At 38.3% G+C, this 59,513-nt stretch overlaps 1 protein-coding gene across 3 annotated transcripts; it reads left to right on the top strand.

The window, feature by feature from the left end:
- Positions 1-2,276: 2,276 nt before the first annotated feature.
- Positions 2,277-35,341, top strand: LOC149772819 (uncharacterized). Of its 3 annotated transcripts, XM_089947238.1 has the most exons (9): positions 2,277-2,384; positions 8,483-8,534; positions 21,369-21,680; positions 27,635-27,955; positions 30,270-30,641; positions 31,204-31,329; positions 32,051-32,066; positions 33,626-33,781; positions 34,851-35,341. In XM_089947238.1, the coding sequence occupies exons 1-9, from the start codon at positions 2,361-2,363 to the stop codon at positions 34,891-34,893; spliced, it is 1,422 nt and encodes a 473-aa protein (XP_089803364.1). In that variant the 5' UTR covers positions 2,277-2,360; the 3' UTR covers positions 34,894-35,341. The 3 variants fall into 3 exon arrangements, 2 of the variants coding, with proteins under 2 accessions (XP_089803364.1, XP_089803365.1); XR_016417585.1 differs by lacking the exon at positions 32,051-32,066; XM_089947239.1 differs by lacking the exons at positions 32,051-32,066; positions 34,851-35,341 and having other exon boundaries at positions 33,626-33,810.
- The last annotated feature ends 24,172 nt before the right edge of the window (positions 35,342-59,513 follow it).

Below are 59,513 nucleotides of genomic sequence, written 5' to 3'. Positions count from 1 at the left end.
TGGGTTTATGTTTGTTTAAAAATCAAATTCAGGAACTGGAAGCAATCAGCTTTAACTGCCTTAAGCCTTTTCCACAGCCAAGGCCTACTTCTGGACTGCCTCCTATCGATGATGATTTGGTAGAAATCACATGGGGTGGTATGGTAGACGTAGTAACAGGGTTGGGTTGTTTAGCTCGGGAAGGTCTTTTTCTCTTCGGTTGTAATAAAGAAGTCTGAAAATATCTAAGAGTACCGTGAACGTTTGGCTTTCACTATTCTCCTTCTCTCTTAGACCTTGTTTATTTTCTGCTTCTTCTTCCTGTGGTTTCTTTCTTGCCTCTTCTTCTTCTAGCTGTCGTTGAAGAAGAAAAACTTGTTCTGCTTCCTTTTGCTGCTGTAAAAATTTATCCAGTTCTTCTTTCTGTCTCTGTTTAAAATTCTCCACGTGTGGTAAAGAAGGAGAAGGTGGCGGAGGTACTGGTACCGGAACAAATTCTTGCGAAGAGGAAAGGAAATCGATAAAATCCCATTTAAAATCAACCTATTCTGGAAGTATGTCTGCGTTGACTTGGGTAGTCGCTGCTATACCATCACTTGTCTTCTCCACAGCCGGTGTACCCCAATACGTCTTCTAAGGTTCAGTCATAATTGAAAAACTGTGTCGTATGGATTGACTGCGCACAGGCGCTAGCACATCTATATAGGGAATGTGACGTCCCAGACTGCTGTCTTCGGATTGAAAGACTGACTCCATGTTGTGACTGAATTTCGTAACGCGTGTTTGGATTGGTGAATTAACTCAATCCGTTTCGATCCTCCCTTCTCCTGTAAAAAAGGGTAGTAGTTCACCGCATTCCCTTCACCTGTTCTCGTCACAAGATGTGAACCATTGTAGAATCCTCTACCCTCGTTTCGTCAATGCTGCTCCGTACGGACTTACCCATGTATGTCAGATCATCATGGACACTTGGAAAAGAAGAATTTATGTGGAGAGACAAGGTTCTTTGAAGAGGGTCCTGATCTATGGACCAGAAGTCAGACAAAGTTGGAGGAAAAGAAGAAGACCTATGCCCTCTATGTTAACGGAATAATGTTAACATAAACCGAAAGTCCCTTTACAGGGCCACTCATATGCCTCGAAAAGATTTGCTTTCTTGTCTGAAACAATTTTTTTTAGTGTGTTGTATAAGTGTTTGTCTATTGTATGTTGTCTGACTCTGTACCGCCTGTCCCGTTCCCGCCAAGCTTTCTAGGTTTTTTCCGCTGTTTGCTCCGATTAAGGTGAGCCTCTTTCTACAATGTTGCTCATCGTCAGTACGGTGACGTCATCTTCCCTGTTCCATTCCTCTTGTCCCTATACAGTCCCAATACTTTTTTGTCCCTTAATAGTCCCACCCCTGTTAAAATTTCCCATGTTAAATTGCCTTTGTCCTTATATCAGCTGCCTTATATCGTCACAGGGGGTATGTAAGGTCTTTTTCCATTGTCCCTATATCGTCCCCCTTCACTACTTACATATATATATATATATATATATATATATATATATATATATATATATATATATATATATATATATATATATATATATATATATATATCTGTGTGTGTGTGTGTGTGTGTGTGTAAGTGATTTTTCTTGATTGGATCGAATATCATAGACTTATGTCATTCGTGTTTCCATCTGTGTATATGTTTGCTTGTTTATTGTGTTTAACGCTACATCTCAGCACACGATAGGCTATACGTAGCGGCAAGTATATACGGCGGAGGAAGAACCCGGGAACACCCCGGTAAGACCTACCGACCTTAGGGAAGCTAGGCAAGCTTTCTGATATACACACATTGACCGAGCCCAAGACTCCAACAGAGGTGAGTTAACAGTGATCGGTAAAGGCGAGCGCATTAGACTACTCGCCCTCCCCCCCCCCCCAGTATATGTACATATAGCTTAAAGTTGAGCGTTTACTTCAAGGTTCATAGTTCAGCATCAATAGTCACACCATTATGCTATGTCGACCAACATTCGAAAAGAAGAGGTATTAGTCTTTCTACTAATGTTATATACTAACCAGGTCTGTTTCAATCTTTTCAGTTTTGTCATTCTTCAGGCTCGGTAATATAATCTCATGTTGGAGAAAGACATATTCGTTTCATCTTTGTACAGTTTTAACAAGGAAAGATTCGTCATTTCGTTCAAAACTTCCTTGTTATTGACTGCGTCATATAAAACTTAAAATAAACTTAAACCTGTTCTTAGATGATATAAAAGCGGAGTGCACAATTTTCTTATAACGAGCACTTCTATTCAAGTTCCTCAATGGAGCGTGAATCAAACGATCAGGAAATATTTTAACCAAGTTTTGTCACAAATTATTTATGTACCACGTACCAGTCACCTCGGTAAGAATTGATTATACACATGTTTTTGCTATTTGTGTCTGTGTATGTGTGTGCACGAGCTCGTGTTTTAAGAAAAGCTGAATAGAGGCCTTTGTCTTTTCATGCTGTGTGTTTTAGCTTTATGGTGGGAATCTTAAATATTTTAAAGTTTCAAGTTTTGATCCAGGACGACTATACTTCAGCCCATTTCAGTCTTGCTTAAGGGGACAATCGCGGATTTGTCTTTTCATGTAAATGTATATTTTGCAAGCTGAACTTAATATTGTTGACGTTTTGATAGAAGAGAAGCATTTAATTCTCATTTCACGCGTCATAGGACCGATTAAAGGGATATTTCCTCAGTGATTACAAGTTTTATATTTCAATATACACCACCACCAAACATTTTTGTAATGTTTATTCATCGTTAGAAATTGGTGTGCCTGTTACACATGGACATTTTAGTTCGGTGAATATAGATACAACAGTGTTATATATATATATATATATATATATATATATATATATATATATATATATATATATATATATATATATATATATATATATATATATATATATAATCGGGCTAATTGAACTTTCTGAATGGTGCTAAGTGAAATATATATTATGTCAATATGTATTTGTTTCAAATACTATGATCCAAATCAGAGGGATCTTATCGTAATAATATATGACAATACAGTGTTTGTACAATTCATTTTCAAGCACCCTCACCTTTATCGCACGCCATCAGTCTGTCAGTCTGTGCCCATGAATTCGTTGGAGAGGGAGGTTTGAGGTGTGGGAATGAATGAATATATATATATATATATATATATATATATATATATATATATATATATATATATATATATATATATATATATATATATTCATCCCTACGTTTAGATTGCAGCGAGTGTCAGCGGGCTATGGCAACCAAACGCCTTCAGCACGCAGCAATAAGTCTTTTGAAATTGTTATACATTTTATATATAATTATATAGATTCTCCAACGACTATAGTCCATCTCCAGTGGATGGATCAACATTTTAAAACCGTTATCCATATCTACAGATCGTCCTCGATTTTTCAGATTTCAGACCACGGACGCACATCTGTAGGGGATGTATAACCTAATACCTGTCTTTTCTTTGAAAATTCCCAAGATAAGAGTATCATAACCTGGAATGACTTCTTATCCAGACTAAACGTCATTTCTTTCCTACTTGATGCTTCTCGTTCGAGACGAAATTTTGTTGTTTTTTAAAACAAAAAAGGAAACAAAACTTCAGTTATTACCTCATTCTACCCAAATAGATTTTGATAAGGAGCCATTTTGTTTGCAGTTAATATTTTAGGTAGCGAACCTGTAGAATGCAAATTAAATTGTTCACAATTGATTGAATGTAGCAACGTGGTGGCTACTGCAGTAACTAGATCATAAAACCCGACCCTTGGAAAGAGACCATTCCTATTCCAAAACATATCAGATATTGTATTAATAAACAAGTCGCTGCAAATTTTGTAGCATTGCTTGAAAATGCACCTGTTAATGTGGTTTTAATACAAAATTCAGAGTTTCTATTGATATTGCCACTAATACAACATGTAATAATCTGCCAGATTTGTCAAACCGCCAAAACTGCTACATTTTATTACAGTATTTACAGTGCAATTGAAACCAACATGTGGTTCACGCGGGCTTTGATTTTCAACACATCCGGGAGAGGAGTGTTATTTTGAATATATGTACATCATGATAATGATAATTAAAGTGGGTGTGAACAATTTTCCTATTCTTTAGTACTAAGTTGACACGATATCTAAGTTGACATGATATCTAACGGTATAAAAGGTTTGCAAGACAGCAGATTCTTAATCAAACTGACCAATAGATGTCAGCGGTGCAAGAGAGCAGATTGGTAATCAAACTGAACAATATGTGTCAGCAGTGCAAGACAGCAGATTGATAATCAAGATAAAGACAGCAGATTGTTAATTAACCTGAACAGTAGATCTCAACAGTGCAAGACAGTAGATTGTTCATCAAGCTGAACACTATATGTCAACACTGCAAGACAGCAGATTATTAATCAAGTTGAACAATAGATGTCAGCAGTGCAAGACAGCAGATTCTTAATCACACTGAACAGTAGATCTCAATAGTGCAAGGCAGCATATTGTTAATCAAGCTGAACAATAGATGTCAGCAGTGCAAGACAGCAGATTGTTCATCAAGCTGAACAATAAGTCTCAGTAGTGTAATACAGCAGATTGTTAATCAAGCTGAACAATAGATCTCAGCAGCGCAAGACAGCAGATTGTTAATCAAACTGAAGAGTAGATCTCAACAGTACAAGACAGTAGATTGTTCATCAAGCTGAACAATATATGTCAGCAGTGCAAGACAGTAGATTGCTAATTATACTAAACAGTAGTAGATCTCAACAGTGCAAGACAGTAGATCGTTCATCAAGCTGGACAATATATGTCAGCTGTGCAAGACAGCAGATTGTTCATCAAGCTGAGCAATAAATCTCAGTAGTGCAAGACAGCAGATTGTTAATCAAACTGAACAGTAGATCTCAACAGTGCAAGACAGTAGATCGTTCATCAAGCTGAACAATATATGTCAGCTGTGCAAGACAGCAGATTGTTAAACAAGCTGAACAAGAGATGTCAGCAGTGCAAGACAGCAGATTGTTAATCAAACTGAACAATCGATCACAGCAGATTCTTAATCAAACTTAACAATATATCTCAATAGTGCAAGGCAGCAGATTGTTAATCAAGCTGAACAATAGATGTCGGCAGTGCAAGACCGCAGATTGTTCATCAAGCTGAACAATATATCTCAGTGGTGCAAGACAGCAAATTGTTAATCAAGCTGAACAATAGATCTCAGCAGTGCAAGACAGCAGATTGTTACTCAAACTGAACAGTAGATCTCAACAGTACAAGACAGTAGATTGTTCATCAAGCTGAACAATATATGTCAGCAGTGCAAGACAGCAGATTGTTAATCAAGTTGAACAACAGATGTCAGCAGTGCAAAATAGCAGATTGTTAATCAAACTGAACAATCGATCTCAGCAGATTCTTAATCACACTGGAAATTAGATCTCAATACTACAAGGCTGCAAATTGTTAATCAAGTTGAACAATAGATCTCAACAGTGCAAGACAGCAGATTGTTAATCAAACTGAACAGTAGATCGCAACAGTGCAAGACAGTAGGTTGTTAATCAAACTGACCAATATATGTGAGCTGTACAAGACAGCAGATTTTTCATCAAGCTGAACAATAAATCTCAGTAGTGCAAGACAGCAGATTGTTAATCAAGCTGAACAGTAGATCTCAGCTGTGCGAGATAGCAGATTGTTAATCAGTGCGAGACAGCAGACACCAGAGTGTTAATCAAGCTGAACAGTATGACGGCAGTTCAAGACAGCAGATTGTTAATCAAACTCAACAATAGATCTCAACAGTGCAAGAAAGTATATTGTTCATAAAACTGAACAATAGATCTCAACAGTGCGAGACAGCAGACAGCAGATTGTTAATCAAGATGAACAATATATGTCAGCAGTGCAAGACAGCAGATTGTTACTCAAGCTGAACAATAGATCTCAGCAGTGCAAGACAGCAGATTGTTAGCAGAACTCAGCAAGAGTTAGACAGCAACATGTTGCCGGAACAGAGCAACAGAGCCAATGGGTGGAAGACAGCTGATCGTTAACCGATTGGTGCAAGTCAGCAGGAAGAAAGTTTACACCCAGACGTTTTGTCACTTATATTAGACTTGATGTTACTTATCAGTTATACGAACAACACACCATATGAGTCACATTGTAATTTTTGAGCAGCTTCATATATTGAGGATGCATATCTGGTCTACGAATGAGGGACTTAGATGTAAGGCAATAGACTTCAAGAATTTAACGAGCACTTAATAAAGAACGTCGGTATTGGTGTTACGGGATGTTCTAGGGCAATAAAAAGCAAAATGAAAAATGCATGTCCATAGACAATGAAACGCGATAACAAAGGAAGATAAAGTTAAAGCAGTACAAGTTGTTGGTGTTTAATTTTGTGAGTAATGTTATAAACCTTAGTGACAAACTGAAACCTGAATATAGAAATGATATTTTAATAAAGCCATTCTTCCTTTGAGAAAACTCTTCCAAAACAAAGAAGTGATGACTGTCTCTACAAACAGAATTGAAAAACAGAGCATACATAGCTCGTCCATATATGTACCCCAAGTGTCATATCTGATTTGTACATGGGGACAGGGTGGACGAGTGGTCTAATGCGCTTGTTATTACATAGCATTGTTATCTCATCTCCGTCCGCGTGGTTCTGGGCAATTCAAAGTGGGAATGAGAAAAAGCTTGCCAGTAGCTTCCTGTGGATCGCTGGTTCCTCCAGTGGTCTTTCTACTCCAAATATACTGGCCGCCATGCATAACCTATAATATGTGCTGACATATGGCGTTAAACTTACAGTTCAAACAAACAAACTCATTCTTACTTACTTAAATGTATTCCAGATACTTTGTCTGATGTTCCCCCAAGTGTCATGTCTAATTGTTACTTGCTTGCATGTACCCTATATGTTATATTTTTACTTGCCTATACGTACCCCATGTACTATGTCTGATTAGTGTACTTACGTCTAAACTATGGTTTTGGGCTCAACGGATTTCGGGAATACTTGACATGGTCAGAATAACGGTTTAAAGGCTCAGATCATTCATCGGCCAAAGAGAGGTTTCCTTGCCACGTAGTCCATGAAATATACAAATAAGCTTACTATATTTGCTAATATCAAATATTTCAGCAAAAGAAATCAAAGAAACATATATTGGAGAAAGCCGACTTATGATTTCATATTCACTATTTATTTCTTCCTTTTTTTGTCAGTGAAAGTTTATTTAATACTAGACACAATTCGTATGGTGTGATTTTTAGTTTGCATATACAGTCAATATTTATTCGTATTCATCAACCCTATCCAGTGCAAACGCACGCTCATAAAAGATAAGGTATAAGTTGAATTGTTTGATTTGGTAGATATTTATTTAGTCTTTGTGGCAGATTTATGATGGAATCAGTGATTTTGCTATCACTGCCTAAGTCAATTTATTGTCAATATATATTATTTAATTAGGCATACAACTAGCATACATTAATTTTGCACATTGAAAACTAACTTGCAAGGGCCAATTTACGAATGAATACTTCTCATATTTGGACCTCCAAAAATGATGAAAAGTAGAGGGAACATATCTTAAAAATCACGCAAAATTGTTGCTTTATGTAATTTACACATATTTTATGGTGGTTGTCATAATAAATATAGCCTGGGGATAATTCGAATAGGCTAAATACTATTCCTCATAGGAGTGGTAGCTACATGCCACATTTAGGTCATCGATTAGAGCAAGGACATTAAATAAATCTGAACTGTTTTATTTCTGATCCAGAGTTGATTAAATCCAGAGTTGATTGATTAGTCTAATGAATATGTAGTCATTTGTTTGAAATCCTTGACAATCAGCGCAAAATCGACCTCAAGTCAGTTTCACACATGTGTTCGAGATTGCTGCGCTCGTTCGAGACTGTGAGTGACCACGTAGTTTTTGGGTGCTGGAGGCTGAGGATTTCTTTCACAACCAGTATATTTTTATATTTGCTTTTATTTACCTCCTGAAATTGTTTTTCTAACTAATATAATGGATATAACAAATCAGAACCAGGATGTTATTTTCAGGCTATATCTATTCAGAAGTTTTTCTTTATTTTTTCAAGAAAAAAATCAGAAACCTGTCACAGAAAATTAAATGGTCGGTCCTTTAAACTCCGTTCGAGTTACAATATTGCTCACACATACTTGCACCAGAGAGCAAATGGTGAGGAGAATTCTAACTTTATGTGATCAACTAATTTTGTGTTTTTAACGTATGGTGAAACTGATCAATGATAGTCGACATTTCTGCTTCAAACCTTTTACTACCTGACCTACACTGCCTGCAAGCTTTCTATGCAAAGCTTACGACTTTGAAAAAGTACTATGTTATTCTTAATTCAATGCATCTTCTCTTTTTCAGATCAAGATGAACCGGAATGTCCCATTCTTGATTCCTTTTGTATTTTCGCTAGGTATGAATATTTACAAATGGAAGAACAACTCGTTGAGTCGACCTACTTATCTGATTTTGTGTGTGTGTGTGTGTGTGTGTGTGTCTGTGTGTGTCTGTGTGTGTGAATTGGATTTTTAACTTAGTTTTTAAAATATGTTCAGTCATTTCGCTACGATGTCTGCAGTGGATCATCATGCAACAGACGTGTAAGCATCCTGTTCCACCCAGTCACATTATCCTAACACTAAGCCAACCAGTCCTAAAACTAATCACTTACTGATGAGCGCCTAGCGAGGCAGCTGTCAGTACCCGCGACTTCCTGCATCCGAGGCGAACGCTCTAACCCATTGGCGTCACTACGGTTGGTGTTACCCTGTGCGGTAACTCATGGTGTCACTCCCATGGAACTCCTTCCGTAACAGACCATACAGAATCCTTAGTAATGCCCTTTTGGTGTCACCCAATCTGATGGTGTCACCCGGTGCGGTCCGCACCCCTTGCACCCCCCAGTGACGCCACTGCTCTAACCTCTGTCCGTCTGGTCTCTCATCATTTGATCTTTCTGGAGTGAAAATGTTTGACATAGTGTAAATACATAATCAGTTGTAGATTAATGTTCACGTTGAAACTTGCTATCCTGACCGATTGGAAATTATCATCGCCATCATAAAGGCAAGAGACTTCACTATAAACTGCCACATTGCAGACATCCTAGCGATATGACTGAAGAATTGTTAAAGCTACGTTAAAAATCCAAATCACACACACACACACACACACACACACACACACACACACACACATAAAGGCAAGATGAATAGTTCAATGATTTCACTCTACTACATTGCTTGCGAGCAGAGACCGGGGCCGCTGTATTGAGGACATAATACATCTAAGATATAACGAGTTTGTTCGTTTTATATTTGAATAATCTCTTTTAGAACGTCTGTAGAGTAAAATCGACCGTAATCTGTCTAATACATTGTCACAATGGCCAACCAAATCGTTATATAATCGTACTGTTTTTTTTAAAAGAAATCAAAAAAGTGGCAATTGTGAAAACGCGTACTAAAAAGCAAGAAATTAACGCACAGTAAACAAAACCTGTAGAAGGTATTATCAACATACGGCCTGCCGTCAAACACATTTCTCAGATTTCGCTATTTATAGCCCACGAGATGAATCGAGTATCGTTGTATAAAGTTTCACAAATCAATTGTGTTTTTCTTCTTATCAACTTAAATAAAAATGCACTTTATCTGCAATAACAATAAATTTGGTGGACTTGAAATACTTGTTTCCGCATTCGGGTTATATTTGGAATTGGTCACACTCCCTGGACTGTTCTATGTAATAGGCTTTATCTCGGTAAGATATCTTACGCAAGCGGAACATCACATGAAGTGACGCATTTCTTTTTAAAAAGTGGATATGAACTTTAACGTTGTTTCACCCACTCTATATGAGCTAGAACTGGCTGGTACATGCTTGTACTCACCGCAGTGTACTTGCTTTGTGCACGGCATTCGATTACCTTCCATGAGCTATCTCTATGGAGGCAATCATAAAATGTATAAGCTGATTACTGGGAATATATTTATTTAGGCGAACATCTATCTGGCCATTTTGGAATATCTTTTTAACAGGGCATTTTCGTCTGTACTGAAATTGGTGTAATGGGGAAAGGGAATCATACTGTATCCGTCAGATGGCTCTTTGATCGTTGATAATTGTAAAAAAAAAACATGTGTCTGATGTAGGCCCTATATGTGTGTTTTCACTGGGAATTCTGGACATGCTGGGGATTATTTGTTGCATTGTGGAGTTTCCGTATTGTGAACAATGTTGTAAATGGAATAGTAAACTACTAAACAGATATTAGTGGTCATAATATAGTATCCATCCTCCCCGACATCAGTTTGTAATTTCCGCTGATTTTAGTTACTGAAAACATCAAGAATTTGCACCGAATATAGTAATTTCATTCAACAAATAATAATTTCTAATCCGATAGCTACGAGGGGTCTGTCACACGGTTATCTTGTTCGCCATATTTTCAAGGGCAAGTCTTTTTTCAGATCACAGATCTTAAGGTGAGATCTGAATAATTTATTATATTTTCGCAACTTTGGAATTGACATCTCATTGAGCACATGCATGTAGGAGTTTCACATAAAAATGTGACATTGGAAATATTGTATGCAGACAACAGATTTTTACTGAAAATGGACTGTTCTGTGAATCGGAAAAGGACAGTGAGAAATCTAATTGTTTATATCGGTTTGAAATTGGAACGAAAGGACCGTGTTATGTGTCCCTTGGTATCGATCAGGTTAGAAACTGTAAATTTGTAAATGAAATGACTTCGGTGTTTTGTATCTTTATGTTCTCATTTTTGTTGGTTTTTGTTTTTCTTCTTCTCTTTTTTCTTTGTTGTTGTTGTTCTGAATCGCATGGGGTTGAGATTACACAATAATGGGAGTGTAGGCGAATATATGATTCATTTAATTCTCAAGGGTCTCGCTATAGATTTGGAAAGGAAAAGGCACGGAAGTAAGTGCGAAATTAGTATTGTAAGCATGCTGCAATTAATTTGTTATGCATATGTCATTTGCATTGTTTTTCTAGTTAGTGTTTGTTTAATAAAAAAAAATATTTAGTTATATGCTATTGATAATGTAACATTGTTTGTTGGACTTGAACTTGTCCAAAATCGAGTTCATTTTCTACTTGACCTGATTCGTTGATCTTTTTTTATATTCTGTAAACAACTAATACATTTCTCTATGAACATGTATTAACTATTAGGATTATTATTTTGTCCGAGGCAAGGACGTTGTGTTTACTATGTTCTTTATATTATAATTTTACAAACAGACCTTCTAATTATAAATAAGTTTGCATTTTGTAAATTTAAGAAGTTTCTTGAAGGTTATTTTCCATTAGGGAAGTCAAGCAGAAGACAATATAAACTTGTTTTTCTAGAAATTTATTATTTGTGCTTTGAGACTGTAGCAGAATCGATTTCAAAATTGCTTTGTCCATAAATTCATTGGGGCTGGAATTTTATTTATTCAAATTATTTAATTCAAGCAATTACTTTTTGGAAATACAAGGTGCTCTCCAAAAATAACATTTTTGAAACTATGGACTTGAATTTATGCTGAAATTTCAAATAAAAATTTCTTCTTGAGTTCTTTTATTGTCAACCAATAAAAGACTATTTTCACATCAGCATTATATGGGCAACCACAGGCACATCAACACATTCAGCGTTGCATTTAATTTGGATGTCCACTAAAGTTCACTCAGAGCTTTAATTATAATGACTTGTGTCTGTAATTCTATGACATTTTTAGATTTAATTCGTAATGCAATAAATTCATCCTGTCACATTTTCACTTTGTATATCTTGGAAAGTAAATCATCTGCTGCATTTTACAAAGTTTGTTGCTTCTCACTCTTTCCGTTTACTTGTTAGTGGGGCCCCGAGTGGACAAGTGGTGTAAAGCGCTCACCGTTACGGATCACTGCCATCTCACCTCTGTCTGCGTTAGTTCGAGTCTCGGGTTTGGCCATTGTGGGTACGTGAGAAAGCTTGCCAGTAGCTTCTTGTGGGTTTCCCCGAGTTCTTCCTCCACCAGTTATACTGGCCACAGTGTATAGCCTATCTTGTGCTGAAAATGGCGTTAAACCCTACAACAACAACAACAACAACATCTTTTTAATAGTAGAGATAAATAAATATAGGTTCTGTCTCACCTACTCCACTGCATGGTCTAGGTGGGTGAGAACTTTCATAGAACTCTACTAGTGTGTTATAAGGGTTCTGTCTCACCTGTGCTCGAAGGAGGTTCTGGTTCACTTTTCATCACCTCTGCTAGAAGGGGTGTTCTGGCTCAATGTATTAGAGATGTGCTTTGTAGTATAGCGAAGATAATCAGGACTGAATTTCAAAAACATGATGCTATGCTATATTGTTAATATAAAAAGTTACCATAATAGTTTTTAGCCATATCCGGCCCCTTTCTGTCCAGATCCTGTAAAATATTTTCGGATCGCTCGCTGCGGCGTCTAACCGTTTTTTGAAGAGCCTGTTTTGCTTCTCTGGGGACTAGCGTCTCTGCCACGGGTGCTTCGGCTAGCATGGTTTCCGTCGCTGGCATGATTTTGTTGAATATTTTTTGTCATCTCAGCGATCCTGCTGCAGAGGCTGCTCCAGTGCAGCCTTCAGACAAATGGATGCAGCTTTGGCGGCTATGCATGGAAGAGCTGCTCGTACGGAATTAAATAACTTGGATAAAACTCCACCCACGATTTTGCGTCGATGCACGCCTGAAGGTCTCATCTTCGTTTAATCTGCGAACACTTTTTTGTCGGTTCTGCGTCGTCTGACGTACAGGTAATATGTGATTCTTTTAGTTTTGTTTCCGACGACATTGCCAGACTGATCAGTCAAACACATGGTGATTTATGAGATCTCGTACGTGTTGGTGATGCGATAGAAAATGAAGGGATTGGGACGAAATTGCAGGAGCGAGCCTGGAGGAACGTTACTCGAGGTGGAATAAATGACGTTGGCGGCGGAGCATACGAAAGACAAGGACCTCTGAGTGATGAAGCAGTTGATGAGGAGTCTGTTGACATAAGAAATATTGACTGGCAGATCTCCTTCAATAACTCCATTTTGAGTCAGAGATGTTCCAGACTAAATCCTAGGAGAAATTCGATGGAGTTGGCGATGTCGAATCGCACGAGGTAGTTTCCAGCGAGGGTGATGCGAGTCCGCAGCGTAGAGTAATTTGGTTCGATTTTAATGTTGGCTGACACGTCTCCGTTGGCACTGATCAGTCGTGAAATTTCAGAGGCGATGTCAGTGATGTTGTAGCCTCCGAGAGAGATCGTGATCGTTTTTTATGAAGCGTAACTACGTACGAAAACCGATTGTTGTTGACAGTGACGTTAAAGAAGCTGTTCCACTTTTCGACGGAGATGACTGCTGGTTCAGCTCCAAGTGAGGATTATACCTTACCTTGGAGTCAAACAGGAGCGTGGTATCGTTCATTTGACTATATCAAGTCTTCGTATACAATACGAGAATGATCGGAGGTGAGGAGCAGCAGGTGGAACTCTCACATCGTCATTTCAGTGCCGTCTGAATACTCAGCGCCCTTCAGGGCCTGTATGGTCTTTTCAACCCATTTGGCAGCAGGCACTGGCACTGGAAAGGGTGGGCAACCAACACCATCAGTTCTAATTTTTGGCTGCAGATACAACTGACTGAAGCCATGGCGATATAGAAATTCGGGTCAGAAGACGAAATATTGGCAGCGAAGGAATTCTCACGTGGCGACTCGATGAGGTCATACCCGATAATACCTTAGATGCCTTATTTACCAGTACAGTCACGATATGATCTACAAAGCTCTAATTTTTCATTGCGGTCTTCAATACGTACATGCATTATTCTTTATTTAAATTCACGGCACTCACAGCAGAACCCACAATCTTATTTTTAGATTTTTGCTCTGGATGATCTTGTATAGATCATGGAAGAAAGCGAGCGCATCGCTACGGAGCTGTACTAGTTGCTGTTCGACGATACTTATATATACGATGCGTCGTACGCTGACAATGACCAGCAGGTGTTTAAGCAGGCAACGGGAGTGCATGCGAAGTTGAACGAGGTGAGAAACGCGGATTATTCATCCTTGTGAGAGGCTCACGAGAGATGGAAACAGCACGACGTGAAACGGTCCCATCTGTCTGGGGGAAACATGCGACAATAGCGGCTCAGAGAGGCCTTCGATCTATACTGGACGGTCTTTAACTTTTGTAACTATAACAAGTCAGCACGGTTAGTCAAAACCATCGAAGGCATCGAAATCATACACATCCAGGTCTCGTAGATGCCATCGAGAGAATGGGCTATGTCAAACGACGACAATTTGGTCGAAAGGAAGATTACGGGGCCGATACAAAAATCATTACCATGGATAAAGTGGTCTCCTGAAAACACTTTTGAGGAGATGGAGTCCCGCATGGATCTGTCAACAAACGTAAGATTTTTTAGCAGGTTGGAATGGAGTACGAGGACGTGGCATTCAACGACCGCTCTGGAGGAGGTGAAGCTAGCAATGAGGCATCCATGCTTGAAAGCAACAAGACCATGGAGGTGCTTTTTAACGTGATCATGTTTAGCGTGTATGGGAAGATTGAACCCGATGTGGCTGCAGCCGCCTACGCGTATTTAGAACATTTCAGCCAGAGGAAATCGAACTGATGTTGACCAGAGCACAAAAACAGGCCTTACTGACGCGAGAAACATGGTCCGACCTATCCAGATAGGGTATCGTGAAGATCTACTACGACGAATATCTGATTCGACAGCACTGCAAACGATATCTGAGTGAGAAAAAAACTCTACAGAATTTTTTTAAAGCGCCTTAGTATAGAACATCAAGGACGTAGAGATGGCAGAACATCACGTGGATGATACGCGGTATCTCACTTACGTCGTCGTGGAAAATCGGATAAGATATTGAGGAGGCCATCATCAATGCGTTTCATCTTAACATCGACATTAACGTGAATCTTACCAACGACATAGGCATATTGCACGACCTCGTCCTGCTCATGGCGGCACAGCTGAAAACACTCTACCAATCTGGTAAGATCAACATCTACGATAAGGGACTCTCATTCAAGCATTGTATCTCCTGCATGTACCGAGAAGAGCTCCTCAAGTTGCTGTACAGATCATCTGCCTAATAAAAATGGAGTAAAAACATGATTTTTGAAATATTGTTTTGCTATCCGTCGGGTCTTATCTCCAAATTGTACAGCCGATTATCCGAGGTATCTCCGTTGAGATGAAAGACGGATTATCTGGGTAGTTCTAGCTTTTACGTAGTTATATTAAATCGCTCAGATATTTCGTCATCCACAGCGCTGACACATTTGGAATTGGCCTCGAACTCCTTCCTGACATCCCAACCACGGTTTAATCCTGACTTCCATGCCTTATCAGAACAGAATCCTGAGCACAGTACTCTCTCGTACAGGACTAGTTACACTTTTTCGCACTCCCCTGAGGAAACCATGCACACTTCTGTGTTCCACGCAGAGGCATGGTGCTATGCAATCTATATTAAATGTTTTGTTATACAATTAAAGAAAGGACAAAATGAATAAGCATTTCAAGAAATGAAATACAGGGCTATATTATACAGCATTTCTATCATTGCAAGGATAGACTAAAATCTTGCATATGGAATCTGATACAGGAAGAGAGTTCATCCTTGTTGATGATATAACCCGTCGATTCAAGTGCATAGCTCAGTCGATGACAGGTACTCCAGTACCGTATCCCAGATCCAATGCAGCTCCGAATGAGTTCATCGAACGAGTCCGAAAAAATTAAAGACTATGCCTAGAGGACATGTCTGCCGCAAGCTCGTCACCAAATACAAGGTGATCGCTGAAAGAGAGATCCTCACCAAGCAGCAGTATCTGAAGCAACTGCAAGACAAATAGAAATCACTCACAGGAAAAACTGCTCTAAAGGACACACTTCTTCGTCTTCAGCATGACATCCTCATCCGATCCCGTCGAGATGATATCGAGAAAAAATTTACCCAAAATCGTAGACGTACTGAAAAAGCACACGGAGGAGCTGACAAAGGATTGACCTAAGACCATTCCCTTATTCTTCAGCGTAGATTCAACCCATCACTCCTGCAGTTCATTCTATACCCTACTGTCCCAGCAGAACTGTGTACCCATACAGCCATCCAACTGGGTGTCGCTGTCAACGTTCATCTGGTCAATGAACACAAAAGCATCGACGTGTGGATCAGAGCTAAATCTCTTATCGTGTATCGCACTGATGATTTTTGAGTCACATTATTGACATCGCGTGGTCGTTTAAACCATGTCGCATCAAAGATTTTCAAAAGTCAGGATCAGCTTGGATCCTTCTATCTAGTTTCAAACTTCAAAATTCACACCGTTACGAGGAAACAAGTACGGTCTATTCCCCAAACAAATCTAACAAATCTTAGCTACCAAAGCATGCATCTATGTAAAAAACAACGATGAGTATAGCCTCGTGTGAGCTGTCCTCTCTTAGATACATCCCACTGAGGTCAATGCCGATCGAGTGTCCAAGTACAATCCATATTTTGATACCCTTAAAACTAACGGCATCTCTAAACTAGAAACACTCATGGTGGGACTCTCCATCAATGAATTCGGAGTCGATGATAAGATAGCGGGTGATAAGCAGTTCGTTGTCTATCCACTGCTGATCTCCAAAACAGCCTCACAACGCAGCATCAATTTACTGAATTAACAAAATCATTTTTATACATCAAAGACTTCAGCCGGTTACGTCGATCTCGGTACACGCAGCATAAGAATCAAGGGTATTTCTTCTAACGATGCTTACAATGTTTTCCTCAATCCCAACAACTACAGTTTCACGTCTCGTCAGGATACTGCCAAATATTACAAATCATACAGATGCCACGCGAGAAACACTACAGTTCGAACACCACAACAAAAAATACGCGCAAACATTTTACATCGTCTTTGACTCAGAAGCGATCCTGGAAAAGGCACAATGACCTTCTCCAAAACCCATCCATTATTTTACTCAAGTAGAACATAAACACATCCCATGTGCGATCGAATGTAAAACCTGCTACTCTCCCGATGAACGTTGGCGTTCGTCGTATCAACAACAGCGAGGAAAGGACTGCGTCGTCTGGTTCTTTGAACAACTCGTCACGAAATGGAAACGCATCTGCAAACTCATAAACAATCCAACACCCTTACTTCTCTCACCTTCTCACAACTCAATCAGCATAAAGCAGCACAGCAATGGCGCATCTGCGAAGAGTACTTTCAACCATATGATCAAAAGACAGAGATCACTGTCATTTGGATGGCCACTATCGAGGAACTTCTCACGTGGATTCTAATCTATGCTTCAAAGATTTATAAATCTTTCCAGTCATCACTCATAATCTACGAGGATACGATGAACACGTCATCATCGCGGCAGTCAGCCATCCACGATTCATGGCCCTTCTACTGAAGTAGGAACAAACATCAAATGCATTCCCAACAATTTCGAAAAAAAAACCAACATGTTTTCGATTGGTCCCTTCCGATTCATCGATTCCTTCCAGTTTATGAAGTCGTCGCTAGAAGAAATCGCTCAAACCTGAGCTAAATTCATGCATTTCAAAAATTAATTGGAGATCGTGTTCCTCTTCTGCAACGAGAAGGAGTTTATCCCTACTAATACATCGATGCGTGGTCCAGATTCGATGAAACCTCATTACCAGCTCTGAAGATTTTCTATTTTTACTTACATCATTTCAATATTACGGAGGTAGAGTATCAGTACGCGAATAAGATACTGAACGAGCTTGGATGTCACACTCTCGGAGATTATAACGACCTGTACCTGAAGACAAACATACTCACAGATGTCTTCGAACATTTCAGACACATGCGTCTAGATCAGTATTATACTTGATCCACTATGGCATTTCACCTCACCAGGCCCCTCCTGGGATGCCCTTCTCAAGACAAGTCAATTGCAACTTGAAATCTTGCAAGATCCATACATGTTAATGTTCACTGAGAGTATCATACGAGGAGGCATCGGCACCATCAGGAAAATGTCTCGCCGTCGCCAATAACAAATACATGTCCAACTACGATCCCACTAAACCATCCACATACAACCTCTACCTCGATGCCAATAATGTCTATATATGGGCCATGTCGCTAACTCTTCCTGTAGGTGATTTTCACTAGATCACCGGAGAACAATTCCTACATGAAAGACAAGCAGGATATCAGGATGACTCATGGGGCTATTCCTCCAAAGTCGATCTGGAGTATCCACCCCATCTCCACGGCGCTCATGACGATCATCTCGTCTGCGCTGAATCACTTCTCATCACACCCTCGGTGCTTTCTCCCCAGCAACTCTAACAAAAAACACAATTCGGAATCGGAGATGCCAATATCAAATGCTCATATCCAATCTCCGTCACAAAGCACACTATAAGATACATTATTGACTACTCGAATAAGTTCTTCAACACTGACTCGTTCTTAAACAAGTTCATCGAGATCTCAAGTTTAAACAATCTCCATGGTTGAAATCGACTTCAATGACCAACAACGAGCTAAAGCCATGGCGGACTTCAGTTAAAATTTCTTTAAACTCATGAAAAACAGTGTCTTCGGAAACAAAAAACAGAAAACAGAAGCAGAAAGAAAATCGAAGTCGTCAGTAACCCACGACGATGAGATAAGCTCGTAGCCAACGATGTTTTCGTTAGCATGAAATCTTGGACGAAGAACTTGTCTCCATCGAATCCAGAAAAACACATATTATAAACCGATCTACGTCGGTCCAGTTGTTCTCGATCTCCTCAAAATGCTAATGCCTAAGTTTCACTATGACTTCATCAAAAGACACTAGAGATAAAGCCAGACTACTCATGATAGATACCATTTGCTCGTCTATGAATTTCACAATGATGATGTCTACGCAGATCTCTATCAACATCGAGATCTCTTTGATCTTAGCGATTATCCAGAAACAATTACATTTCGCTGTAAAGACAATAAATGAAATTTGGAAAGTTCAAATATGAAACTTGTGGCAGACCCATCACAGAATTCATATGACTTCGATCCAAAATGTATTGCACCACACTCGATGTTGATACTATTATCGATTATTACAGACAGTCGTTACAGGGAGATCTTCAATACTATTCCACGAGAACTTTCCGATCAGAACGACATCAACTGTCCACCCTACTCACCAACAAAAAAGGACTACGGTCCTTCGACTATAAACGATACTCCACATATGGTATTTACACACTCGCCCACGGACATTATCGCACGCAGTAAAAAAAAATGAGCCAGAACCTCCTCGAGCACAGCTGAGACTGAACTCTCATAACACAGTATTAGAATTCTAGGAGGGTAGTTACTCAACTAGACCACGCAATCATTTTATATGACGTCTTGTGAAACCCTGTGCAGAAACGTTCATTTCACAATCTTTTCTTGATCTGCCATCCCCACTATGTTCAAAGAAAAGCCGCCATTTATTTCAATCCATAGCCTTGTGGAGAGTCAAGGTGGCGAGCATATTTAGGTCGGCAGCTTATGGACAAGTGCCATCTACATCAAGGATTTTTCGATAATTCTCATTTGTTCAATGAATGACAAGTTTCAATTTTGTTTCAGCATGTTGTTAATTGGTTAGATAATATTTCAAATTACTTTAATTTCCTATTTTCGGGAACGCTACGCGAAAACATTGTCTCTGAAAGTAAAGCATCAAAGTTTTCTATCAGTCATCGGTTCACATCATTTATCCATTATCCTACACATTTTTCAATAAAAAATGTCCTGGCAATTTAGGATAAGACGCATTAACAAGATGAGTCACTGACGGAGAGTCTGATGTTCAAAGTAAACCACAATGTTTCCGTTATTTGCTAAAGTTGGTAAATATTTATAGGTTACTGCGTTTGTATGGGACAAAATGATTGAATTTTTCGGCTGTAATACTGCACGACCTTGGGAGTGAAGTATATCCATTCGACAAGACGAGTTAATATTTTCTCATACAAATGCAGAAACCTTTTTATTATATGCTCATTTTCTTACTCTAACTAAAGCTTAATTATTTAAACAAAATACACTACAAGAAACAAAGTAAATGAATGTATGCCGTATTCCAAACTAAATATACAAGCGCAGATTCATCATTACACAACAACGCCATTATTAATGCGCACATAACTCCGCTCAGATAAATTTGAACTTCGTCGCGCGCTAGACATAAGTTTCGAAAGAAAGTGGCGTTTTTGTCCACTTAGAATTGAAATTTAGAGTCATATTGTGAATGAATGCGCATTGTAACAAGTTTTCCATTAGATCTGGAATGAATAGATTTTGGTATTTTTGTCGATTCTACAAAATTCGTGATTATGGACTGGATTTATATGTGACAATTCCACATGAAATACATTGGATTGAAGAAGCAAGGGAGAAGCGTGTTGATATCTGCAAATGTGTTTCTGTTTCTATCATTGAATGCTTGAAATCCTAATGTGGGAAAAATATGAAGTCCTTCAATTACGATTATCAAAAAGACGCTATAGAATTTAATGCTTATTTCATTTTGAGTGCAGCAAGGAGGATGTAATTGCACTTATATTTGAAATTACAGTACGATTTCGAAATGTGTAGTCAAGATTGAGAACCTATGACATCGCTCATGTAATTCGGATTTGCAGAACTAAGTACATTCTGAGGAAATTTAGGATGTAAAACTGTAAGTATATTTTTGAGATTCTTATTACCAGCTAAAGAACACAGTTTATGCCTTGTCACTTGCAGGTTATTTGTAAGGACCCTTTCTAGCGTCTATTGTATAGCTAGTCCCAAACGTTGTATCAAAAACGTTAACGCGGAATGTGCCAAAGCAGCTTGTATGTCGCAGTCCACGAAACATTTGCTTTACTTCATTCAGAAACAAATTTAATCAACCAAACGGTAAAGCGCCTACTACTCGAGTGCACATGATTTGATTACAAATCAAAAGTACTGGCGTCTGCGTCCATTGTTTATTTACAGTAGAAAGTAGTTCCTGTATGCACGTGAATGCAATATGAGGGTGTGCAATATCGTAAAATACTGAACGATTCTGACACTGAAAAAGTTAACGGAGAAAGAAATGAGCATATAATAAAGTATTTTACATTGAACTACTATGAATTCAATAAAACGCTTTTTTTTCCAGCCACTTCATCATCTGTATTCTTTGATTACAATAAAATTGCAACCTATAGGGAACTTGGTATGGACTGTAGAGTGAGCGACCCCGAAGAAAGAAGTTTAATCAAAATTCACCAAGGTAACACAGAGAAGGTTACCATGACCACTGGGTGTATCATAAAGTCCAACGATAGCAGACTCAGTATTTCCTGTACAGAATCAAAAACGTCCATCCTGCTTAGTGTAAACATAACGGGATATGCGTCATCTGATCTGGGAACGTGGAACTGCAGTGATGGAAAATCCTATGATACAGTTACTTTCGAGTATTTTATCAGTAAGTTATGTGTGCATACATATTTCCACATTATAAGTTAAATATCGCAACAATGCTGGTGTATGTGTAACACGAAAATAGAATCTACAAAATACAATTCAGTGGTTTAAGATATAATAGTGTAATTCTCAGTACACAGAATATAAAAAATCGGAGTAGAATCTCTTTGCATAGAACAATCAAAGTAAAGTCTTAGATTTGCTGTGTAAGTAAGGATCTATTTTATTTCTAATTATTCATTCTAAGTTTATTCTTTTAACAATATAATCTTTATATTGGGGTTAGTAGATAAGAAATATCATTATAAAAACATTCATTTGTAAGACAATATATATATATATATATATATATATATATATATATATATATATATATATATATATATATATATATATATATATATATATTCAAGAGAAGGTTTTGTGCATTAATTTTGCTGCTTTTAGCAATTTTAATAAACGTAAGAGCTGTAGTATCCCGATGGAAGTTGATGCCATTGTCCTTCATACAGTAGGTTTATATACAAATAAAACTGAACGTTGTTAGTGCCTTATAGAGATAATTCTACATGTAAGGTTTGAAACAAACTAATTCAAAAGCGCCACAGACTTGTCAGATGTGTTCCTAATATATTAAAAAAATGCAAATAAAATGAATGAATAAGGTTCTAGGCGGTTTCGATTTCCCACAATTGAATCAGCCGAGATAGGTTGAAACGGCTTGTTAATTCACACCGCAATTTATTTTTCTTACTTAGGCAAGACAAAACCGTCCGATTGCTGCTGTGCAGGAAATCCACCACTTATAGATTAGCTATGCACCATCAACATTTCCTGGATTTAAGTTACAAACAATAGATATTTCTCTGCATGATGCCATTCAAATACAAAGTTATGGTTATCCAAAATTTATCAAAACTTCTATTGAGAATAGAAAATATAGGATTAGACGTAAACAACCAACATATTGCTTACTCTTCTCTTAGTCGTTTAAAATAATCCTTTTCTTCTAATTATAACGAAGAAAATATACATAACACAGAAATATGTTATAACATTCATCTTTTAAATCGGACAAATATCCGCTCTGTCAGGATGTTATTGTCACAAAATAAGGCAAGAAATAACAGGTTTCGCCTTATAACGATTTGATCATTTTCGTCATACCTGCGTACAATGTTATCTAGGGTGGATGCTTGTTTTCTAAGCAACTGAACTAGCATGTATCTCGTCGTAGATCATTTGCGGTATAAGACACTAAAAGCACGATATGCACGGGTATTCTACCCTTATCAATACTCACTCTCCTGTAGATTTAAGACAAGGTTGTTTTTTTTAACTGACACACTGGTCTTTAGATCTTGTCAACGACTGAACGTTCACCATTTTTATTCTCCAGCCATAGGGGTAAGTGTTATTTGTATTTCATTTTAGATGTAAAGTATATTCAGTTTTTAATGTTGTATCGTGAAATGATGCCTCTACTACTACACAGATTTAAAACGTTGTGAACTTTTGAATTGTTGCAAATTGCTATTAGGGGTTTAATTTAGTAGCATGTATCTATATATTTTAATTCCGTACCTGTTATGACCACTGTCTAAGTCTATACGTATGTTTGTGAGCATGGTGGTTCCATGAAGGGTGGGCGTGGCCAATGCAAGTGGGCCAACCCAATTAAGGAGGACTGTGTGCTGTCGGTGCGTATATGTGTGAGGGTATATTAGGCTGTTTGTCTGGCCGCTTGTGTCTATATGGCCATGGAAGATGATGTAACCATCAAGGCCATACAAAGACGAAACTGCTAATTTGTAAACTTGTGCCCATGGTGAATCCATGAAGGGTGTGTGCGACCGATACAAGTGTGGGCCAACCCAAGAATTCGGGAGAACTATGTGGTTTGTCAGTGGACACATTTGCAAGTTTTTTAATACAAATATTTATGAATCATACTGCTATACAAATGACCGAGTCATGTTTGTTTCAATTAATTGTTGTTTCAATTTAGTACAATTGGGTCATTTTGATTACATGAGATTATTTGATTTTAATCTTATTTTCATTCATGCGATTATTTGAATCTCACTTTCATTAGATGAAATTACATGAGATTATGCGAATCTCACTTTCATCACAGGAGATTATTTGAATCGTATTTACATTCCATGAGATTATTTGAATCTCATTACATGAGATCACATAAGATTATTTGAATCTTATAATCATTACGTGAGATTATACGAATGTTATCGTCATAGATTTGAATATATTAATAATCTTTATTGTTTTCCTATTTGAGAATGTTTGGATAAAGTATTTGAATGAGACGTATGTTTAGAGCGTATATATATATATATATAATTAACTTCCACCTTTCATCATATTGTGTTGTATTGTCATTGATACAAGCATCCATTCAGGCCTATCCTGCTACAGTTATATAAAATCTGAGGGCAGTATAAAATATTATTTTTCAATACAGAAACATATTTGAAATGCATGCATTTATTATTTACTGCCAAATAATTATTAAAATTACTATAGCAACAAGGCATATCGAAAATGTAATAGCTAACAGTCTTGCATTTGAGGAGGTTATATATAGTTTGAATAAATGATTTAGATAGAGATGAAAAAGCAATAAAAGACAACGAAAATAATGGACGGATAATATAGAACAACTGTAGAGTTCAACAACAACAGAGTTTAGAACTCAATTATATGAATGAATGATGGTTCATTAAACAATGTGCGGTAACTAAATACTTGAACAACTAACGTTAAACGTCCAGTTTTTATGTCCCTACTCGCTGAGTTGATGGAACATACGGTTCGTTTAAAACATTATATCTGAACACAACGAAATGTCCACAAAGACGGATATAAAATTAGGACTGAATGACTTGGATGACAAAGACCTTATGTAATACCCTAAGACACAAGTAGATGAAAAGGATGCATGTCATTGTCCCATCAAATTCGTAATCAATCTCACTTCTATAACTTTCTAAGGTCAAAAGGTCATGTACGCATATTTATTAATATTTTCTTTATGTACAACCCACAATCATGGACAAATGTTAGCTATGTAATGATTTGTTTACCATCAACAATCATGAACGAAGCAAAATGCACAAGATAGATAAACATAACACTTACAAAAGAGTTGACATTTCAACGAAACTTATATGGATGATTATACAAAAGACTACAAAGAGACATTTCACTTTTATTTAGTGCCAATTTAAACTATATTAATTAAAGCAATTTCATCACAATAATGCACTAAATAGATTCTAGGTAAGGTGAAAAAGACAAAGGAAAGCAAACTTTTTTCAATGCAAGGTATTTTCATTTCGAATCTGATGATGTACGTAATTTTCCATCTATAAAACTCTTGTCGTTATTTATAAACATTACTACAATATTGGATTTTACGCGTCTCTTTATTTCAGGTCATGGGTAAATTTATTTCCAAACAGTTTATTTGTGATTAGGTAAAACAATCTATATAAATGTTGAATTTTGCACTATATTGTTTACACCTATCATTCTTTTACATGGGATCTTTCATACGTTATCAGTCCTGTTAACGTTTTCAGACAAGACAAACATTTCTTTTTTCAATGTTAAACATAACTGCATGTAAAGACCTTTAATTCCTGTTGCGAATAGCATATTTCTCTGTCCGTTTCAATGTCAAAACAGTTTTGGTATTATTGGTTTTTTTGCCTCTGCAGTAATGTATTTATCTCTTCTGTAACTCCAATAAATGATTTTCATCTGGAATAAACTTCTCTGTAGCTAATATGCAGTATTCAAGATGTTTATCTACAAGTAACGGAACCTTCACGTATGCCTCTCAAGTGCTGTCAGTATCATAATAGGCTAATATTTACATTGTCTGATCATACCCATCTAATACTGTCGGCAACTAGGTGTATAAAGAGTGACTTTGACCGTTCCAACACACTGTAAGACTTTCTGCTACTTTGCTGAAAACCATATAGTCGTAATAATACATACATGTATAATATGGTATGAATTGCATCAGTCTTTTCTGTTCGGATAATTATTCTGAGGTATTGTAAAATCAGGGAATATTTTACAAGGGTCATAAAATGACTTCACTGTTTATTTATGAGGAAATACTTTATTCCATCTTAATGATATCTATCTTATATATTAAGACCGCAAATCGAAATACAGTTAACACGTGAAGATGTTCTTTCCCTATTTCAGTTATTCAAATCTGAATATGTTAGATGGTTAAATTATTGTCATAACACTTGTGATTATACCAAATTAATTGTCTTTATTATTATTGACCTATATGTGTATGAGGCAGCTATCAAATCCATGACAGTATGTATGAAACGTATATTTTGATGGCTTGGGAAGACCTATGTTTGGAGTATTGACGCTATCTATTTTACCTATGTTCCTTTTGTTAATTGGTTTAGTCCTGTGGTAAATCAATTCTGAATCCAACTTGTTCATTCACCATCTCGAATGGCCTATTCATAAACATGACTATAAATCTAATTGTGCTTTCACAAAACAGGCTTGATGATTTTCTATTGATTATCGTTTAATATGGTTAAATGTTATTGGGAAAGTCATATAATAATATAATCCTAATTGTTTGCACCGTACTCTGATATTTCTTGTAAATGAATCTCTAAGTCATTTTATATGATTATCTTTGGTTCTAAATTCCACTGCTTTACGCCTACATAAACAAATTACGAAGACATGTACGTTATGCAATATTTTTTTACTAGTAATAATTTGACTACGCTAGTGAATATTTGTGATCTTATGATTTTAGTGTTGTCGTCGTAACAGTGTAATTCAGGCTATGGTGTTTTCGTAGTGCTCTGGAATTTATGAGTTTAATTTTTGTTGTACGCGTGGGTTGACATACTGGCTAGCGCGGTTGAAATTTTGGATTTTGTTTTGTTCTTTTGTTGTCCTATCTATGTACCAGTTTGTGTTGTCATGTCCAAGTACGAGTTTGTTCCTACGAGACTAGTATACTGCGCAAGCATCATGATATAAAGTTTGAATAGAGAATTCTAATTGTCTGAAAAAATGACTGATTCACAACCGAAGTAACGAACATGAGAATAAATGAACAAAATAAACTTTGTATATCCTCTCTAAAATTCAAAGTCCGTGTTTTATAGGATATACAGGGGAATTCTAAGTGTCGTTAACATGCACACTTGAACTAATGCACAAACACTTGACAAACGAACATGGCACAACTAGAACATGCGTATATACGAAGGTGTAATATGGTTTATACTTCAGTGGGAGTGGATAAAGCGCTCTCTGTTATGGATCATTGCCATCTCACCTCTGTCTGCGCTGGATCGAGGCTCGGATTCAGCCATTGTGGGTATGTGAGAAAGCTTGCCAGTAGCTTCTCGTGGGTCGGTGGTTGTTCCCGGGGTTTTCCCGTGTTCTTCCTCCACCATTAATACTGGCCGCCATGTATAGCCTATCGTGTGCTGAAAAATGGCGTTAAACCCCACAACAACAACAAAAACAACAACATCAATGGGCGTGGATAAAACGAAAAATTTGTTACGTAATCAATTTATAGAACATACGCATTGTTAAAGCATTGTTAATACATCCGATGATCAAAGAAAGTGACGTCTTCTATTGGTATATATTCAGTTTTCGTCCATTCTTTGTTTATAGCCAAATTTTCACATTGCAATGCTCGCATGATATTTAAAATGTTATACACACTTCTGGAAGGATCTAAAACTCATATTGAAACACTACTCTCATTAAATCATATTTAGGCACGAGTGAAGTATGTGCATTCAAAATATTTCTCCAACTCCGTTTTTACTGTAAAAATACTAGACAAAGCTCTCAAGCTTCCTATAAATGTCAACTTAGTATACTGACCTACTGTAATACCATTTCATTTTACAGGGTACCCATTCCTTAGAACAACGCCCGATGTAACATTTAATTGTATTGCAAATAGAGACTGTTACCTGTCTCTATACTTGGACCCTTTCCCTGACGACTTTTCCATTCTACGGAGGATAGATGGAACAGATGTTTTGATTCTAGAGTTTGATAATATCCAAGTAAATGACGCATACAGAGGAAGGATCGCGTTTACTGAAAATAATACTTATCCCTTTCTTAATTTTACTTTCTTGGAGATGAAACTTTCCGATGCTGGAGTCTACTATCTTTTGTATCACAGGTTTATTAGTCAGGCTGCGTTTATTATTCAGGTCCGAGGTATGTATTTGTCTTCAATCATTTTTTAGTGATATAGTTTTAGTTTATAGCAGTTCTTTTTTGTCTGTTTTTTTTTTTACAAAAGGCGTATCGTAGTTGTACCTGAGGGTTTGTTGTAATGTTTTGCATCAGAATATTAAGATGTACAGTAGAAAGGCAATTCACTAAACAAAATAGTGGAATTTACGTGATACGACAAATGCTGATTTGGTAACCAGAATAACAAACAAGGAAAATGAAGATAACATATTAGAAAATATTAGTTATGTCATAAAATGTATTACAATCAAATCGAAAATAATAATATTTGCATGTCAGGGATTTTTTGTACATTACTTTGAATGAAATTTATATAAATTAAATGAACTGTTTCAGTTACATATTCGATTTTCTTTCTTCTGTCAAGACATATTAGAATCAGAAAATAATAAAGACCTATCTAGATAACTGCTGCTTGCAAATACACAAAACAGCAGAAAGAAACCCAAATGAGGTCACTTCAGAACTATCGCGTGAAAATAAAGAGATAATTTCTCAACTGCTCCATAAATTCACCAAAGCGAAAAAGAGGCCACTTCTCAGCTACAGCACATTAACAAAAAGTCACATGCATACTATTAGGCTACTGCGTGAAGAAAAAAAAAGAATCTTAAGGTCACCTATACTGCATCTGTCGAAAATGAAACAAAAGGAAGCACGTAGATTTTTATATCACCAGCAGTCTTGTCTGTCTATCCATGGCGGCAGACATTTTTATTTCCTATTAATTTCGTGCTAGTCACCCTTAGGGACAGGATTCACCGTCCCCTTCTTAGAGTTAATGACCATGGATATTACCTTGACTTAGAACTAAGCAACCCAATCCGCTATCTTGTTTAAACTAAGCACCCCAATCCGCTAACTTGTTTGAACTAAGCAACAAATCCGGTATCTTATTTGAATTAAGCTACCGAATCCGCTATCTTGTTTAAACTAAGCAACCCAGTCCGCTATCTTATTTGAACTAAGCAACCCAGTCCGCTATCTTATTTGAATTGAGCAACCCAATCCGCTATCTTGTTTAAACTAAGCAACCCAATCCGGTATCTTGCTTGAATTAAGCAACCCAGTCTGCTATATTGTTTGAACTAATGAACCAACTGAAGAGTACAGATGATCTTGAATGTTTCATGGTGCCAATTTTGTCATTCACCGTTTTTGACCAAGTTAATTCTAAAATGGAATGTGGTTAATTCACAAGCACATGCTTTTCTTTTTAAATATCTTTTTAAGTCTTCAAAATCTTCCTGGGATAATTTCAAACATGGAAGAGGCAAAGAAATACTGTGTTAAATTCTCTATATATTGTGTGTAATAATAGTGAATATGTTTCCGTATTAAGGTCTTGGATATTGTGGCTTTTTAAAATTTTCACACAGTAGTAATGATAGCGGGCTAGGATTAAGGTAGGCGGTGTGGTATTTTCTTTCTTTCCTATGGACTAGTAAGGTAAGCTATCCGGTAGTAAGATCTAGAAACATGGTCTTTTTTGTCTCAGTAGCTGAACAGTGGTTTTGTTATTTGCATTTATTTCTGTTTGACTGTATTAAGGAAAGTGTCCTCTTGTGTTTTATTTTTAGTTTCGTACATTAGTAAAGTAGGTTGATGTGGTTATTTTATTTTCACGCAGTAGTTGAGAAACTGCCTAATGAGGTTTTTAGGGGTCTTTTTAGGGAGAAGGGTTACCTTATGTAGTAGTTTGGGGGTGGAGGCATGGTATATGCATTCTTTTTTATTTTAATTTTGACGTATTAGTAATGCAAACGACCAAGTGTATTTTATCTTTATTTGTTGGGGCTCTGAGTGGCCGAGTGGTCTAAAGCGATCACCGTTCCTGATCACTGCCATCTCTCCACTGTCTGTGTGGGTTCAGGTCTCAGGCTCGGTTAACGTTGGTTTGTGAGAAAGCTTCTCGTGGGTCGGTGGTTCTTCCCGGGCTTTTCCAGGGTTCTTCCTTAACCAGTCATACTGACCGCCATGTATAGCCTATTTTGTGCTGAAAAATGGCGTTAAACACTATAGCAACAACAACAATCTTTATTTTCTCACAGTAGTTGAGAAGTATTTCGTGTTTTTGTAATATTATACAGTAACTGAGGAGCGTCCTTGCGTTGTTTTCTTTTTTATGCAGGGGTAAGGGAAGTGGCCTTAAGTCCACACCAGACCTATATTTGCTTCTGGGTTCTCTTCCAGTTAGCTAGTTATGTATATTTCAGCATATGCTCCTGTTCCATTAAGAGATAGAAAAGATTTCAGTGGCTTTCTTTTATTTTAGCCTATCCGGAACAGCCAGTATTATCTGCTCAAAGCTTGAGTTTGAATACCGAGCAAGGTCTGTTTGAACTGATTTGCTCCTCAGAATCGAGAACGCAGCCTGTCTTTTCTAGAAACCCTCTTTCTTACAGCTGGAAGGTTAATGGACTCAATCGGACCAACCTACATACATGCTTTACGATTAGGGGGCCGGTTCTTTCTTTGTGTCGTGAGTCTTGTCACTTCGTGGTGAATGCCAGTATATCTGTAACGTGCACGGTTGAAGAAGAGGGGCTGATGTCTAAAGAAAGCGAACCACTCATTATTAGACTCGCAGTCCCGGTGGAACACCTAGTTAACACGACACCAGGTACGGTGTCAATGGAACACAAGGGTACGACATTAACATTTCATATCAAAAGTACAAGAAGAATGTTGTTAAAGAAACGAATTTGTGACTAAAAAGATAACTTATTTACCACAGTAACGTTTCAGAATTGTACAATTTCAATGCATATGATAATTTTTCAAGAGGATAATACGTGACTGAGAGAAAACAGAAACGATTGGTTCAAAAAAGAAAAATATGAAACATTTCCTTATAGAAAGCTTGCTGTATTTCATTTAAATGGAGGACAGGGTTATACCTTCCATCGGTAACCTTTTCGTCACTCGCGGATACAAAAGCTGCTCACAAAGTGTCATAATATATAAAAAAATTAGCAAATTATTTTATTAACATTCGACTGTGACTCATTTCTAAAAAATCGTATCATTTTACTCCCTGCATAAACTAGACCATAACAAAATATCCCAAGGACCTTTTGCTTGATCTTTAGAGACGTTGCACGAGATATTTTACACTCAAGCATTTTCCATTATGAAGAATTTTTTCTGATTTTGGTATAAATTTGTGTTGAATTTCTATCAACATTGTTTTCCTAATTTGATTTCAGATCAAACAGGTGGCCATAGTACTGGGGCATTGATAGGTGCATGTGTGGGATGTCTGGTAGCTGGATCAGTAGTATCTATATTCGGTACATTACTTATTATCAGAAGAAGTGGACTTTGCAAGAAAGGTAAATCGATTCCTTTTCAATATTAGCAATTTAAAATGCTGTAAATCACTATTGCATTCCACTGGGAGAATAACATTCCATTTAATTTTGAAAATATGCTGAATAGTTTTGAAAAATACGTTTATATTAATAAATTCTCACGTAATTGTGCAAACACATCGAACTCTCTACGATGTATTATGAAATGAGGCGTAAGTGTTGTAATAATATAAATGTTCTGTTTAATAGTTTTGATGTTTACGATTCGACATATTTTACAAAAATGAAACCAATTCGCTCACATTTTTAACTGCATTGAGAAAATGTCTTTTATCAATTGTATAAAATATGACTTTTGTTGTCTGTTATCAAGATACAAGAATTTCTGACTTTTGTTGCCTTTTATCAAGATACAAGAATTTCTGACTTTTGTTGTTCTTTATCAAGATACAAGAATTTCTGACTTTTTTTGTCTGTTATCAAGATACAAGAATTTCTGACGTTTGTTGTCTTTTAACAAGATACAAGAATTTCTGACTTTTGTTGTCTTTTATCAAGATACAAGAACTTCTGATTTGTCGTCTTTTATAAAGATACAAAAATGTCTGACTTTTGTTGTCTTTTATCAAGATACAAGAATTTCTGACTTTTGTTATCTTTTATCAAGATACAAGAATTTCTGCAAAGAAGATCTTCATTCATGTAATGCTTTCGTATAAATGATCCGAATATTAAATTTCAGGTCAAAACGGAAGTGGGTAAGCAGATTGGTTAGTTAAAATCTGTTATAGAAGCGGCAATAATATACATTACTATTTATATCTATTTTAGTTGGTTGAAAGAAAACAAACCATCTATTACACACAGAAAAGTGCCTTTCATTCACAAGATATGGTGTTAAAGAAATGCTCATTGTTGTGTTCGAAACGGTTTTATTTCAATATATGCAATACGAATTTTTATATATCATCGATTTATATTTGCTATTGAGAGGTACATAGAAGATCTATCAGAACACCCAGATACTATAACTGCACTTCATGAACGTTCAAATATTTTTCCAAATTACATGCTTGTGTCAGTTATTATAAACTCCTTACCTTGAAATGTTTTTGAGAAGATTATGGACTGGAAATTTAGTTTAGATTTATATGATTGAGGTCGGAATAAGAGAAGGGATACATGTAGTTGTATTCAAGGATGTGAAATTGTAAAAAAGGGATAAGACCTTCAATTGGCGTTATCGCTCTCGATGCTTTTCAATTATTTCACGTATTAATAAAAAGAGAGATTGCTTGTATTAAAGTGATTTTCTTGGGCTAGAAACGGAAAGCCTCGTCATGTGTGTCACGGTTGAGTTATACCAATATCACGGGGAATGTCGCTGCACAAGTAATAATCATTTTCATAAGTGATAACAAATATAACAAACACCATATCTCTTTTCAAGTTTTTTTGCACAAAGCAGTACTCAGACTCCGTGTTTCCTGGACTTGTCGCCGAATGTATAAATGATAAACTTCTTCAGCATCCATTTCTTTGTTTTCTAAAAGGTATAGGCTAGACTATTGCTAGTACATTTTATTACATAGCTGCTAACGTTGGTAATATGGCAAAAAGATAAAAGTTCCAAAGACAAGGTTAAAGCATATATACTTCGTTATAATCTTGAAAAATGGCACTGGAGAAGATGTCCAGTTATAATTGAACATATTGGTGAAGAATGCATCAGTCAGAATTCACTTGTATAGTAAATAAGAGCAAATATAAAGTGCAAAAAAATGATAACAAAATTATTTTAACTATGATTATTTTAATTTCATCAACATTTTCAAGCTATTTCATTCAAACACACTGAATAAAATCAGAAGAAATGGTTTCAGCTAAAATAATTCTTAGCCAGCTGTATTGCCGACGAAAAAATACGTTCCACGAGCTTTCCTAGTCCGTATACTCAGTGTCTAAATATTCCGTCACAAAATACTCAGTCTTAACTGCTCTTGACAGAAAAAGGACTTTATCTCCGGTAAATCATTAGGGTGCCCCATCCTATTGGTAACGAAACCGTATATTGGTATTGTTAAAGGTGAAAGAAACATACGAAGAATCTCTAATTGTTGTTGGTCGAATGAAATATTGCTGGGTAAGCAAAAGTCACTATTTGCATTACATATAAATTTTAGTTGATACTGCAATTGATTGCTTTGCATATATGTTGTTTATATAAATTCTTTTCACTGTATGTCAAAAAACCCTAATATGTATTTTCGCGTTTCTATAAGAACCCCATTACTTGCGAACATTTATATTTCCGCAGAAATTCCGGTGATCGCAACGAGCCTTTTTATATAAACACATTGGTTGACAGCATAAACAGAACGGTAGAGACAGATACCACCAGACAATATGAAGTGTTGGATCAGACTGGAATGGAATATCCCAAAAGTCAGTACACTGCCATACTGTCAAAAGGGTAAGTAACAGGAAAATGTAGACACTAATATCAGTAATTCTCCTCATAGCGTTTGTGTCTTGGCTTTTTCATTGAAATATTTCGTCTATACAGTCTCCTGAATAGTTTCGTAATCATTGCTGAACTGCAAAAAAGAAAAGCTTTTGGAGATGTATGCACCATCATAATTCTGCAAAAATCGTCTTGGCCGGATACTTTTTTTTACCTTACCCTGTTTACTTACTAATTACGTCTTGCGTGTAGCGTTGGTCTGTTATCTGCTGTAATTAGACTACGATGAGGCACTGTAACAAGGAGATGCATATTCCTTTTAAATAAGTTTTTTGACCTGTGCCTTATCTCCAATAACGTCACATGTCCGTATTGTGAACATTATTGAATCGATACATGAATGATACTCCTTTCCTAGTAATCCGGTTACAGTTACCTGTCATTTTTAACAAAGCCGACTTTAGATATTGAATTCATTATGCAATAGCAGCTTTCGGTAATTAATGGCCTGAGAGGATAGTCGTTTCGTTATCATTAGGTTAATCTTATGTTTTATTCTATATATGCATTTATCTACTGCATCGTTTGACTTTATTTTTTGAAATTGCTTAATCGTTTATATATGTTTTGCCATAATTTCTATTTTTCATGACATCTCATTAAAACACTTATGACTAGGATCGCACTATTACTTCAAAAGTCGGCCTTGTTTTCTCTTTTCCCACTTAAAAACAAATACATTTGTTTAATTATTTAAATAATGCTGACGGTTGACATTCTGATAGTTTATTGATATATGCAGTGTATGTTTCTACTATATCAAAACTAATATGTACATCACTATGACGCATATTTCACAAATATTTCACAAATCTCTGACTTCAGGCGAATTTCATGGGATATTGCCGTTTGGTCAGCTTTCCTTCCTAACATTTAAAGAAAAATGCAAAAAGGTTTTTAATTCAAAGAAATCTTCACAATACCTTAATTTTTATTCAACTTTCATCATTCGCATTCTTGATTGAAACATTTCGAAAACATTCTTATAAAAATGTTTAAAATATTATTCACATTTCAGATCTGGACACATGAATAAACCAGAGATGTATGAAATCGTTTGAGTCATTAATATGCACTGATGCTAAGTTTCGTTCTTGTTAAACAATCTGGCAGAGGTATGTTAGGATTCTAGGTTTTTGTTTAAGTAACAAAAAAGTGAAACAAACAGTTTAAGTAACATCAACGAACAATTTATTTCCCTACAAAACCACGTGAAAATTCAAATGATACTTACAATTTTGAGAACTAAATCCCAGATAATCCTAAATGTCTTATCGCAAGTCCAAAAGTAAAACATGTTCCGAATGTAATAAAAAATGTCTTTGAATGAGTTCACCATCATTCCAAACTGTGTTCATCTAAAGCCAACGAACACTTAGTAATTCAGATGAATGTTTTGAATCAATATTTTTTTTCGAATCATAAACGAACATATATGTAAGCTCTGATTACAAATGGATTCCACAGACTAATCATACCAACAAAATTAATTATATATTTACCATGTCCTTGCGTATACATGCTTCACCTGACCTACGACGTAAAGATTATGACTCGTTGCCAAAGGAAAATCCTGGTCTAACTGTAAACAAGACTAACCTTGAACTCTTGCTATGAACACATCCTATTTACAATTACTAATTATCTTAACGTAAAATATGCAATCATGGACAAACGTTAAGACCCAATATAGATATACATACGATACTGATAACAAGTCTGGTTAAATGGGCAGCCTGGCAGTAAAACTGCTTATAAGACCGAAGAAGAAATACAATGATGTTTTAGGTAACTTTATATTAATACTCGTGTGTTTTTTTTTGTTTGTATCGCAAATTCAAGCCAATGCTATTATTAAAACGAGTACTACTAAAACTGGAACATGAGTAAATTCAATGAAATAAGAAAGTCAAATTATGATAGTGGACATTTTTATGCATCAGTTAAAATGCATTGTTGGAGTGTTAATAAATGTCATGCCTTAGCCTTAATGTGATTAAAGAATAATTATATTTTTTTATTAAAATCTAGTCAAGTACTTTTTTCTATGCATATATATATATATATATATATATATATATATATATATATATATATATATATATATATATATATATATATATATATATATATAAGAGAGAGAGAGAGAGAGAGAGAGAGAGAGAGGCCTTAAACCGTATTGGGAAACAGTATCTTTCCACATTTAAAACAATTCTTGTAATTCATAACTGCATTAGAAAAGGCATGTTTCATGTATGTACTGAGGTCCGCATTGATACCGTGGCAAGTAATGACATGGAGTAAATGCATATATGTACCTATTTAACTCAATAAAATGTTTGACGTACAAAAATTGAATTTCTGCTCGATAACTGCATGTTTAGAGAGTTCTTTCATTTAAATACATTAATGATAACGCAACATTAAGTTATTTAAATATATGCAAAATTGTATGTGCAGGTAAGCGATCGCGTTGACTAATTAAGGAGGAGAGTTTTGATATCATGAAACTAAACAGCTTTTATTCACCAAGAGCATGCCTGCATAAAACACTGACGGAAAGGACTAAACATACAACATCTAAATTACATACAAGAATCAAATATATTAAAAAGAATCAGAAACCTGATTAGTTATATAAAATATGAATAGGCAACAATATGTATTGGACCTAAATTTCATGTAGGTATCTGTGATTCTCTAATGAAGTGGGGAATCCTTACTATAATAATGGGACTAGTGATGAAACACAAAATCAAATTTAAGTTTCATCGGGATTTGTCAACAGGGATCGTAAAGCAGTAAACAATAAGTTCAAGACTCAAATATAAGGACATCACTTCTAAATAGAAGCTCATTGATGTGATGTCACAGAGGTAGTTTTCATTTGGACAAATATACTTAATTTAAATACGATTTTATTACGATAGAACTTAAAATAAACGCTTACAAATATCAAAGTTTTATTGTTCAGTTCTATATTAAACTCTCAGTCGGTGATAGACTTAGAAACTCTTGTTAACATTTAATTGTATGCATAAAACTTGTCTTCAAGCAGATCCTTGAGAAACACTTATTAACTTCACACTCCGACTTGCACTTAAAATATTATAGTATTATTATTAGTAGTAGTATTAGTATTAGTATTAGTAGTATTAGTAGCAATGGTAGTAATTTGTAATCTGTAATTTTCTGTTTCAATTGAATTGTAATTAGTAGTATAAGGTCTACAGGTAACATTTGATTTGACCTCACAAAATCACGAACAATAATCTGTTTATAATGTAACTGATTCAGCAGATGTATAAGCTAACGCTGCTGATCTAAACATGACTTTGAAAGAATAAATTTCCTGAAATGTTCAGATTTTATAGATCCAGATTTCAGAACGTAATTTTAGACCTGTCGCAAATGTAGTACAGAAATGTTATTTTGCCTGGCAATCATTATAAAGACCTCTTGGAATAACTGTTGATTACTGATTCGCGAAAAAATAAAAAGCCTTTTCTTTGCGCTCTTCCGTATATGGACTTTGTAGTGAAATAGTAAAACGATCTTCTCACACACTATCTGAACACACCTAAATTTTAACCAGAATTCGAAAATCCAACCAAGTCGTAGCACAGACGCTGGTAAACCCTTCTATATATATATATATATATATATATATATATATATATATATATATATATATATATATATATATATATATATATATATATATATAAAATCTCTTTTGTAATTAAAATATAGCTTTAAGTCATTTGAGACTGTGATAGTTATATTTTAAATTCTTCAGTGGCTAGTTAGAACTGGTAAAGTACATGAACGCTTGGTCGTAGGAATTTCATCTATAGCAAAGGCTATCGCTAAAGTGAAATCAACAGCTAAATCGGTAAAGTTAGCTAAGTGAAAATGGAATGGAGGCTACGTAAACCACACTTGGAATTCATGGTCCAGTTGCCCTGTACAGAACTATCGTGCACACCCTAGCATTTGATTGGTTCAGTAAAATTTGAATGTCAGAACAGAATTCTTTATTGATGGCTGGGTTATTTTGAAATTGTTAGATTTAAGAGTTCCAGACATTTTAGTGAATCAGATTATGTTAAATTTCTTCGCATGTGGTTATTATATCATGACCATACGCACCACGTATTCCATTCTTCAAATGTTTTTTCTGCTTTGTAAGAGTCAGAGAAAAAATTTTGATTTATTTATAATATGTCGTTGTATATATCAGAGTAGATAATATTTTATTTAAACAGTCAGTAATTTGAGCATTATGGGAATTTATTCATAGATTTGAATAATTAACCAATTTCATAGGATTATGTGAAACGTTCAATTACTTCATTACTATTCTACGATCACATGATTTCATTGAAGCCAAAAACCAAGATTGGATTAAGAACTTTCTTAAATTCAGTGATGTTATCACAGTAGCACATAATCACTTTAGAAACGTCATGCGGGAAACCTTGGAACAATTTCCTGATCAACGAGAAATTGATAGTACAATTTAGGATTATTCAAATTAAATTCTAGGAATTCATACATTATCACTTTGCTTGATATTATATTTTGTTTAATTAAATTTATATTTTGGAAATTGTGAATGCTTGTTTCATTTTACCTGGTCTTGTTACTTACGTTTAAGTCTCTGCAGAATTCTGAGCCTGACAGAGAAAATTCTACCTTTCGCTGGAACATAGACAATTATGAAAATCCCTTGTTTCCAGTGGTAAACGAATTTTGCTAAGATAACACCAAGACCAAACCTTAATTCATTACTGTGATAAAAAACCTAGATTGATTATATTATTGGCTAAGCATGCATAAGATGAATATTTGTCTAAATGGTCAAACATTGGCAATATAAAAGATGTGTAGCTTTTAACATGGGTGTTACGGTACGCAACCAGAATTATAGATACACCGATTCACCGATTGTGTAAATAGTTAGAAATATCTGAAATATACAGAAACAACAGAATTATGAAAATTTTATATTTTCCCGCCCGATTCTAGGAAAATATAAGAAATATATTCATTAAATTCAGAAAGACAGACCGAATGTGGGAAGAATTGGTACGCTCGAACTTATATTCTATAATAAACAAAACGACAATAAAAACAAACTCTAATGCGATACAAAGCTTATAAATATATTCGCAACTTACCATCCCCCATCGTTCAAAAAGGGAATATATAACAAAATAAAATATTGAAAGTGCCGTTGGGATTAACAATGGTCTCTGTTGTTAACACATTAAGACTATTTTGATGCATCCTTTAGAGTGATGAGGACTAACACTCAATGATCATCAATAACTCACATTGACTATTCGAGACGCACACATACAATCAAAACGGACCAGATAAATGGGATTTATGGGATTGTCGTTGATGCACATAACTGCATCTGAGACACATCAGCTTGCTTGTACTATCCAGGTTGCAAAAATGTGTTTTATGACACGGATGTGTTCACTAAGTCATCTTGGGAAGTTCGTTTCACAGGCAAACCAGGTTCGGAGATAGTTCAAGCTTTGCAAATCGTCATGTAACAAAACGGTCGACACGTCTGCTATGGCAAACATATAAAGGCACTGAATTTCTCGATCAACAACTGAAACAAATGCGGTTTCGAGGTCCGTTTTCAAGAAATTTTGAAATAATGTATGTGGAAATATTTAACACAACAACATACTCCTAAATACGTCAACGTGTTATTAAACATATTGAAAGTTTTCAGTCAATCGTACCATTGCAATATCAGATATGCCCCTGAAGAAGTTATTTCCCCAAATGATGTCTCGTCGACTGTTGGAAACTTTTAAAGAATTTTCAAAGAAAGAACTATTAAACAGAAGACATTGGGTTTACACTGGAAAAATAATTTTTTTTGACAAACTGTACGTAAGATGGAAGTTATGATCGGAGAAGTAGTTACAGAAATATTTCACTTCTCGATTTAGATGAAACACGTAAAGTGGAAAAACGATAAGCACAAAAATACAAAGTACGTTGGGATGGATAGTCAACAAGTTTCGATCATTTACTATGCAAAAAGAGGAATTCAATAACTTGTCTTTAAATACTCTGTCACCTTTCTCCACATCGTCTTAACATCAACCTCTTAAACATTAACAACAATCTTGTGTGTAATGATGCGATATTGTCCCTAGAAGTCAAATTATCTATTATTCTGTCACATCGTCGCCATTTATTGTGTCATTGGAGCAGATATTACAAATTTGATTTTGCAACTATGTGATAAATAATTGTGGTACATTTTACTCAGCAAATGTACTGCTTATCTTGCTCCGAAAAACTCGTGGAAATGTATAGACAGTAACAACAACGACGAAGGCAGTAATGGTAGCAAGAACCAGAAGAAAAGTCACAGCAAACCTTTGGAACCATTAGAAATTCATCTTCTTATCTAAGACAAAATCAACCAGATTAATCGAACTATGAATAATAAATTGTTCTTTATTTTACCTAGAGATAGTTTATATGTGTTTCCCACCATGATGTTGTGTTTGTTTCATAGCACATTTACATGAAACCATACCATTGGACCGCGAACTTCGTTGCCGAGTAACTTTGGTAGATGTCACTCATTCGACTGAGGTATTATATATCGCAGAAAATCCGGACAGTTCAGTCGTATTAGTATGATTTAGGAAAGTACAAGAACACTTGGACGAAACTGATCCTGTCTATTGCAAAACTAAACACCAGTTGCAACTTATTATCAACTAAATGTGTATGACACGAGAATTTGTGCAGACTTTTGCTACGATGCTTGACAACTCAATAAAATCTGGAACATTTTTCCTGTGTGAAAAATAATGTTATTAGAGTTTTAGAATTATATTTCAACCTCTTCAAACTCATAATTTGTTACTTTTTTATTTACGTTATAAATTATATAGTTTTAAAATATAGTTATAAATTGTTTGACATTTTCTTAGCCTTCACTTATCTGGTCAATTTTTAAATTCTAAATTTGTAACTTTGAAAAGTTATTTTTTAACCCTTTTCTTAAAATTCGTTCATTTTTGGAATGTATTTCTTGTCTCTACTAGTTCAGTAAGTTTATTATATTTATTGTCTCGATTATATCTTCAGTTTCTCAGGGTTTTATCCTCAGTCAAGGCTAAAGTTTGTACTAGTTTCAGTCTCCAAGCCATAATATACACTTATGACAGCTTTGTAATATTAGCATTGTTTTTAAAACCTCGATTTAAGTGGCTGTATGTGTTTATTCCCTTGATTATAGCCATTTATTAATTCAGTACAGTAAAGGCAATTGTTAACGTACACCGCCAAGATGAATCTGAGGCACACACACACACACACACACACACACACACACATATATATATATATATATATATATATATATATATATATATATATATATATATATATATATATATATATATATATATATATATATATATATATATATATATATATATATATATATATATATATATATATAGATAGATAGATAGATGGATGGATGGATGGATGGATAGATAGATAGATAGACTTGAACCGACGCAGACAGAGGTGAGATGGCAGTGATCCGTAACGGAGAGTGCTTTAGACCACTCGGGGACCCTCAAACTCACAATCATGAGTAGTGAAGGGGGGCACTCTACGTACAATGGGAATTAGCATTAAAAACACCCTTAGGTCAATCTACGTACAATGGAAATTTAACATGGAGAAAAATCGTGGGTCAATCTACGTACAAGGGGAATTAACATGGGAATAAATCGTGGGTCACTCTACGTACAAGGGAATTGAACATGGCAATAAATCGTGGGTCACTCTACGGACAAGGGGAATTTAACATGGGATTTTTTTTTTTAAAAAAATTTTAAAAAAAATTTTTAAAATTTAAATTTAAATTTAGGCAATTCAAAGACTATCTCTTTTCGAGATATATGGCTGGCCCTGAAAAGGGCCTTTGGGTTTTCTTCTTCTAATTTCTTCTTTTCCTCCACCAAGTTCTTATTTTATCTCCAACACTCTTTCTCTTCTTTTTTTTCTCCTTCTCTTCTTTCTTCTCTTCCTCCTCTTCTTCTTTCTTCCTCTTCTCATTTTCCTCTTCTTTTTCAATTTTTTCGTTCCATGTTCTTATTCTTATCTTTTCCTCTTCATCCTCCTTCTCCTCCTTTATTTCTTTCAACAGATCACTGATGATTACCTTCATTTTTCGTAAATTGTTTATCTCCATCTTCACTCGATGGGGACTATATGAATAGTGATCCTCGTTTAGGTTAACCAACATTTGCTCTATCATTCCTAAATTGTCGAGGACGTTTTGCAATTTTTCCATTTTGTCCATTTGGTTAGAAGCCATCTTCTTTGTATTCTTTGCAGAATGGTTTGAACAACGAGCACTGTGGGTTCTTATACGAAAAGCGCGAACGTGAAGGAAAACATCCCTCTAAAACATAAAATGGATCTTACCTAGATCATGACCCAACATCGCGCGTACGTGAAGGAAAACATCCCCCTACTTTCTCATTTCATATAATGAAACCCTAACTATACTCTTCACATACGCTAAGAAACCCATAATCTACTATTCACACTAACATACCTGAGCTCTTACAAACACAAACACACAAACACACAAACTCATACCCTCACACTATCTAAAATAAGAGTTAGTCTTTATATACACACTACTCTACCTACACATTGGCAAATTAATAGTTATTTCTTTTCTAGAATATTGGGTAGCCCTGAAAAGGGCTGTTTTTGTTTGGAACTTCATGGACACCTGGTTAATGGTGGCACCTTCCAGGCCTGGCGCCACATACACATCTTATCCCCCAGTTACTTTTTACCTTTTGGGGGCAGAGAGCAGAGGCAGGATATGTCGCTTCAGAATCCCAATTTTCGCTCTCTGGGATATTGAAATTTCTTCTTTCCTTTTCCTCCTCCTCTTCTTTGTTTCTTCTTTCCTCTTTATATCTTCTTTCTTCTTCTTCTTTATATCTTATCTCCTCCTCTTCTTTCTTTCTTCTTTCCTCCTCTCTTACCCTTCCCTCCTCTACAATGGCTTCCGCGGCCAGTTCATTTAATATGCGCCTGGCATATTCCAGATGCACATGAAGCTCCAACAGTTTCTCAAGTCTCGTGTTCATTCTTCTGGCTGTGTTGATCAATCAACAAGGGTAGCTGGACTGCCGAACGAGTTTCAATTTATACTGAAAGCGCGTACGTGAAGGAAAACATACCCTAAAAAACATAAAATTCATCTTACCTAGATCATGACCAAAAAACATCAACAACGCGCGGACCTAAAAGAAACACTCGCTCACTTTTTTATGCTACCCATCACTTCAATAGACTATCCACATACGCAAAGCAATTCAATCTAACTCCAAATATACACCTCAAACACTAAGAAAAGATATCATTTTAATCTACTATCCACACCAACTTACTTGAGCTCTTACAAACACACCAACACATACCCTCACATTTTTAAAAAGAGTTAGTGTTTATTTTCACACTACTCTACCTACACATTGGCAAATCGATCGTTATTTCTTTTCTAGAGTATTGGGTAGCCCTGAAAAGGGCTGTTTTTTTGTTTGCTATGGCATTCTTTTTAGTTTCTAAGAATGCGATGTCCTCTGAGGATAGACTTTCTGGCAATAGGTCTGCTTCTTCGGAAAGAGAAGAAGAATTCTTTGGTGTCGATACGACAATCGACAAAGCCTCTGTCAGCTTCAGGTTGTTGCTGCTGCTGCTGTTGTTGTTGCTGCTGTTGCTGCTGTCTCTGAAGTCTGTACTTCTCTGTCCATTCTTCTTTCTCCTTGTTCATTTCTTCTCTGAAGAGCTCTTCTATCAGGTCTTCAGTGATTTTTAACATTCTCACATTCTCTATTTCTTCTGGCTTCGGTATCAGACTGTGTCTGACCCTATGCAAATTCACGTAGGCTTCGTTGAGCTTAGCTAGTTTGGAGCACATCTTCGTAGGAGGATGAGTCGACAATGGATGGTTAGACTGGAAACAACCCCGGTTCTTAAAGTGAAAGCGCGGACGTGAAGGAAAACATCCCCACACGGTTTTCGATTCGCAACGTTCAGTGATTGTCATGAGAGGGATAGTAAGAAATGAAAGAGCATCAATTCAACATTCTTATAGCTAAACAAAAGACAAAAACATTTTTTCAAAACACAACATTTTTTATTCAAAAATCACTTAACACTAAACAACAACTCTAACATTTTTAATAATAATCCAACACTATAACATCAAACAATTTTTTTTCAAATCACAAACATTTTTTTCTCAATTCACAATCTACTTTAAACAGGGCTGACAACGTTGTGAATGAAATTGTGATTTCCACTGTTGGAAATCATTAGGCCATTGATGGACACTACGTTTCCTAGCTTGAGACAAAAGATAAACATAATGGTCACAAAACCATCGATCTACTTTCACATCATTTCTAGCAGAAGAACGAGGATCGAAATGAGTCACTAAATGTTCTAAGGAATAGCCCAGGCTCCGATGATGCAGAAAATACACACAGTACTGTCCACACACCAAGGAATCTGTGCCTTGTAATTTCGCATTATTGAATCGGGTGGTTTGAGCATTTCTTCTCATAAAGTCGATGATATCGTCTTCCAAAGGGGGCAATCCATACGAATCGAAATATTCCACACATCCTTCTTGAGGAAAGTAGACGGCTACCCAGTGGGTTCCTGGGAGATGACTGTCGTCCGTGTTGATCACGTAAGCTTGATGGTCTTTAGGTTTGCGATGAGGGAGTTCATCTTTAGCACAGACGACGGGATTCCAAGAAGACGTATACGAACTGTGGTTCAAAAGGTAATAAAGTTCCCAGGTATCCATTGTTTTTTGTGTTTGTTTTCTTCTTCACAGGTAATAATAAGTTGTCAATTCGATCCTGACTTTTTGCTTGAAAATGTCTGACGAATAAACGGTTATTCGTTCTGTTTCCTCACTCTGATTCAGGAGAGCTTCGATACGATGGATCTCTTGAGTGGTTAATGCTGGACAAGAATGTTCACGCAAGTCTTTATACCACTGGTGCAACACGTCTTTGTTCGAGATGAGACTCCAAGCTTCGTCCAGATACTCGTCCAATTTTTCTTCTTGACTCAACATCAGGCATTTATCGTGTTGAATTTGACTGGGATGATCGTTTTGACATCCATAGCAATTTTTCTTGATCAATTCCGTCATTTTGTCGACCAAGTGTTTGGCAAAACAGGAGACTAAATGGGCTTCTTGTTCTGGCCATCTCGACTTCATCAAAACTTCTTCGTCTTTGTCTTGAGATTCTTCTCCTTCCACGGTCTCCTCACATTCCATCTCCAAAGTTTCTCCACTAGGTAAAGAGGGATAACAGTCTTCCATGGCTTTCTAATAATCTAGAATGACTTCTCTCAAACTGTTGATTTCTATGGTATTATCGAATTCTGCATACAGGATGACGTTCACTGTCTTGTCCAGTGGCTTTGCAAACTGAAGTTCCACACGAATCTGGCCAGATTTTATAGGGTGGAAATGTCCCTCGTCGCTGCCTTGGTCTGGAGTGAAATCGAAAGCCCACAAAGTATAGCCTCCGTCATATTCGTCGTACGAAATACCGTGACTGGTGTTGGTTCCTAACTGGCCGGTGGCTTCGTACAGGGACAAGTACGATCTCAAGTAATTCTTTGCATCACCAAATTTAGGTTCGAAAGGTCGGGTACACAAGGTCTTGCCATCCCGACTGACTTCGATCTTGGACACGTTGAAGTGTTGAAAGTTGAAAGGATTTTTAGCGATGGCTCCGTTGAAGGCTTCATTATCGACCATACCAAGGATTAAACGCTTGGGTAGCTGTCCTTGAAACAGATGATCTTGGGTTATGGATTGAAGGTTAGCGGGAATGGTGAACGTTTTCACTTCCACGCGTCGGATGGGATACTTGGCGGTCGTTCTGCTCAACGTTTGACTGATTTCGTTTGCCACTTTAGGTAACACTTCTACGCGTCGTACGTAGAGTTTGGCCTCTTGGATTATGCTTTTAGGAGCCTTAGCAAGATCAGCAGCCTGCAAATGGAAAGTGGTACTGCTGCGGTTCAGTCTCAAGCGGACATTCACCCCGTTCAGCAAATATTTCTCTTGCAACCACATGTCCAAATGCAAACGATCCATCAGTTCTAAACTGTTCTTGTTTAAGATTTTGCTTTCTCTTGTCTCAAAGCCTTCATTGCTTGGATCTATTGCGTCGAACTTGTCTGGTGTGTCATCTACCCACAGCACACAGGCATTGAGATGACTTGTCTTGGCATCTGTTCCGTACGTCAAGAGATTTTCCAGGTAGGCACGGTAAGGGTATGTATCCATGCTGCTGCTGACCAGTTTGTTATTCAAGTACAAATCCACTGAGCTGAACAAGGAATGCATGAAATTGTTGACGGGAGCTATATTATCATCGTCTTCTACTCCTTTATCATCTTTTTTTAGAACTTGGACTTTCAAGTACAAGTAACTGCTATTCAGATCGATGTAATCTTCGGGCTGTCCTTTGATTTCAAACTCGATGGGAGCGGAATCGGTCAATGAGGAGACGGGATGAAATTCCACCCATTGGGATTCTTGCATGGTCATCATGGTGGGGGGCATGGCAAACAGATCCAGTTCCGTCTTGGAACAGGCGCAAGACTCTCGGTGCATCATTTTTTGTTGTTGCTGTGTCTCAATAATCGAAAACGTCTAAGTCTCGAACGGTTCTTCTTTTCTTGGCCTTTCTCGCTTGAAGTCTGGTGAAAGGGTGTTTTCTTCGTCGTCTCTTTCTGCCTTGTCCTTGCTGAATGCTTGACTCGGTAGCGTGCAGGGCATTTATAGGTGTGTCTCGTCGGCCTAAAATGTCTTTGCCCGTTTGCAGCAAGACATTTTTGCCAGCCCTCATGAAGGCTTCTTTAGGGTTTTGTTTGTCGATGATGACATTTTGGAGAAATTCTTTGCCTTGTGTCAGTGCCGCATCTTTCAAGGCGTGCAATCCGCGTGTCACCATCGGTTTCAACACCGGGGCCACCGAACGAAAGGCCGATTTTAACATGTCTCCTAAACCGTGTCCTCGCTGTCGAGCCACCCCTCGGTACACTGGATACATGACTTACTTACGAATCGTGAGAGAACCGTTTTCGAAAATGGAGTTTCACCGTGACTTTTCCTTTGGTGAATGGAATATTTTGTCCCAAATCTCCTTTTATAGTAATGTTGACCGTGTCCAAATACGACTTGCTGACCGGCAAATAGTGAGGATGGACAAATTCGCGGTGAACGTGATAAGTGTTTCCACCTTCCTCGTCAGCGTTTGTGGCAGAATCCACTTTGAAAGGAATGACACGCAGTAACGGCACGGAGGTGTGTCCCACCACGTTGTATTCCACCACATCGGAGTACACAAAGATCAAATTCAGTCCTTGGTTCAGTTCTACCGGGAAACGAAAATACCTGGCAAAAGAGTCGTTGTCATGAATGACTGCTAATTCGGGGCTTTTTTTTTTGTTCTCCTATCTTCCTCAGCTCCGTGTCACCGCCCAATATGTCAAACAATTCAGGACAAAATAAGAAAGACATGAATTTTTTGGACCCCTCAGAAAATTTCATCAGAAAGCGACGAGCTATTTTGTGGTATTCCAGGGTGACACTTTTTTGGACATTCCCCAAAGCTTTATGGAACACGCCATTAAACCTGGTGGCTATGGTGCTGACCAAATGTTGACCGCTGAAATAATAGCCTGCGGGAATGATCAAGTTGTAGGTCCACGTTTGAGTTTTGTCATCATAGGTTTTATTGGTATATGTGCCAATCTTATTTAACTCCTCTTGCAATTGTTTGTCATGAACTTCCACCTTAAACCAATTTTGCTGTGGAATGACATTGAGGACTTGGGTTGGGTGAATCATTTCTACCAAAGCCACTTCCCAATGGGCTTCGTGATCTAAGGGGATGGCTTGAGGTAATTTGGCCGTGTAACAGCACAACGTGTTGTTGGGAAATACCTCCATGGAACTGTCACTGGGTAAGGTTAAGTAAAATTGGTTTTGGTGACTCATAATTCTAGAGTTCTGTGGCTGTCCGAGGGAATATTAGTGGATGTCAGAGGTGTGTCTCCGCCCAAAATGGGGTTCTGGTTGTGGTTGTTGTTGGAGTGGTGACTGGCACTGGCACTGGACACAACGTTCCCGTTCGAGGAGAATTTCAGGGAGGGATTGGGAAGTAGGTAACCGATGCAACTGCTCAATAAAATGGTCCACAATTGTTTGTCTCCTTGTTGCAAACTCAAATTGGCGATGGCTGCCCCGATGACACAATACACCACGAAGATTTGGCAGAAAAAGACGATTTGCGTTTTAGGCACACGTTCTCCACACCACACCCACAAGGGTTGTTTTTGTAAATCTTGCACAGAAGAACTAGGGGAAGAAGGACTGGTCGACGTAGCTGCGTCTGCTGTGTGAAAGGGCATGATGGTCACTTCTTCTTTTTATAGTCGATGACTTGCGAAGCGTCGATCCAAGAATCGAAACTGGGTGGATATCCTTTCCAACGTACTTTGACTTCTTTGACACGTCGTTTGCCCACTTTACGGGTTCTGCGTTCCAGAATGCTTTCGATGTCGTACACGTCGTCTTCTTTTTTGGTGACACGTTGTAACTCGGGCAAATAAAACGTTCCTTTGAGTACTTCTCCGTTCATGTCTTCCAATTTATAGACGGCAGGATGACGGCCATGCACTCGTCCAGTGACGCGAAACAATTCGGTCGTCCAGTTAGGTAAGTAACCTTTGTCGAAAGTGCGTTTGGTTTTGCCAATGCGCACCCAATCTCCTACGGCCAACTCTCCACTTTTCTTGGGGACAGCCCTCGTCGGGGACGTACCGAACAGGCGCTCGAACACCAGCACTTCGTTGTCGGGAGTCACGTCTTGCGGGGCACGTCCGATGCTTCGATGGTAAGATTGGTTGTACGCTTGCACCAGGTGCGGTAAGATGTCGATGTACTTCAGAGTGTGGTGATGCGTAAAATATTTCCACATGCGTTCTTTCAAAGTGCGTTGAAAACGTTCCACGATGCTGGCTTTGGTTTCGGGATTCTCGGTGGTAAAAAAATGAATGTCACGTTTCTTTCATTCTTTTTGGAAAGCTTGGTTCAGAAATTCGGTGCCTTTGTCCGTTTGCCATCGAAGAGGGTGACGACCGCTTTGTTTCAACACCCGTTGCAGGGCTCGCACTAACTCGCTGCTGGATTTGGAAGTCAAGGGCACGACCCAGGCAAATTTGGAAAAGACGTCGATGACACAAAACAAATATTTGTAGCCACGATTGTAGCTGGCCAAATGAGAGACATCGGCTAAATCGGCTTGCCATTGATGATCGATGCCTTCCACTCGGGTGCGACTTCTGGCAAACTTGCGTCGAATGGGTTTGTGTAAAGTGTAGGTAGCTTGTTCTTGTAACCATCGTTGCACTTGAGGTAAACGGAGACTTTTCAGTCGCGTTTTGGCAGCACGATACAATTTTTGAACTCCTGCGTAACCTGCAGGATGGGAGGGATCGTAGTAAATGCTAGCTAAGACTTTTTCCATTTTTTTTTTGTGTTGATTGGTGTCTTAATAAGGCACCCACTCTTGGAAGAGGCTACTCTTTTTCTCTTGGGGTATTTTCTTGGATTGCAAGGCTTTGCGTGTGCGGCCAGCAATAGGTGTCGAAGAGGAGGAGGATGTCTGAGCAGGGGATATCGGTTCTTGTTTCACTTCTGTCTTCACTTCTGTCTTCACTTTCTTTTTCTCTTGTGAGGAAGAAGGGGTCGCCATCATCTTTTTAATCCATCCAATTCTGGAGGTAGGTGGTGTTGTTAACTTGCGTACTTTTTCTGGTGGAGTTTGAAACCCTTCTTCTTCTTCTTTTCCTTTTTCTGTCTTGGTCACGGGTACTGGTGGTACTGGTACTGGTACTGGTACTGGTGATGGTGCTGGACTTTTCATCAAAGTCTTAAAATCTTTCAGAGTGGGTAAAGCTGTTTCGTCTAAAGCTTTCTGGTGAAAGAGTTGCAGTCTTTGCAAGAGTTGACCGTACTTTTGCGATTTTTCTGTTTCGGACAAATCTTGGCGATCCAGCAAGGATTGCAATTCGTGTTGTAACTGGGACATTTCGCTCAAATTGGGATTGGGAGGTAAATGCGGGGTGCGTTGTTCTTGCCACCGATGGTATTCCATCCATCGTTTGTAAGGCACTAAAGCTAGTTTTCGTCCTTCCATGGGGTTGTCAGGGGTGAATTCTGAGATCTTGGGACTTCCGAAGGCCTTTTATCTTGCTCCCACCAGTCCTCCCAACATGGTTCCCAAGACTCCTTTCAGTATGGGGCCTAACAAGAGAGGTAAAATGCCTCCACGTTGGACCAACATCTTCTTTTTTTGACGAATGGGGATTTTCTTTTGAACCATTTTCCGAAGAACGTGACGATGTTTGCCTAAGCATTGTTTCTGGTGTTTGGACAAAGGGATAGTGCCTTTCAAAACGTTCAAACAACATTCGCACACGGTATCGATGACCTCTTTGGAGGCCGTTTGAATGAGTTTTTTTCGTAGGGGTGGAGAAGCTTTGGACAGGACAGATAACAGGTCCCCATGTTTGGCTAAACGTGGTGGTAGTCCTTTCCTTTTCTTTCCTTGGGGTTTTCTGGAGGGTGACATCTTTGAGTCTTTAGGAGCACCTAAAAACACTGATACCCTACTCGGTCACAGGCCTTTTTTATACTGGAACGCGTCGCCACTGATTGTCTTTACGTTTTATCAGTTTGAGGACAGGCATGACACGTCGTGCAGGGGTACGTAACGGACTAAATCGAGCCAGTTCTTGCTTGGACAAATCCAGTAAACTTTGTAACATGCCCGATCTTTCTTGAACTTTGATTTTGGGAGAAGGTACTTTGTGAGCAGCAGCCACTGCTGCTAAATGGGAAGGTCCTGCCACTGGGGAAGCTCTTTTGGGGGTCATCAACGGAGAAGTTCTTGGTGTGATCAACGTCTCCAAGTACTCTTCAGTTCCTGGTGACATCAACGGAGAAGTGGACAAACGTGAGGCTGCCGGAGACGTTGTGGCAGGTCGTGGTTTGCGAGTGTAAGGTTGCGTCCTGGCCGAAGTGCCTCTCTTGCGACTAGTTTTCTTCTTCTGTGGACTTTTCTTTTTCTGAGGACTTTTTCTCTGTTTCTTTTTCTGGGGGCTTCTTTTCTTTTTCCGGGGTGATGGTGGTGGTGTCTGGTAAGAGGAGGGTCCTGCCACTGGAGAAGTTATTCTTCTTGGGGACTTGGTCTTTTTCTTTTTCTTCTTGGGGCTTCGTTGAACTTTTGTCTTGGGGATAACTTTGGGGGCATTAGGATCCCATCTTAAGAGTGAGCGAATGATGACCCCTCCTAGAGTACCGCTCCCTCCAGGTTTCAAAATGATTTGTTTTTTGGTTTGAGTGTCGATGCGGGGATCGGCCAGTTGGACCAAAGCGACTTTGTTTCGATCGAAAAAGCGTTGGGTTTGATGAGGAATCTGAATGATTCCTTGGAGTAATTGACGTGCCGTCACCGTGAACCATCGTAAGACTTCTTTGAGACTAGCTTCTAAGACACGGGCTCGTGTTTGTGGATCTTTTTCTCGGCTGATGCCATACAAGGCACGAATCAATTTGACGGGAAGATGTGACTGAAGGGACGTCATGTTCACACTGTGTGAGACAGACGAAAAAGGGTCCGAGGTTTTTATAGATTTTTTTCATGGGAGGAGTGAAATGAAGTCGAGGACGGAGACGTGTACAGGACAGGTCCTCCGTCTTGGCACCAGTGGTGAAACAAGTGGGTACGAAATCGCAAATCCTCGGGGGTCGTAGGTTTCAAATCGACGAGTAAATAGGCGTGTGGAGTTTGAGTGGCATCGTCGTACGCCTGAGTCAGCCAAGGCGTTCCTAACTGTTTGGCTAAGACTTGCACTTGCGATTTATCTCGAGGGCTTTTAAACAAGACCACGTAATGCGCATTGAGACTGATGGTGCGATGGGCTTTACTTTGTTGAAACAAATTTTGGGTGATGTAAACGACACTGGCATTACGGTGATGCCCTTTGCGCGTGAACCACAATTTAATTTCTTCTTCGTCTTCTCCTAACATGTCGTCGAAAATGACCAAATGGGTTAGACGGGAGTCAGAGACGATGCCATCGTCTTCTTTAGGAATGCCTTCCACAAACACGATGGAATCGCCTTGACTTTCACGCAAGAGGCTGTACGCCGATTGCCACTCTTTGTAACACCACACGATCCGTTGAGGTGGCCGATCGATCAAATGATGTTTATGTTCGATCAAACGTTTGACGAATTCGGTTTTGCCTGAACCGCTAGGTCCAGCAATGAGCATGTTAAAGGGATGGCGAAGATACAAAGCCTCCCAACTGGCACGATCTAAGTGTTCGTCGATGACTTTGACAGTAGAGGAAGAGGGAGCAGAGACAGCAGAGGTAGCCATGGTATGAGAAATGTCACTTGTGACACGAAAAAACAAACAAGACAAGAGTTTATATACTTTTTCAGAACACGTTTATTGAATGTTTTTTTCAAATATGAACACGAAAGACAAAAATACATACAACCCAAATAGTGATGTACAGGAATATAAAACACAGCAAAGCGATCAAAGTGAAATATAAACAAGTGTCTGTACAACATGTTTTGGTTAACCAAGATGTCCTAGGGACAGTGTGTAATGTTCTTACAGTCTCTACATGAGGTATTGTCACACAAGTGTCCTCCCGGAATGACCTTTCAGGCATGTCCATGACAGTCCTGTCCTGAAGCGAGTGGTTGTTCTCGGTGACGGGTTCTTCTGGCACCGTCACTAACACGGGTTGAAAAGTAACTTTTTTCCTTGAACAACTCTTGTGCATACTGGGCCACTTCTTGGGTCCAAACCTCAAAACCCCCCTTTTTCCAATCACGAACATCTGTCCAATGAGGGTGTAAGTCACAAGCTACACACACATCGTCATACACGTCTTGGGTTGCTAAAAGTTGACGAATCTTTTTTTCCTGTTGAGGTCGAGAAGTATCCAGATGAAAACGCAAGGCTTTGAACAAAAGGAGTTTTTCGTGACCATTTAAGGCCATGGAGGTGGTAAGTACTGATCGTAAAGAGTCCACAAAGAATCGGCTGGTAAACGAAATCCCAAAAAACAAGTCACTAAGACACACACCACTTGTCGTCCAAAATTGAATGGATATAGTTGTTGTAATAATTGATGGTAATGATCCACGGTTTGAATATGGTCATTGAGTTCCTTCCACGGAATCTGTTGAATGATATGTGACATAATCCGTGGCATGGCAACTTGATTTTATAGTGTCTTTGTTTCGGAAGCAATAAAGGTAATTTCTAACCAAACACGTTCGTTCTCCAGTAGGGAATTTAAATGTTACATACTGTAACTGAAACGCCAGAGTTTGTCTAGATGTTTCGTCTTTTTCTAAGCAGATTCCATGTAACAAATGTTGGTAATCCTTTAACTCGTCTTCCTCAATACGTTGCAGTAAGTGAATCTCCAAGTAACCAAAATTACGAACGTCTAGCCCATCATCATCATTCATATACTGAAAGTATTCAACAAGGTCTGACCAGTGAAAAAATTTCTGACGAATCAGTCCTCTTATACCATTCAGGTACCAGTGGTTAAAGATCTGGTGACGTAACGGATGCAATTGTTCTTTACGTTTCACTTGTATTTTCACCAACTCTCGATAAATCCTTTCTCTCAACTCCTCAGGCAAGCCCAAAATGTACTCTTGTAAAGTATCCATAAGTATATACACTGTTTTTGGAATCGCTGGGTGGTAGCCAATAGCCTCGTTTAACTTTGTGCCTAATGTAATATCCACTCATAATCAGTCTTCTTGTACTTTGGAACAGAGCATAATTTAAAAACGGATGAATCACTTTGAGTTTGCGTTTCACTTGTATTTTGATCAGTTCTCGGTAAATGCGTTCTCTCAACTCCACAGGCAAAGCACGAATGTTCTCTAGCAAAGTATCCATGAATAGGTCATACTAAATCCTCTTTGGTCTGACACAAGAAATGTACTCTTTGCACAAACATGGTTTCACTTCAGTGTCGAATTTAAATCGTTGAGTCACTAATCTACACATGACAATTCGTTCAGAAGTTTCCTCTTTCACCAAGTTGACATTGTGTTCAAGATGTTGGTAATTCGTTAACTCTTCCTCTGGAATTCGATGCAGTACGTTTACAATGATGTAACTACAATCGTCCATACCAAACCAATCCTTTTTAAAACTAGAGGATCGTTGATCAATGTCTGTCCGATGGAACACTTTCAATTGAATCAATCCTTGTATAGCCTTCAGGTACCAGTGGTTCAAACACCGGTGACGTAACGGATGCAATTGTTCTTTACGTTTCACTTGTATTTTGACCAGCTCTCGGTAAATGCGTTCTCTCAACTCCACAGGCAAAGCACGAATGTTCTCTTGTAAAGTATCCATGAACAGATGATTATGGTAAGAAGTTACTTCAATGTCTCGGTCCCACTAAGGGTAAGTAATGACAATTCGGTGACCATCGAGCATGTTCAACGTAGGCCGAATCTTGCGGTTCCCAGTGGTGAAGTGACACACCGCAACTGAAGCACTTGACTTTATCTCCTTCGCCCAAGTAGAAAAATCCGGCTCTGGCTAATTCTTCGGGGGTCGGTCCTCCCAGATACTTTGGCCATTTTCCTTTGAACGATTGAAGACGATTTTCAAAGTCGCAGTATTCCGACAAACGCACAGGAAACGAATATTCGTCTTTCACAGGTTCGTTTCGATGAGGGTTGGGTGACATGAACAGGAGTTTGCTCAGGGCTGGATGACATCCGTAGGGGGGTAGACGTGAAGGTGAACATTCCCCTTTAAAACGAAACCCAGTAAAATGTCCAAGAGGACGAGCAGCATCGCTTTCGCACCCCACAGGTTTGACACGCACAGCATCACTTTCCATGATAGGGGTAGGGGCACTAAAGTTCCCATGATGCTTTACGGCATCGCTCAGGTCACAACGTACAGCATCGGTCCCATCGCAAGGCTCACAATCGCACTCGTCTGCAAACTCCGTTACGCAATTACAATGGTAACCACATGGACAATCGCAGTTTCCTTCCGGACATTTTCCGTCGCAATGCCTGGGTCTTATCCATCCAGTATTAGTCACACTAGAGAAAGATACAGCTTTTTTACAATCCCCAAACTGGAACGATGTCTCTTTCAAAGTATTCATCTTGTTCGCTCGGTCTTGGTAGTCACAATGAACTATCGATCTTGACCATAGCCCCCTTTTTATACTAGTCGCAATGCAGTCTCCAGCTTGTACATCTTTCCTTTTTTACGTTTTTTATGTCTTGTTTCGGAAGGTACCGTCTCTAAGGTACCGTCAACATTGTACCGTAGTGTGATGGGTGGAAAGGCCATAGAAAGGTAAGGGCAGTGCGGAGACCATCGAGTATGTTCCAGAATAGCTGAATCTTTATAGATACATAGATCCATTCGTAACTTCAGTCCGCAAGCGAAACACTGCACCTCGTATCCCAATCCTGACTCAGGTCCCAAGTAGACAAATCCTGTTCTAGCTAAAACATGCGAAGAAGGTAATCCTTCCCTATCCGTAGGCCATTTCTGAAACGTGTCCAATCGACGGGCACAATCACAATAGTCAGGTAAGAAGACTGGAAAATGGTAGGGTTTGAACTTGGAGTTCTCATCGGGTTTCTCACTCGATTCTTGCTGTGGCGAAGTCATCTTTCTGGTGGGGTAACTATCCTCTTACAACCAATGTTTTATACCAACGTGTCCATACGGTAAGGTGAAATGATTGGGAAGTCGAACTCGCTTCTGGTACACGATTTGATAAACTTTTTCCAAAGGTCGACTGACGATGTGGTGAGTGGGTAAACGTACAATCTTGTTCGGTTGGTGAGTGGTCACTTTAAAGTTTCCATCCTCTCCCGATTGCAAGGCTTCTTTCAATACCCCAAAGTTGACCACTCGACTGGTACGATAATTCAGAGTCAGTCCTTTCACTTTGCACGTCGTGTGCACTTCTCCTTGTTTGTCCCGGTATTCGTAGCCGTAATTTTTGGGACCGCCACTGACGAAACTTAGAATCTTGTCGTCGGGATGTTCGTCTGTCCAGGCTCCTAAACGGTCTCCTTCGATGTTAGGGTGATGTTGAATCGGGTGATGGATGTAAATGCAACTGTCCGTGTCAAAGTACAGGACGCGTTCTTCTAACAGTTCTAAAGCTTCGTACAATTTTAAGCGAGCATGGGCTGTCACGTAAGCCGCAATGATGACATTTCCAAAAGGGTCGTCTTGCACAAAGTCCAGATCTTCTTCGTAATTGACCAAGATCAAATTCTCTCGAACGACGTCCACGTGTTTCATGTATTTGGTTTTGTCGTGAATCATCTGGAAGTAGCGGGAAGGTTCTGTCAAATATTCCGTCTTGGGTAAACACGGTCGTTGTGCCATTTTGCCCCACAAGCAATTTAACATCACTTTGGCAAACGATCGCCTGCCTTCGTTTTTCTCGATGTGGTCTAAAGTGATACCTTCTTGTTCGTAATATTTCTCTTTGAATTGTATTTGGTCTTCGGGAGTGTGACACCAGGAAGGATAGCCGCTGGCTTCTTGTTTCAGTTTCAAAAAGGCATCCACGTAGTCGGCGAAAATGCCTTTCTGCGTGGGGTCACCCTTGCGGTATTGTTGTGTCTTGGGAAAGTGGCAAATTTCGTACACTTCTAACAGTTGGTATCCCATGTCCAGAGCTTTGAACAATTCTACGCTGACCCAGGTTCCCGTCAAGGCACGTTCTTCCTGGCTGTGCTGACAAGGTTGGTCTTGGTTGCACGTTTCGGCACAAGTACGGCACAAGGGAAACATCAGTTTGCCTTGACAATGGTGAGGTAAGACGGGATGGTAGAGGTTCGTGGGAGGCAAAACTTTACACTTGATCAAGCCTTCGTATTGTCGAATGTTTTTCAGGTCGATGTGTTCCGTCAGCAATTGCGGGTGCCCTACAGGAAAGCGACAATATTTGCACACGTAGGGATACAGCGAACACACGTCCAAGTATTTGATTTCTTCTCCTTTCTCTTCGTCGGCTTGGTACAGCAAACAGGTGGCATTGGTCCTTCCTCCGTACAAACTATCCCTTGGGTTCAGCGGGTCCATGAACTGGTAACTTTCCACGAGGCGTTTAAACTCGGGATCGGTTTTCATACGGTGATCGTACTCGTGTTCCCACATTTCCACCACTTGGTATCCTTCCTGTTCTAACTTTAGGCGTCGCTGACAAGTGTCCTGGTACAAGTCTTCCATGGTTCGTTGCAAAAACTGATTTTTAGTGCCACGGTCAGGGTAACAAACAGGACATCCGTGAAATAAGCAACCGTTAAACTCGTACACGATCTTGGGGTTTTCTAAGTCCCAGCCATCGACCGAATACGTTCCGATGGTCTTTTCGCCCCCTCCGTTGCGGGCATGCTGAATCCACTTGTCTTCCTTGTCGCACAAGTAATGTAACCAACGTAGGGCTTTGACCGAGTATTGACGTTTGACAAAGTGGGTCGTTTGAGGGCTGATGACAGCCACGGTCTTTTCAGGCATGAATCGTTGTCGATACACTAGGGAACACGCTTTGGCAATGGTGCAAGCTTCTTTCAAAGGATCGACCCCTCCGTGTTCCATGAACAGTTCTCGAAATTTTCCACAGCAACGCCGTAAAATGTCCACGTCGGAACGACAATACTTTAGCATTTCTTCCTGAAAGTCGAAAGGGTCCGAAGCGTGAGCCTGGTACCAAGCGTAGAAAGCTTCTCGTTGTTCGGTACGCATGTTGTCGGGGTCGTAATAGTGAGCCTCAGGTAAATGGGGTAGAACGGCGTGTTGATTGGCTTCCGTATTGAAAAAGTGTGGAAAGTACCCTTTAGCCATTTCTGTCATTCCAAACGTTTTAGGCATTCGACTCAAAGGCATGGCCAAGTAACTCATCGAATCTTTAAACTGCACTTGTCCCACTTGCATGAAAATGATTTTGGCTCCGTTCAAAGTCACTTTAGGACGCTCGGTGCCTTGTTCCGTATAGTACCTCAAAAGAAACTGTCCATCGTATCCGGAAAAATTGTGAGCCATCACCGTGGCATGACGATGACAATCTCCGTAACGTTCGATGTCCTCTTGGCTCCACGTCTTGTCGACGGGGTCTAAGACCCATTGGGCAAAATCGGCTAACGTGTTCGGTCCCCGAAAGATTTTTTCACGCCCTCCGGGTATCTTGCTGCAGTGAGGGCAATGACTGAAGATAGGTTCTTGAATGCACTTCTCGCACGCTCGATGAGCCACGCAAAAATTAGGAATGTGAATGCCGGTCTCTTGCATGCATTCGAAATCGAAAAAGATGAAATTGCCTTTCTTCTTGTGACCGTCCTCTTTCTCTGGTGAGGGTTGGTATTTTTGCACGTAACATTGGTGTTCCAAGTCCACGATGTGGTGACAAATGTGACATTTTTTCTTTCCTGAACATACGTGTGCCTTGGTATTATTGGTACGTATGACTTGTTCACACGTAGGGCACAATCTCAGCAGTTGACAAGCGCATTTCTTCTGTGAACCTTGCGTCTTCAAATGTTGTTGGTAACAGGTAGGGCTGACAAACGTGCGCAGACAAGTGGAACAAGGCACTGGTTCTTCGCTCAGACAGGGTGAAGAGGCCAAACATCCTGTGCATTTCGATCCACAATGTTTGTGTTGCTCTCGATTGTTATAACCATGGTCACATTTCTCACAATAATAAACATATCCCAGGAATCCAGTGATACTGGTAATGGTATCGAAATGGTCATCATGATGATAAAGGTGAATGTATTTTCCGTCCTTAAAGTCTTGGCCTCGAAACAACAGAGGTCCGCGCACTTCTTGAGGGTGCACTTTCAAGGTGAAGCGTGGAGCTAGGGCATCTTGCAATTTTTGCATCTCAGGAATGCCACAGGGTGTGTCTTTGGACAGTCCAGCTTGTTGCAACAGGAGTTCTGCTTCGTTTCGTTGTTTGGCTCGATCGGATCGTTGAATAGTGTTCCAGGTTCTTTTCCATTCTACCGTGTCGTTCTTGTCGGCATAGGTTCGTCCCACCACGATGGCACGGGCTAAACACATCTGGTCATGAGGGTTGTTAATTCGGACGAGACTCGTTTTGGTGTTGCGAAGGTCGTCCACCAATAACATCTTTTTGCGTCCAGTCCCTTGAGGAGGAGAGACGTGGGTCATATCCAGTGTGGCTTTACCATCGGTGATGTCAAACTGATCATTAGATTGTTGTACGTGTTGAATCTTGTCCATGACTTTGGAAGCAGTTAATTCTGCAGGGGTGCTAAACTCGATCCAAACAGGGGATTTCAAACCGTCGTGTTGTATGGAAAGTCTCAAGCGATCGTCTTCTTTGGGTTGACATTGCTGCTTGAGTGCAGTGAGCAAAGAATCCCACACCTCGGTGATGAACACTTCTGCTTTCTCTAACA

This window comes from Sinohyriopsis cumingii, unplaced genomic scaffold (assembly GCF_028554795.1).
Source record: "Sinohyriopsis cumingii isolate HCF-2022 unplaced genomic scaffold, ASM2855479v2 utg001164l, whole genome shotgun sequence".
Taxonomy (NCBI): domain Eukaryota; kingdom Metazoa; phylum Mollusca; class Bivalvia; order Unionida; family Unionidae; genus Sinohyriopsis; species Sinohyriopsis cumingii.
The sequence above is the reverse complement of the archived record's forward strand: the minus strand, read 5'-3'. Positions and strand labels throughout refer to the sequence as shown.

Excerpts from the sequence above, each read along its gene's own strand:
- LOC149772819 (XM_089947238.1), top strand. The coding sequence starts at position 2,361 with ATGTACCACGTACCAGTCACCTCG. Across the intron at positions 8,535-21,368 it reads TCCTTTTGTATTTTCGCTAG|CCACTTCATCATCTGTATTC; the intron begins GTATGAATATTT and ends TTTTTTTTCCAG. Across the intron at positions 21,681-27,634 it reads TACTTTCGAGTATTTTATCA|GGTACCCATTCCTTAGAACA; the intron begins GTAAGTTATGTG and ends TTCATTTTACAG.